The sequence below is a fragment of the Bufo gargarizans genome, unplaced genomic scaffold (genome assembly GCF_014858855.1).
Source record: "Bufo gargarizans isolate SCDJY-AF-19 unplaced genomic scaffold, ASM1485885v1 fragScaff_scaffold_672_pilon, whole genome shotgun sequence".
Lineage (NCBI taxonomy): Eukaryota > Metazoa > Chordata > Amphibia > Anura > Bufonidae > Bufo > Bufo gargarizans.
The window spans coordinates 212881-284528 of NW_025334160.1; the positions used below are offsets into that span (position 1 = coordinate 212881).

The window sequence follows — 71648 nt, forward strand, 5'->3', positions numbered from 1 at the left end:
AGTACAGTATAGTACAGTATATTATAGTACAGTACAGCACAGTATAGTACAGTATAGTACAGCACAGCACAGTATAGTACAGCACAGTATATTATAGTACAGTATAGTATAGTACAGTATAGTACAGTATAGTACAGCATAGTATAGTACAGTATATTACAGTACAGTACAGTATAGTACAGCACAGCATAGTACAGCATAGTATAGTACAGCACAGCATAGTACAGTATAGTACAGCACAGCATACTATAGTACAGTATATTATAGTACAGTATAGTACAGTATAGTACAGCATAGTATAGTACAGTATATTATAGTACAGTACAGTATAGTACAGCACAGCATAGTATAGTACAGCATAGTATAGTACAGCACAGCATAGTATAGTACAGTATAGTACAGCATAGTATAGTACAGTATAGTACAGCACAGCATAGTATAGTACAGTATAGTACAGTACAGCATAGTATATTATATTACAGTACAGCACAGTATAGTACAGTATAGTACAGCACAGTATACTATAGTACAGTATATTATAGTACAGCATAGTATAGTACAGTATATTACAGTACAGTACAGTATAGTACAGCACAGCATAGTACAGCATAGTATAGTACAGCACAGCATAGTACAGTATAGTACAGCACAGCATACTATAGTACAGTATATTATAGTACAGTATAGTACAGTATAGTACAGCATAGTATAGTACAGTATATTATAGTACAGTACAGCATAGTATAGTACAGCATAGTATAGTACAGCATAGTATAGTACAGCACAGCATAGTATAGTACAGTATAGTACAGCATAGTATAGTACAGTATAGTACAGCACAGCATAGTATAGTACAGTATAGTACAGTACAGCATAGTATATTATATTACAGTACAGCACAGTATAGTACAGTATAGTACAGCACAGCATACTATAGTACAGTATATTATAGTACAGCACAGTATAGTACAGCACAGTATATTATAGTACAGTACAGCACAGTATATTATAGTACAGTACAGTACAGCACAGCACAGTATAGTATAATACAGTATAGTACAGCACAGCATACTATAGTACAGTATAGTACAGCACAGCATAGTACAGTATATTATAGTACAGCACAGTATAGTACAGCACAGTATATTATAGTACAGTACAGCACAGTATATTATAGTACAGTACAGTACAGCACAGCACAGCACAGTATAGTATAATACAGTATAGTACAGCACAGCATACTATAGTACAGTATAGTACAGCATAGTATAGTACAGTACAGCACAGCATACTATAGTACAGTATAGTACAGTACAGTACAGCACAGTATAGTACAGTATAGTACTGTAACGGATCTCCTAGCACCCTGACTGGGTACCTCCGGTGATGGATGCTCCTAGTGCTTCCCGAGGGCTCCACATAAAACATGGAACAGGACAGCACCACTTCCTGGAACACATAGTCCGTGGTACGGTGGCGGTGCTCGTGGCGTCAGGTCCCGGCCTCAGGGACCCCTCAGACGTAGAAAAATCTTCAGAAAAGTCGCGGCGCTCTTGTTCTTGAATCAAAGCTTATGTGGTTAATCGCACCGAAAGGATCCAGCAACGTTTCGACACCCAGGTCTTTCTCAGCTACATGTGGTTTACAAGTGACGTTCAATACTTATATAGGTGTAACATTCAGTCCGGATTGGCTGAGGGGTTGTCCCCCAGAAAGGTCAAATCCCCCCCTTACATATTCACCCGACCGTGTTCTAAAGTGATAATAACATTCAGTAATAAAACAGCACAACAATCTCAGCTGTGTATTTAAATTAAAACCTACCCTGCACCTGAGCCGAGTATCCATCCCGCAGTATGCGTGTGGGGAGTGGCGTCTCCCGTCTGTCTCTGCGCATGCGCCAGTTGTAGAACGAGATTCCCGGAAATCACGTATTCGACATAGCGGTCACATGATCGGGAGTCCCGAAACCACCCTCAATCACATGACGAGTCATGTGATAGAGCGTCCCAACCATATCCCGGCAACCCAAGGCCCTAAACCAAAGCTAATGTGTTGTAAAGGATACTATAGGGCTGAGGATAGGATCCATTATGGGAGCGAAATACGGTAAATCTCCGTCGTGCCGCTCCTCTCACGCATGATGAAATCCAGAATATGAACTTAGACTAAATGCCAATAACAGCCCATGTGCCAGCAACACTGGAACCAGCCGATAGAGGATGCCCCATAGACAGTTTAGTGCTGCAATGGCAATAGTTGTCACCTAGCCGGACTGTGTTCTGGGCCAAGTGTGGAATGGACCATAGTTAGTTCCAGATCCCCTTCCAGGCTATTTATTTAATATTTTATTGTAGATTATACAATAGAACAAAGGGAACATAGTATCAAGGTGTAGGCTCGCAGGCCTCGGCTTTACAATAGCAAGTACATGTCAAATACAGGTAAGGATCAGCTTTAAGCATAGTAGGCAAATAGACAATACCGTCAACCACTATTGACATAGAGAAGCAGCATTCCCCATGAATGAGGCATCTATGAAGTCAATCATCTAAAACCAAGAGAGGTGATAAGACCTTGTCGGTAAGACAGTTTAAAACCTATGCATGGGATACATGCAGACGGTGAGGCGTTAGGACATTTTACACATCTAGGTTCAGAAGCTATAAGGTCAAAACCTCCAGTGGATTCCATTGAGAAATCTAGGGTTTAGGGGATCTGAAAATTGCCCACAATGACCATTTTTTGAGGAAGACCATATGGGTACGGGATTCCCATGAAGAAAGTTCCTCAAATCTATGAATCTGATCTATTTTCTGCATCCACTGATCTAAACTTGGGACTGAAGTCTGGAGCCAGAGTTTGGGAAGTTGAAGGCGGGCCGCTAGGATCATCTGTGTAAATACAAATGGCGGCTTGGCCTTCCCGTTACCTTGGGGGAGTGAGAGGAGGGCAATTTGCGGGGAGGGCTGGAACTTTGTTCCACAAACCTTATTTGCAGTAGCGAAGATGTCACTCCACCACTTCTGTATGGGAGGACAGGTCCACCAAACATGGAGGAAGGTTCCTCTCTCCCCGAGGCATCTCCAGCACATGTCAGAAGCCGACCCAGCATATCTTGATGTCTTATCCGGAGTGTTGTACCACCTTGTGAGGATTTTGTAGCTGTTTTCCCGGATCCTGACACAGCGGGAGACACCGTGGGGGGAATCAAGGAATCTAGGCAGAGAATCAAAGGGGATTGTGATACCGAGGTCTAATTCCCATTGCCTGACGAAGGAGGGCTTGGCTAGCATAGGGGGTAGGCGTAGTTTGCTGTACAGCCGAGAGGTGAGCTTCCTGGGCAATGTTTGTGAGGCAGACAAGGCTTCAATCCATACTAAGGGACGGAGAAGGTCCCCTATTTTGATGTGCTGCTTTAAGTAAGCCCTAAGGTAAGCTACTGGAATGAAATCTCGTGGGTGAGGATTGAGTAGAGCATTCATGTCCCTAGAATCCATCCATTCTCCAGTCGGGAGAGCTAAGGATATTAGTGGTATCAAAGAGGATAACAATCCTGGTGAGGTGGCATTCCTTAATGTGGGGGGTGCCGTGTTCAGTGCGTCTGATACTGTCAAGGTGGGCGAGGGGAAGGGGATGGAGCAGTGTGTATGTGATAGCCACTTCCACGCTTCCAATGTGGCCCCGATAATTGGGTATGCGGACATATGACCAGGAAGAGCTGTCTCCTGGCCCAGTAGAAGCGCCCTAGCTGATATGTTCAGTATATCTATTTCTATCTGGGCCACTACAGAGTATGGGGGAGGGCTCAACCAAGCTAGTGCACGAGAGAGAAGAATGGCTTTCCCATACAGTTCAGGGCTTGGCAAGCCTATCCCTCCAGCATTTCTGGGCCTAATAAGAAGAGAGGAGGAGAGCCTCGCCTTCCTCCCATTCCAGATGAAGGAACAAAATTTTCTCATTATCGAGACATAGTAATGTTTGGGGACAGAGATGGAGAGAGCTTGTTGCAGGTATGTAAGTCTGGGAAGTATCAAGGAGGAAAGGAGGTTCTTCCGACCAAACCAGGAGAGAGTTGGGTTGGTTCGAGCCAGGTTGTCTATAGAATCAAAGATAGACTTCCTCAAGGGAATATAGTTAAGGGAGAAAAGCTCCGTTATGTCTGGGCTAATTTTGATCCCTAGATACGTAATGTTAGGAGATGACCAGTTAAATGGGGAGTCCTTCATTAGAAGATGTCGGGTTGATTGGGGAATACCTAGGCAAAGGACTAAGGATTTATTGGCATTGATTTTAAAGTCAGACATTAAGCTATACGCCTTAAGGTGGGTCTGAAGTCTAGGGAGGGATGTTTTTGGGTTAGTTGTCATTACGAGAACGTCGTCCGCAAAGGCGGCGATTTTCTGTTCCCTGCCTCCCAAACATAGACCCCCTAGCTCCTGGTCCAATCTTATGTTCGCTAAGAGAGGCTCCAAGGCCAAGATGAATAAGAGAGGCGATAGGGGGCAGCCCTGGCGAGTCCCGTTTCCAATGGCAAAGAAAGGTGAAGTGGTGCCATTAACTAGGACTGAGGCTGTAGCTTTTTCATACATCGAGAAGACTGCCATGATGTAGGGGTCAGGTAGGCCAAATCCTGCTAAAGCTTGTCTTAGGTATAACCAATTGACTCTGTCGAATGCTTTTTCAGCATCCGTGCTGAGTAAAAGCAGAGGGGAGGAGAGTCGTTTAGCATGACAGAGGGTATTAATAACCCTTGTGGTGTTGTCCTTCCCTTCTCTGTTGCGGATGAAGCCTACCTGATCTCCATGGACAAGATGAGGAAGAATGGTAGCAAGTCTGTTAGGTAGCATCTTGGCCAGGAGCTTGAGGTCTATGTTTAGGAGGGAGATGGGCCTGTAATTAGAACACAATCTAGTGTCCTTCACTTCTTTGGGAATGAGAGTAATGTGGGCCGCTGTCATATCTCTCGATAGTGGGATCCCCTTAAGAGTCTGATTGCACACATCCAAGAGGTGAGGGAGGAGTATTGCCTGAAACGTTTTGTAATAGGCCAACGGTAAGCCGTCCGGGCCTGGACTTTTCCCTGTCGGCATTTGATTCATTGCATCCTTTAACTCAGTAAGGGAGAAGGGGGCTAAAAGGCATGATTCCTGGTCCGGGTCAATTCTAGGGAGTTTAGCTGTTTCCAAAAAGGAAGATATCACAGAGGCGCGAGCTTCAGGGGCTGTTGATGAGGGTAGGTTATATAAGTCATTATAAAAGGAACAAAATTTAGCGGCAATCTGTTCGACTGAAAAAATGGGGGTCCCTTCCTGAGTTGAAAGTTGGTGTACAAAGTTTGTAGATCTCCTCCCCTTAATTCTGTTCATTACAAATTTGGTGGCCTTATCTCCATGGGCAAAAAATTTATGCTGCGAACTCATGTGATATTTAGCGGCTCTAGTGGCCAACAGGGATCTAAGTTTTGCCCTATATTCAGATAGTTTTTGGAAAAGAGCATCAGAAGGTTGGGTTTTGTGACTTGACTCATGTATCCGAATATTTATTAAAGTGTCATCTATTTCTCTTTCTCTCACTCTCTTGAGGTGCGTGCCCAAGCTAATAAAATGTCCTCTAACTACAGGTTTGTGCGCGTCCCAGAGTATGTTGGCCGGTACATCAGGACTCTTGTTTTTTTTTTTTTTTTTTCAAAGCTTTATTGAAGTCTTAATAAAGCAGTACAAGTAATCCACTGCGGTGGACATATGTGTACAATAAAGGCATGTTATGCAACCATTGCACTACTTCGTTTACAACAAAGTAAAACAATTACAATTACAATTACAACATTATGGATACCATTACCAGATGTATAGCATAGTCTTCGTAAGAGCAGTATAGATTGAAGGTGAGAGGTGATATAACCTAGAACCGTTAATGGACCTCGTTAAAGTGTCTAAAAGCAATCCAGGGCTTCCATAAAATGGAGAACTTGCCATGAGAACGATTTTCCCAGGCTGAGAGTTCCTCAAATCTATATATGGAATCCACTTTGTTTACCCAGAACTCGAGAGGTGGGAGGTCTGATGAGAGCCAAAATCTGGGGATTAAGAGACGTGCTGCTGATAACAATTTCTTAAAGAGTGGAGTGACTCCGGTGGATGTGTGAGAAGAGGGGAGGCCTAAGAGAGCGAGTTGAGGAGATGGTGTGATCTTGGACTTACAAATTGAGTTACATTGTCTAAAGATCTCGGACCACCAATTACTTAAAGGTGAGCAATACCACCATATGTGGAGGAACTTACCGCCTTCCTCACCACACCTCCAGCATGTGTCAGAACCAGAACTACTATATCTACATGTGACATCAGGAGTTTTGTACCACCTGGTTAGAACCTTGTAGCCGTTCTCTTGTATCCGAACACATCTAGATGAGCTATGAGGCTCTCTAAACAATCTCATCTGGTCGTCATTAGATAATAGGGTGTTCAGATCCTTTTCCCACGCACCAATAAATGCCAATTTAGGAGGGCATATAGGAAGGCTCAATTTCCTATATAGAAGAGAAATTAGTTTTAGGGGGATCCTTAGAGCCAATGAGGCTCTCAAACCAGGTGATTGGTCTTAGGAGTGCTTGATAGGGGACAAACTTTGTTAAGCTGGTCTGCATAAAGGAAAAGAGCGAGGGGAACATCAAAGTTTCGGGAAAGAGGGATGCAAATTGGTCTTTATTAATCATGCTACCATCCGCCTCATAAAGAGAGAGAACTGGAATTTCTGAATTGCGGATAGATGAGGGTATACTTTGTTTCAACTCTAACTGTGCCATGTCTACTAAGTCCCTGATTTGAATAAGAGGGGAGGGAACTGGAATGCCATTACCAGATTTTTGGAACTTATCCCATGCATCCAGGGTGGCAGATACAATCGGACCAGCGGTCCTAAGTTTAGCCCGGTCATGCTGAGAGTGGATCAGAAGAGTTCTGAATGAAATCTTAGCTAGGGCAGCTTCCATGCTAGGCCAGGACTGGTACTCCTGAACCAGTCGACAACTCTGGTTAATAGGGTAGCTAAGTTATACAGGGAGGGATTAGGCAGGTTGATGCCCCCCAGGGATTTGGGGTTCTGCAGTACAGAAAAGCGTATACGGGCTTTCTTGCGACTCCAAATGAAAGAGCGAATATCCTTATCCAGGGATTGGAAAAAGGATCTGGGGACAGGGAGGGGAAGGACTTGTTGTAAGTAAGTAAGCTTAGGGAGGACTAAAGAGGTAAACATATTTTTACGTCCAAACCAGGATAACGTATGTCGGTGAAGGTCGTTCAATTGGTCTTGCATATGTCGTAGAAGTGGGGCATAATTTAGTTGGAATAATTTGGAAGTATCAGTATCAATTTTAACTCCCAAATAAGTTATGAAAGGGGTATCCCAGTTAAATGGGGATTGGGCTGCCAAGTTCATTTTAGTACGAGGATTTAGGCCTAAACACAGGAATATGGGACTTCTTCATGTTAATTTTAAGATTAGATAGGGGGCTGACCTTCTCAAAAGTATCATAAATTAATGGGAGGGATGTTTTCGGGTTTGTGGTAATGAGAAGGAGGTCGTCCGCAAAAGCTGCGACTTTATGTTCGTGTTTTCCTAGCTTAATACCTTTGATTTTGTCATTTTGACGGAAGGATTGTAATAGAGGTTCCATAGAAAGCACAAAAACCAGAGGGGAAAGTGGACAGCCCTGGCGGGTCCCATTTCTGATGGGGAAGGAAGGGGAGGTCGTTTCATTCACCAGCACCGACGCCGAGGCGTTGGAGTACATGGAGAAGACTGTGTCAACAAAGGATGCGGGAATTCCAAACCTTAACAAGGTAAGACGTAAGAAATTCCAGCTAACCCTATCAAAAGCCTTTTCGGCGTCGGTGCTGAGGAGGACTAACGGATGAGAGAGCTTGGTGGCGTGGTGAATGGCATTAATAATCCGAACCGAGTTGTCTTTACCCTCTCTTCCAACCACAAAGCCTGTCTGGTCACCATGAATCAAGGATGGGAGTAAGGGAGAGAGACGATTTGCTAACATCTTAGCCAAGAGTTTTAAGTCCAGGTTCAATAGGGAAATGGGCCGATAGTTTGCACAATGAGCTGGATCTTTGCCTTCTTTTGGGATAATAGTTATCAAAGCTCTCGTCATATCTGTAGTCAGAGGGATGCCTTTGAGTGATTGATTACAAATATTAAGTAGGAAAGGGGATATGGAATCTGTGAAAGTGCTATAATAAAGGGCCGAAAGGCCATCCGGACCTGGGGCTTTATTTTTCGGAAGCTGTTTAATAGCCTTTTTCAATTCATCCATGGAGAAAGGGGAGTCTAATACCTTAATGTTAGAAATATTGAGTTTAGGGAGAGAGACAGTATCAAGGAAGCTGTTTATGGCATTTATAGTGGAGGGGGCATCGGCTGGAGAAGAGGATTGGGGTAATTTATAGAGAGCTTGGTAGAAGGCCTGAAATTGGGAGGCTATGTCTTTAGACGTAGAGACTAAGCCACCTTCATTAGTATGGATCTTACAGATGTAGTTGTGGTTCCTCCTCTTTTTTATCCTATTCATGACAAATTTGGACGCTTTGTCTCCATGGGCAAAATATTTGAACTGGGAGTTAAGAAAATATTTAGCTGATATGGAGTTTAGGATATTTTTAAGCTCAGAACGAAGTGAATTAAGTTTAGGAAGGCGTTGGTCAGAGAGGGAGTTTTTGTGGGTTGTTTCTGTCTTGCTAATTTCAGACAGAAGGTGATCAATTCGTGCTGTCCTCAGCTTCTTAAGATGGGCTCCTAGACTAATAAATTGGCCCCTTATATATGCCTTGTGGGCATCCCAAAGGACGTGATGTGAGGTTTCCGGGAGGGCATTCAGGGAGAAAAAGTCATCAAGGGATTTTTGTATCTTATCTCTATTTTCCTTAGAGGATATCAGCTGCTCATTAAGTCTCCAGTTAGTTGTCTTAGGAGCGCGTTGGGGGGTGGAAATGGTGATAAAGATTGGAGAGTGGTCGGATAAGTGAATGGAGTCTATAAGGGTTTTAGAGCAGAACTGAAGATGTGCTTTAGAAATAAATAAGTAATCCAACCTGTGGTACGAGCCATGAACATTCGAAAAAAAAGTATAATCCCTCTCCATGGGATTAAATGTTCTCCAGGCATCGACTAGATTTAAATCCTGCATTTTTTTACAGAGAGAATTAAGTTTCTTCCGTGAGAGGGCAGACCTTGTGGTTGAGGAGTCTAAAACAGGATTCAAGGCGACGTTAAAGTCCCCTCCCATGATAACCGTGCCTTCTTGGAAGGACTCTATAATCGGGTAGATAGTTTCAAACCAAGAAGTCTGGTTGACATTAGGGGCGTATATGTTAATCAGGGTGTAAACATGGTTAGCTATAGTACCTTTAAGCATTATATACCGTCCCTCTGCGTCTTGAATATGGGAAGCGTATTGGAAATGAGTGTTTTTGTTAAATCCTATGCTAACTCCCCTGGAAGCGGAGGAGCCCGAGCCGCAGTGGAACCATGTCGGAAAGCTAGAATAAGACAAATTTGGGTAGTGGTTAAATTTAAAGTGGGTTTCTTGCAAAAATAAAATGGAGGCGTTTTTCTTTTTTAAGAGCGAAAATATTTGGCATCTCTTAGAAGGCGCATTGAAGCCTTTAACATTGTAAGAAACTATTGTGAGATCCGCCATATTAAATCGATCATTTGAGTGGAACACTGCGACTCAGGCCCCCCCGCGCCAAAAGAGCCATCTAGATATAAGACAATCCCAAGTTTATACCACGGTAGTAGGAACAAAGACATACTATATCTTGATTGATGTAGGGTTACATCACCCTGTGAAGGGTATCCATTAAACAGAAACAAGTAATACAACCAACGGCACAAAGAAAAAGACAAACTTAAAAAAGAAAAAATTTGCGCAGATGCGCATAAAACTCGTTGGTGAATTGAAGGGGGAATTTCCCAAATGTGAAGGACATCACCCTGTTTAGATGCTTAGATCCAAAACTTTGCAAAACATGTATATATGCTGGATCGGAGGAGGAATTAGAGGGGTAAGGATATCATGTACAGTTACCCGGACTGGTAATTGAAGGAAAGTGGAGGAGGTGAAAGAGTTAAAGTTTAAAGAGAAGGAGCAGAATGGAAGATAATAGTAAGACCGACCCGCTCACTCTCCTAGTGGAAGTCTTCTTGGCGTGGATTGTGAGACATCCCGTCTAGACTTAGAAGATCTTGGGGTGCGTTGCTTCTCCCACGGAGCCGGGATAGGTAAGTCCGGTAAGGAGGATAAGTTCTGAATTGGGTCCCAGTTCTGAATGTTCAGAGGTCCAATGTTGAGGTGGTCGTACACTTGATTGAGATCCATAAATGTAGATATATTCAACCTGCGACCTTCATGGAAAAAGGACAGGCCAAAAGGGAATGACCATCTATATGGGATGTTGTGGGATCTGAGCCAGTCTGTCAGTGGCTTCAAAGATCTCCGCTTCTTCAGTGTGGATTGGGAGAGGTCCTGGTACACGGATATGTTGTATCCTTCCCAAGTGATTTCTCCTGCTGAGCGAGCTTTAATCATAATGGCTTCCTTCACTTGGAAGCTTAGGAACTTACAAATGATGTCCCTTGGTGGATCAGACGCGGCTGGCTTGGATCTTAAAGCTCTGTGAGCTCTTTCTATTAATACCTCATGGGCTGAGTCAGGGCCCAGGATGGAGAGACAAATTTGAGTGATGACATAAGGAATATCGCGTGCGACAGTTGATTCTGGTACACCACGAAAGCCCAAATTATTGCGCCTGCCGCGATTTTCTTGGTCTTCCAGAGCGCAGTATAAGGCATTCAGATTACCTTGTATAGAGACCATATTGTTAGCCACTTCCTTTTGGTGACTCACCATGATCGCTTGAGACTCTTCTAGCGTCTCCACTCTCCTGCCGATCTGCCTAACGTCCTGCTTGATCACGGAAAGGTCCGTGCTCAGAGGCTCCAGCGCTGCCGTTAGAGAGGAGGTGAGGATTTCTTTGAGGTATGATCTCGATATAGGTAGATTGTCCACCTCCGCTTCTTGGGACGCATCAGATGATTCTTTCTGTGGGCGGCCTGCAGTGCGAGGTGAGGCCGGCGCCATTTTACTTTCCCGCGCCACATAAGCAGAGGCTGTTTTCTTGACAAATTTGTCCATATCTCCTTTACAGGCTGGGGTTTTCTGCTGGTCAGCGGTGTCACTGGGTTTGGGTCCTCCGATTTTGACCATGTTTGGATCTCTAGGCTCGATATCCAGGCTAATTAGGGCGATTTGTGTACGGAGCTATGCACTCATGCAGCCATCTCCTGCTGGCGCTAGCTCCGCCCCCCCCATCAGGACTCTTGTTGAGGGAGAAATATTCGGCAATTTGCTTGGAAATCCGGTCAACTGAATCCTGGAATCCTAGTAATGTTTCATTTAAGCGCCAGTTGAAGCACGAGGGTGTCAATCTGGGGGCCTTAACTGAGAGATAGATTGGAGAGTGGTCTGAGATGTGGATGGCACCGATGGATGCTTCCCTACACAGATGTAAGTGTTCTTTGGAGATGAGCAGGTAGTCTAGTCTGTGATAAGTTTTGTGTGCCGGGGAGAAAAAAGTGAAGTCTAGAGTGTTCGGATTGAGGGACCGCCAGGCATCAACCAGGTGCAGGTCCCAAAGGGTATTCCTAGCACTTTTCAGGAAACTTTTAGAGTAAGTCGATTTACGTGTGGAGATGTCTAGTTGAGGACTGAGAGCGACGTTTAGGTCACCTCCAACAACTACTATACCCTCCTTAAAAGCCTCTATGATGGGAAAGATGTCGGAAAACCAACGGGGTTGGCTGGTGTTGGGGGCGTACAGGTTGACAAAGGTGTATACTTGTGGCCCTATAGAACCCTTAAGAAGGATATATCTGCCCTCTGGATCTAAACTCTGGCTGGCAAATTTGAAGGGGATTCTCCTCTGGAACCCTATACTAACTCCGCAGGAAGCTGAGGAGTTACTCCCACAGTGATACCAGTTGGAGTAGTGCGAGAACCTCATGTCTGGGTAACGATTAAAACGTAGATGCGTCTCCTGGAGAAACACCACCCCCGCTCCCGCTTTTCTCAGAATGGCAAAGACTTGACTCCGTTTAGATGGGGAGTGAAAGCCCCTGACATTGTAAGAGGCCACTGAGATATCAGCCATAATTTGGTGTGTGTGCGAATTTACCTTGGAGCCGTTGTGGCCTTCCCCCAGGAGACGCATTGGATCCCTCATGGACCAATATCTTTTGCACCGTTGGTGTTGCACGTGTGGCAGAGACGGTCCTGTCTGACATGTTAGTCGAGTACCTTGAGTTGGGGGAAAGAAAGGGGAGTAAAACATAACATATTAAACTAACATAGGGTTCAAACATAGACATAATTCTTGATGTCTAAATCTAGTGGGGGTTACTTGGTCTGTAGACCGTTTAAGAGATCGTGTAACGCCCTAGGATATGCGACGATAGGACGGAATCAGATCATAATGCATTAAGGAACTATAGGAACATTGAACGCCAAGGTTTAGGCTAGAGGACATCCCGCTAGCAATGAAAGCATGAAAGCCTAGCAATAAGGTAGGCAAGTTAAAGAGGCAGGATTACTTATGGTAACTATACTGTATACAAACAGGCCTCTCTAGTGGTCTTGTGAGAGACTTCTCGGGGTGAGATGGTGACCCCTCTTCTTAGAACGGGATGACTTTGGCGTGCGTAGTATCTCGAATGGAGCCAGTTTGGGTATCTCAGGTAAAGTGCCGAGGTCTTGAAAAAGTTCCCAATTTTCAATCCGCATATGCGGCACGTTCAGTATCTCGAAGGCAGATGCGAGGTCTGTATAGGACGAGATGTTCACTCTCTTTCCTGCATATGAGAAGGATATACCAAAAGGGAAAGACCAGCGATAAAGCACCTTTTTGGAGCGTAACCAATCCGTTAAGGGTTTAAGGGCTCTACGCTTCTTTAATGTTGACGGGGCTAAGTCCTAAAAAACTTCTATTTTGGATCCTTCAAATGCCAGGTCAGGGTGGGCACGTGCGGCTTCCAGGACGGCTGATTTAACTTGAAAGTTCAGGTACTTGCAAATAATATCTCTGGGCGGTTCATCCGGCTTGGGCTTAGGTCTGAGAGCCCTGTGCGCCCGCTCTATGATTATCTCCTGAGGAAAGTCAGGCCCCAGCAGCGATCTGCTGATTTCGGTAATGGACGCCGAGACCTCTCCGGAGGTGACCGACTCAGGCACACACCTAAATCTGAGGTTGTTCCGGCGCCCCCTGTTTTCTTGATCCTCTAGGGAATAGTGGAGGCCATTCAAATAGAGAGCGCAGCGACTGAAAGAGTCCGTAACAGCAGTCTGGTGGTTCAGGATTTCTGCTTGGTGATTCTCCAGACTCTTCACTCGATCCCCTATTTGTCTCACCTCGCTCCTGCAGGCAGTAAGTTCCGCTAGTATCGGCTCCATCATTCTGCTCAGAGCGCGGTCCAAGTATTTTCTTGTGACCGGGAGATCGGAGCTGACTTGCACTTCATCCGAATCGCTCTCACCCTCCGATGGAGCAGGGGCGCGCTTCGGAGCTTTGGCCTGCGGCGTCGGCGCCATCTTGGGTTCTCTGGCGGCCACGGGAGCGGCAGCTTTCTTTAAGAATTTCTCCATCTCACCTCCTGCAATCTGAGTTTTAGAGGGAGCAGGGGTGTCCACATGCTTGTTGTTCCCTATTTTAACCATCTCCGTCTCTGTAGGCTGCTGATTGCTGGCGTCAGGGACGAAACTCTTCACAGAGCACGGAGCTATGCGACCATCTTCATCCGGCGCTAGCTCCGCCCCCCAGATCCCCTTCCATGCTGACGGAGCACCACTAAAGCCGTGGAAGGAGGTATATCGAGTGCATCTCAGAGCTCCCTTTTTGGAGAGTACCCAACGGTTTAGGGAGGGTGATGAGGGACTGATGGTGCCCCCCATCCCTTCCCAGGTTATAAGAGCAGGCCCCCCTGTAGTGAGGGTCTACAGCAGAGCAGACTGTATAAAACATTGGAAATGAAGGCCTGAAGATGAGCGAACCCCATAAAACATTGCAGTGAAGGCCTACAGATGAGCAGACCGTATGAAACATTGGAGGTGAGGGCCTATAGCTTAGCAGACCATATGAAACATTGGAGGTGAAGGCCTACAGGTGAGCGGACCCCATAAAACATTGTAGTGAGGGCCGACAGCTGAGCAGACCGCATACAACATTGGAGGTGAGGGCCTGAAAGTGAGCAAACCCCATAAAACAATGTAGTGAGGGCATACAGGTGAGCAGACCGTATGAAACATTGTAGTGAGGGCCTACAAATGAGCAGACCGTATTAAACATTGGAAATGAGGGCCTGAAGGTGAGCGAACCCCATAAAACATTGTAGTGAGGGCCTACAGGTGAGCAGACCATATGAAACATTGGAGGTGAGGGCCTACAGCTGAGCAGACCATATGAAACATTAGAGGTGAGGGCCTACAGCTGAGCAGACCATATGAAACATTAGAGGTGAAGGCCTACAGGTGAGCAGACCCCATAAACATTGTAGTGAGGGCCTACAGCTGAGCTAACCTTGTAAAACATTATATTTAAGGGCATGCAGGTGAGCTGACACTGTAAAAGATTGTAGGTGAGTGCCTGCTCGTGAGCTGACCATCTAAAAGGTTGTAATATTTGTAAAATATTATATGCGAGGGCCTAAAGGTGAACTGATTCTGTAAAACATTATATGTGATGGCCTGCAGGTTAGATGAACCTTTAAAATATTGTAGGTGAGGGACTACAAGTGAGCTGACCCTGTAAAACATTATATACGAGGGCCTGCAGGTGAGCTGAACCTATAAAAGATTGTAGGTGAGGGCCTGCAGGTGAGCTGACCCTGTAAAACATTATATGCAAGGGCCTGCAGGTGAACTGACCCTGTAAAATATTGTAGGTGAGAAACTGCAGGTAGACTGACCCTGTAAAACATTATATGCGATGGCCTGCAGGCGAGATGACCCTGTAAAATATTATATGCGAGGGCCTAAAGGTGAACTGACTCTGTAAAACATTATATGCGATAGCCTGCAGATGAGATGACCCTGTAAAAGATTGTAGGTGAGGGCCTCAAGGAGAGCTGACACTGTTAAACATTATATTCGAGGGCCTGCAGGTGAGATGACCCTGTAAAAGATTGTAGGTGAGGACCTGAAGGTGAGCTGACTCTGTAAAACATGATATAAGAGGGCCTGCAGGTGACCTGACCCTATAACAGATTGTAGTCGAGGGCCTGCAGGTAAACTGACCCTGTAAAACATTATATGCAAGGGCCTGCAGGTGAAGTGACCCTGTAAAATAATGTAGATGAGGACCTGCAGGTAAACTGACCATGTAAAACATTATATGTGAGGGCCTGCAGGTGAGCTGACCCTGTAAAATATTATATGCAAGGGCCTAAAGGTGAACTGATTCTGTAAAACATTATATGCGAGGGCCTGTGAGTGAGATGAACCTGTAAAAGATTGTAGGTGAGGGACTACAAGTGAGCTGACCCTGTAAATAAATATATACGAGGGCCTGCAGGTGAGCTGAACCTATAAAAAATTATATGCGAGGGCCTGCAGTTGAGCTGACCCTGTAAAACATTATATGCGAGGGCCTGCAGGTGAACTGACCCTTTAAAATATTATATGCAAGGGCCTAAAGTTGAACTGACTCTGTAAAACATTATATGCGATGGCCTGAAGGTGAGCTGACACTGTTAAACATTATATTCGAGGGCCTGCAGGTGAGCTGAACCTGTAAAATATTGTAGATGAGTACCTGCAGGTAAACTGACCTGTAAAACATTAAATGCAAGGGCCTACAAGTGAGCTGACTCTGTAAAACATTATATGCCATGGCCTTCAGTTTAACTGACTCTGTAAAACATTATATGCGAGGGCCTGCAGGTTAGCTGACCCTGTAAAAGATTGTAGGTGAGGGCCTGCAGGTGAGCTGACCCTATAAAAGAATGTAGGTGAGGGCCTGTAGGTAAACTGACCCTGTAAAACATTTAATGTGAGGGCCTATAGGTAAGCTTACCCTGTAAAAGTTTGTAGGTGAGGGCGTATAAGTAAGCTGACCCTGTAAAAGATTGTAGGTGAGGGCCTGCAGGTGAGCTGACCCTATAAAAGAATGTAGGTGAGGGCCTATAGGTAAACTGACCCTGTAAAACATTTAATGTGAGGGCCTATAGGTAAGCTTACCCTGTAAAAGATTGTAGGTGAGGGACTATATGTGAGCTAAACCTGTAAAACATTACAAAGACCTGAAGGTGAGATGAAGCTGTAAAAGATTGTAGGTGAGGGCCTGAAGGTGAGCTGACACTGTTAAACATTATATTCCAGGGCCTGCAGGTGAGCTGAACCTGCAAAAGATTGTAAGTGAGGGCCTACAAGTGAGCTGACTCTGTAAAACATGATATAAGAGGGCCTGCAGGTGACCTGACCCTATAAAAGATTGTAGGCGAGGGGCTGCAGGTGAGATGACCCTGTAAAACATTATATGCGAGGGCCTGCAGTTGAGCTGACCCTGTAAAACATTATATGCGAGGGCCTGCAGGTGAACTGACCCTTTAAAATATTATATGCAAGGGCCTAAAGTTGAACTGACTCTGTAAAACATTATATGCGATGGCCTGAAGGTGAGCTGACACTGTTAAACATTATATTCGAGGGCCTGCAGGTGAGCTGAACCTGTAAAATATTGTAGATGAGTACCTGCAGGTAAACTGACCCTGTAAAACATTAAATGCAGGGGCCTACAAGTGAGCTGACTCTGTAAAACATTATATGCCATGGCCTTCAGTTTAACTGACTCTGTAAAACATTATATGCGAGGGCCTGCAGGTTAGCTGACCCTGTAAAAGATTGTAGGTGAGGGCCTGCAGGTGAGCTGACCCTATAAAAGAATGTAGGTGAGGGCCTATAGGTAAACTGACCCTGTAAAACATTTAATGTGAGGGCCTATAGGTAAGCTTACCCTGTAAAAGATTGTAGGTGAGGGACTATATGTGAGCTAAACCTGTAAAACATTACAAAGACCTGAAGGTGAGATGAAGCTGTAAAAGATTGTAGGTGAGGGCCTGAAGGTGAGCTGACACTGTTAAACATTATATTCCAGGGCCTGCAGGTGAGCTGAAACTGTAAAAGATTGTAAGTGAGGGCCTACAAGTGAGCTGACTCTGTAAAACATGATATAAGAGGGCCTGCAGGTGACCTGACCCTATAACAGATTGTAGTCGAGGGCCTGCAGGTGAGATGACCCTGTAAAACATTATATGCAAGGGCCTGCAGGTGAAGTGACCCTGTAAAATAATGTAGATGAGGACCTGCAGGTAAACTGACCCTGTAAAACATTATATGCGATGGCCTGCAGGCGAGCTGACCCTGTAAAATATTATATGCAAGGGCCTAAAGGTGAACTGATTCTGTAAAACATTATTTGCGATGGCCTGCAGATTAGCTGCAAATGTAAAAGATTTTAGGTGAGGGCTTGCAGGTGAGCTGACCCTATAAAACATTATATGCGAGGGCCTGTCGGTGAGATGAACCTGTAAAAGATTGTAGGTGAGGGACTACAAGTGAGCTGACCCTGTAAAACTATATACACGAGGGCCTGCAGGTGAGCTGAACCTATAAAAGATTGTAGGCGAGGGCCTGCAGTTGAGCTGACCCTGTAAAACATTATATGCGAGGGCCTGCAGGTTTACTGACTCTTTAAAATATTGTAGGTGAGCATCTGCAGGTAAACTGACCCTGTAAAACATTATATGCGAGGGCCTACAGGCGAGCTGACCCTGTAAAACATTATAATCGAGGGCCTGCAGGTGAACTGACCCTTTAAAATATTGTAGGTGAGCATCTGCAGGTAAAGTGACCCTGTAAAACATTATATGCGAGGGCCTGAAGGTGAGCTGACACTGTTAAACATTATATTCGAGGGCCTGCAGGTGAACTGACCCTGTAAAAGATTGTAGGTGAGGGCCTGCAGGTGAGCTGACCCTTTAAATCATTATATGCGAGGGCCTGCAGGTAAGCTGACCCTGTAAAACATTATATGCGAGGGCCTGCAGATGAGCTGACACTGTAAAACTTTATATGCGAGGGCCAGCAGGTGAGCTGACCCTATAAAAAATTGTAGGCGAGGGCCTGTAGTTGAGCTAACCCTCAAAAAGATTATATGCGAGTGTAACGGATCTCCTAGCACCCCGACCGGGTACCTCCATTAATGGATGCTCCCAGTGCCTCCTGGGGACTCCAAGCACTCCGCTCGACACAGATACCACCACAGGAACCAGGAACAGCTCTTACAAGAGCTAGTAGTAATAGCCAGGAGAGTAAACACGTATAGCAATCCCCACACACATGAGACGAGGCTCTATGTTGAATGTAAAAACAGCAACTCTTTATTGAGGGCTACCCGTCCGTATTTATGCAGGTCCCCATCTGGTTGACACGCCCCTAGGGGACCAGAAGGAAGACTGCGACACAGGACAGATACAACATATCCCCACAATGCATCATGGTTTCCTCCTCTCTGTCCTGGAGACAACCGAGAAGCAATCCAATTATCTCTCAGGACAAAGGGAAATCGCCAATACACACGTGGAGACAACAGGACAGACATCACCATTTAAACACACAATGGCACAATGGGACAATAGAACCACACCCAGCATATTCCTCCCAAGCTGACAAGTTACACTTATTATAAATTGTTACAACTTTGTGAGTTTACATTGTCCATACATATAACTTAAATCAATTTAACCAGTATAACTTGGGGACAAACCCATCCAAAATTCACTTGAATAGGTTCAGGGGTTTAAAAGTTAGCAAAAGTATCTCAAAGGGCCGTAATCCTGGGGCAGGAGGCTGGCAAACAGCCCCCTCCAAAACACCGTGGCGAGGTTGGTTTCGTCACAGCGAGGGCCTGCCGGTGAGATGACCCTGTAAAACATTAGATGTGATGACATATATGCGAGGGCATTATATGCGACGAATAAGCATGAGGATGAGAATATTAAGATTTAACCATATCCCCTTTCTTGTGGTAAATGATGGCCAATGGGATAGAGAAGGCGCTCATAGGGTAAGTAAATTCAAACAAACAAATTTCTAATGAAAGAAATGGTTTGCTCACCTACTGCGGTTGCATCAATTGGATGCAACTGCAATGGAGATCAAGTATAGATAAGGGATGGTTGGTGCAGCCAAGATCCGTCCTAACACCTTGGGCAGGGGCCACCCTGCCACTAGGGTAATGGAAATGAAGAGAAGTACGCTACACCTTAAGTGGAGCGTGTGGACTGCTGGGGGCGCACGAGACAACCAAACAAGGACCGTGTTTTAATTTCGGCAGTATTCCATTTATTTATAAGACAACGCGTTTCGGGGTAAAGTCCCCTTTATCAAGTCTGAGCCGGGAAGGTTAGGAGAGTGTCACGGCTCATCCGTGACACTCTCCTAACCTTCCCGGCTCAGACTTGATAAAGGGGACTTTACCCCGAAACGCGTTGTCTTATAAATAAATGGAATACTGCCGAAATTAAAACACGGTCCTTGTTTGGTTGTCTCGTGCGCCCCCAGCAGTCCACACGCTCCACTTAAGGTGTAGCGTACTTCTCTTCCTTTCTTGTGGTGGAAGGGGTGCAGGGAATACAGTGTATTCAGTACATTATAAACAACACATGTAAAGTGCCTTTGTTCGGCCGCTTTCCTCTGGTGGAGTCGAGAAGTCAGGGGCAATCCAGGCCTTGTTCATTTTATAAGAGTCAACTTGTCAGCATTTTCAGTTGACAGGCGGATACGCGTATCTGTTATAATGCCACCAGCAGCACTAAATACCCGCTCAGACAAAACGCTGGCGGCAGGTCAGCACCTCCAAGGCATAGAGCGTAAGTCCGTGCCACATGTCCAGCTTGGACATCCAATAGTTGTAAGGCACTGAGGGATCACTGAGGACGCTGACACGGTCTGCTATGTACTCCTTCACCATCTTCCAAAATGTTTCCCTCCTTGTGACAGTAGGCGGCGCATCAGGGTGAGAGTGCTGGCGGGGTGTCATGAAACTGTCCCAGGCCTTGGAGAGTGTTGCCCTGCCTCTGTAGGAACTGCTGTGTGTTCCCCTCGTCTCTCCTCCTCGGTTGCCAAAGGAAGTACTTAATATTGCAGACTTTTCTGCATCTGTTATTGTTAAAAACAAGCTGCAAATACTTCAATAATTTTCTGGGTTTTAAAAAACACTCATTTTGGGCAAAGTACTTAATATTGCAGCCCTTGCTGAATCTGTCAGTGAGAGATACATGCACTAGACACGTCAATTTTGACGTAAATTTGTTTTCCCTTAGTCCTAACAGCAGCACAAGTGGGGTATTTGCCCCTGTGAAGCTGGTCAGGACAGGTGGAATTTTTATTGAACAAAAAATTTCTGCCTAAGTATCCTAATTAGTAATTAACTAATTAAGCCCCTGCCCCATATAACCCGTCCCCTAACTGGACGGGGTTGCTTTATAACAAGTAACTGATAATAAATCACACAAAGGGAGGGAAATTTGTGTGCTGCTGTTAGGACTAAGGGAAAACAAATTTACATCAAAATTGAGGCTTCCCTTTCGTCCTAACAGCAGAACAAGTGGGGAAGTATCAAGAAACCTCACCCAAATTGGGAGGGCTCCCTACGCCTCTCTTAGGAGAGGGCGGCACTTAAAACGGATTGTCCAAAGGCCATTCCCTCCGCTCGTCTGGCCTCTAGACGATATTGTGAGATGAAGGTGTTCTGGGAACTCCAAGAAGCGGCTGCACAAATCTGGTCTAAAGGGATCAGTTTCTTCTCTGCATAAGAGGTGGATACAGCCCTGGTAGAATGGGCGGAGACAAAGGAAGGAGGCGTCAAGTCTTGGGACAGAAAGGCCAGACGGATTGCTTCTTTAATCCACTGCTCAGAGTGGGTTTGGAGGCCTTCAGACCCCTGTTCTTCCCTGAATAGGTCAGAAGGAGGTTTTCCGATCTTCTAAAATCGTTTGTTCTGTCCAAATACACATTAAGACCTCTTGAGATGTCCAATGTACGGAGCCTTTCTTCCTCGGGAGAAGCCGCAGCCGGTAAAAAAGTGGGTAGACAAATCGTCTGATTGATATTGGAAAAGGTAGGAACCTTTGGCAAAAAGGTTGGCAAGAACCTTAACAGGACCTTGTCCTGAAGGAAATTTAAATAGGGTTCGGAAGCCCCCAGAGCCTGAAGTTCCCCAACTCTCTTAGCTGATGTGATAGCCAGTAAGAAGGTGACCTTAAGGGTCCATTCACACGTCCGTTGTTTCTTTCCTGATCTGTTCCGTTTTTTGCGGGAACAGATCTGGACCAGATCTGGACCCATTAATTTTCAATGGGTCCTGAAAAAAAATGGGACATTGTGCTGTCCGATTTTTTTCAGGACCCATTGAAAATGAATGGGTCCAGATCTGTTCTGCAAAAAATGGAACAGATCAGGAAAGAAACAACGGACGTGTGAATGGACCCTTAGCGATAAGAACCTCAAGTCTACCTCATTCAAAGGCTCAAAAGGGGGAACACATAACCCTTTTAGAACTACTGTTAAATCCCACTGCGGGATTGGTCTCAAAATTCTGGGTTTAAGCCTCTCGGCTCCCTTCAGGAACCTCTTGATTAGGTGGTCCTGAGAAATCGGTCTGCTAAGGCATGCCGATAAGGCAGAGACGTGAGCTCTGAGTGTAGATGGGCTTAGACCCCTTCGAGGAATTGTAGAATAGCGGAGAGAGGAGGGTATGAGGCAACTACCTCTCTGTCATTACACCATTGCAGGAATATTCTGTAGATTCTAGAATACTTTTTGCTTGTAGATTCCGCTCTGGAGTGAGAGATTGTTCTCAAGACCTCCACAGATAACCCTCTAGCTTCTAAAAGGGACCTGTCTGTCACGAACTATGGATCCGACCGCTCCGGATCCCACAGCTGTGACGTAGTGGTCTGTGACGGAGTCTGCGCACACACAGAGACCACACGTGACCGGGGTATTACCATTCGGCTAACACCCCCCACTACACTTCGGTAACTGCCACCACGTGGGTTCCCGGTCCACGAGCCGACTATCCGGGTCATTCACTATCACACAGATCAGTGGATGATCCGGATATCACTTACTGACCAACCGCAGTCAATCACCCCCAGCTACAATTCCTGAATGCAATTTAACTAACTACCTGGTAACGTCTCTTCAAAGGCAAGGTGCGTTGTCCAGCAGCTTAGAATATGGAAGACTCGGCCACTTAGATTTTATAATCTTTAATAAGAGGTAAAAAGCAGTGCAGACAAGTCTAATGAAAAGGACTATAAATCTACAGAATAATAATAACAATATAAATAATCACGACAGTTCAAATGAAAGGGAAAAAGAGGAAAGACTTAGTTTCTCTGGAGGGTTTCAGATGGTCGTTCATATGTCCTTTTTGAATCCTTGCAAACCCCTTTTCAGTATGTATCAGGGGAGACCCTCAAAGTTCTTCTGATACCGGGATCTGCCGTCAATGTCCAATTCAGTGTCGGTGATGTTCCATGGGTCTCTCTCCTCTGTCCTTGTGCATGGGTTTTTATGAACTCTCCCATGGGCAGGAGACTTACTCCTGTCAGCCAATGGCAGCAGAGTGACTGTGAAGCCTAGGGATTGGCCTCCAAGTGTTTTATGACCCCATCAAAGTTCAGTTCCTACAATGAGGATTATACTTAAGCTCGTACCTTCTTGATACATCAGCATATTTTTATACAGAATACATATTTGCGATCCTTATTTATTTACCTACAGAATGAGACCACACACGGTACTGCTGGGACCTGTAGTTCTTCTACCACCCATAGGTCAGCTACGGAATCACATCCTCTAGTCATATTTGATACCCAATTAACCACAATACTCTGTAGAGCCTGGATCTGGTGTCAGAAAGGGCATAAGTTGATTCATAAATGAAATATGAAAGTGGACTGGTTATATGCCCAGAGCTAATTAAGGGCTATTAGCTCTCCTCAAACCAGACCTGGAAATTAATGACGTCACGCTCCAGCCAGGCTTGACAGCGAGCTGATCTGATCTTATAGGATGAGCTGAGCCTGGTATAGCCTTTATGACCTTTTATTGCTGGCCTTACAGAGTAGTGGTAATAAAAGTGTCCATCTATATCATAGGTGACCCAGGCTTCGGGAAGATGAGAGTTCACAGTTTTTTTTACATATGCCAGAACCATATAAGATGGCTACCCAGAGGAATTATGTATGTATGCCGGCACACTGTCAATCTCCAGGCTGTCAGATTGAGCCTCCTCAGATCTAGACAGGGACCTGTGTCCTGATACACAAGGTCCTGTATTAGGGGAAGTCTCCAATAAATGCCCTGACTCATCTGCATGAGCTGGGTGAACCAAGACCTCTTTGGCCAGAATGGCATGATGGCAATCACTGAGGTCTGGTCTTGCTTGATCTTCATCAATACCCTCGGTATCATGGAAATTGGAGGGAAGATATATGCCAGCCTGAACCTCCAAGTTATGGACAGAGTGTCTATCGCTACCGGGTTGTCCTCCCTGTAAAGGGAACAGAACTTGCTCACCTTGGCGTTCAATCGGGTAGCCATCAGGTCGATTTCCGGAGTACCCCACCGCTGGACTATCATGGAGATGATACTCTTGTTCAGGGACCATTCTCCTGAAGACCGGCAGGCCCCGACTCAGGCGATCTGCCACCACATTGAGATCTCCTTTGATATCGACTGCCATTAGGTGGGATAGGTTGATCTCTGCCCAAGAGAGAATAGAACCCACCTCCCTCAGGAGGGTTTGGGATTTCGTCCCCTCCTGTCTGTTCAGGTAAGCGACCACAGTTGTGTTGTCTGTCCGGACTCTCACCGCCTGACAGCGGATGAGAGGAGCAAAATGAAGGAGGGCTAGTTTGACTGCTCTCAACTCTCTCCAGTTGGATGAGAGGATTTTCTCCTGGGGATTCCAAGTACCTCGTACTGGGTTGTCCTCCAGATGGGCTCCCCAGTAGGGATGAGCGAACCCGAACTGTATAGTTCGGGTTCGTACCGAATTTTGGGGTGTCCGTGACACGGACCCGAACCCGAACATTTTAGTTAAAGTCCGGGTTTGGGTTCGGTGTTCGTCGCTTTCTTGGCGCTTTTTGAAAGGCTGCAAAGCAGCCAAACAACAAGCGTCATACTACTTGCCCCAAGAGGCCGTCACAGCCATGCCTACTATTGGCATGGTTGTGATTGGCCAGTGCAGCATGTGACCCGGGTTCTATATAAGCTGGAGTCACGTAGCGCCGCACGTCACTCTGCTCTGATCAGTGTAGGGAGAGGTTGCAGCTGCGACGTTAGGGCGAGATTAGGCAGATTAACTCCTCCAAAAGACTTCATTCAGTGATCGATCTGCAGCTGTGGATCATTGAACTGCTGCTATTCAACTGCTCACTGTTTTTAGGCTGCCCAGAGCGTTTTTCAGTCACTTTTTTCTGGGGTGATCGGCGGCCATTTGGGTCTTGTGGTGCGCCAGCACAAGCTGCCACCAAGTACATTTAACCATCAATAGTGTGGTTATTTTTTGGCTAAAGCCTACATCAGGGGCAAGCTGTCACCAAGTGCATTTAACCATCAATAGTGTGGTTATTTTTTGGCTATATCCTACATCAGGGGCAAGCTGTCACCAAGTGCATTTAACCATCAATAGTGTGGTTATTTTTTGGCCATATACTACATCAGGGGCAAGCTGTCACCAAGTGCATTTAACCATCAATAGTGTGGTTATTTTTTGGCCATATACTACATCAGGGTCAAGCTGCCACACCAAGTGCATTTAACCATCAATAGTGTGGTTATTTTTTGGCCATATACTACATCAGGGGCAAGCTGAGCCTGTCACCAAGTGCATTTAACCATCAATAGTTTGGTTATTTTTGGCCATATACTACATCAGGGGCAAGCTGTCACCAAGTGCATTTAACCCTCAATAGTGTGGTTGTTCTTTGGCTATATCCTACATCAGGGTCAAGCTGTCACCAAGTGCATTTAACCCTCAATAGTGTGGTTGTTCTTTGGCTATATCCCACATCAGGGGCAAGCTGTCACCAAGTGCATTTAACCCTCAATAGTGTGGTTGTTTTTTGGCTATATCCCACATCAGGGTCAAGCTGTCACCAAGTGCATTTAACCATCAATAGTGTGGTTGTTTTTTTGGCTATATCCTACATATGGGGCAAGCTGCCACCAAGTGCATTTAACCATCAATAGTATGGTCATTCTCAATAACTTCACACACACGCTACTGTGCAATTTCAAGTCTAATTCTGTCTGTAAATGTATACCTGTCACCCAGCGCCTAAATACTAGGCCTACAATTTACATTCATCTAAATCTGTGGTTATTGCTGTGGCTGGTCAAGTAATTTAGTGTCCGTCAAAGCACAGTTTTGTTCTGGGTTGAAATACAATTCCCAACTTAGCAATTTCCTAATTTAGTGGTTTCTGCTGTATCAGGCCTACTTTAAATCTATCCCTAAAAGGGTATATTAGATTGAAGGTGCGGATAGTGTCATCCACAATAACTTCACACACACGCTACTGTGCATATCCCAGTCTAATTCTGTCAGTAAACCTATACCTGTCACCCAGCGCCTAAATACTAGGCCTACAATTTATAGTCAGCTAAATCTGTGGTTACTGCTGTGCCTGTATTAGTGTAATACGGTACCTAAATAGATGCCAGATAGTGTCAGGTGTCTGTGAGAAAAGGCCTGAATTTGAATTCAATACATTGGGCCAAATAATATTTTTCTTATTGTGGTGAACGATAACAATGAGGAAAACATCTAGTAAGGGACGCGGACGTGGACATGGTCGTGGTGGTGTTAGTGGACCCTCTGGTGCTGGGAGAGGACGTGGCCGTTCTGCCACAGCCACACGTCCTAGTGAACCAACTACCTCAGGTCCCAGTAGCCGCCAGAATTTACAGCGATATATGGTGGGGCCCAATGCCGTTCTAAGGATGGTAAGGCCTGAGCAGGTACAGGCATTAGTCAATTGGGTGGCCGACAGTGGATCCAGCACGTTCACATTATCTCCCACCCAGTCTTCTGCAGAAAGCGCACAGATGGCGCCTGAAAACCAACCCCATCAGTCTGTCACATCACCCCCATGCATACCAGGGAAACTGTCTCAGCCTCAAGTCATGCAGCAGTCTCTTATGCTGTTTGAAGACTCCGCTGGCAGGGTTTCCCAAGGGCATCCACCCAGCCCTTCCCCAGCGGTGAAAGACATAGACTGCACTGACGCACAACCACTTATGTTTCCTGATGATGAGGACATGGGAATACCACCTCAGCATGTCTCTGATGATGACGAAACACAGGTGCCAACTGCTGCGTCTTTCTGCAGTGTGCAGACTGAACAGGAGGTCAGGGAGGAAGACTGGGTGGAAGACGATGCAGGGGACGATGAGGTCCTAGACCCCACATGGAATGAAGGTCGTGCCACTGACTTTCACAGTTCGGAGGAAGAGGCAGTGGTGAGACCGAGCCAACAGCGTAGCAAAAGAGGGAGCAGTGGGCAAAAGCAGAACACCCGCCGCCAAGAGACTCCGCCTGCTACTGACCGCCGCCATCTGGGACCGAGCACCCCAAAGGCAGCTTCAAGGAGTTCCCTGGCATGGCACTTCTTCAAACAATGTGCTGACGACAAGACCCGAGTGGTTTGCACGCTGTGCCATCAGAGCCTGAAGCGAGGCATTAACGTTCTGAACCTGAGCACAACCTGCATGACCAGGCACCTGCATGCAAAGCATGAACTGCAGTGGAGTAAACACCTTAAAACCAAGGAAGTCACTCAGGCTCCCCCTGCTACCTCTTCTGCTGCTGCCGCCTCGGCCTATTCTGCTGCTGCCGCCTCGGCCTCTTCTGCTGCCGCCGCCTCGGCCTCTTCTGCTGCCGCCGCCTCGGCCTCTTCTGCTGCCGCCGCCTCGGCCTCTTCTGCTGCCGCCGCCTCGGCCTCTTCTGCTGCCGCCGCCTCGGCCTCTTCTGCTGCCGCCGCCTCGGCCTCTTCTGCTGCTGCCGCCTCGGCCTCTTCTGCTGCTGCCGCCTCGGCCTCTTCTGCTGCTGCCGCCTCGGCCTCTTCTGCTGCTGCCGCCTCGGCCTCTTCTGCTACTGCCCGCCGCCATCTGGGACCGAGCACACCAAAGGCAGCTCCAAGGAGTTCCCTGGCATGGCACTTCTTCACACAATGTGCTGACGACAAGACCCGAGTGGTTTGCACGCTGTGCCATCAGAGCCTGAAGCGAGGCATTAACGTTCTGAACCTGAGCACAACCTGCATGACCAGGCACCTGCATGCAAAGCATGGACTGCAGTGGAGTAAACACCTTAAAACCAAGGAAGTCACTCAGGCTCCCCCTGCTACCTCTTCTGCTGCTGCCGCCTCGGCCTCTTCTGCTGCTGCCGCCTCGGCCTCTTCTGCTACTGCCCGCCGCCATCTGGGACCGAGCACACCAAAGGCAGCTCCAAGGAGTTCCCTGGCATGGCACTTCTTCACACAATGTGCTGACGACAAGACCCGAGTGGTTTGCACGCTGTGCCATCAGAGCCTGAAGCGAGGCATTAACGTTCTGAACCTGAGCACAACCTGCATGACCAGGCACCTGCATGCAAAGCATGAACTGCAGTGGAGTAAACACCTTAAAACCAAGGAAGTCACTCAGGCTCCCCCTGCTACCTCTTCTGCTGCTGCCGCCTCGGCCTATTCTGCTGCTGCCGCCTCGGCCTCTTCTGCTGCTGCCGCCTCGGCCTCTTCTGCTGCCGCCGCCTCGGCCTCTTCTGCTGCCGCCGCCTCGGCCTCTTCTGCTGCCGCCGCCTCGGCCTCTTCTGCTGCTGCCGCCTCGGCCTCTTCTGCTGCTGCCGCCTCGGCCTCTTCTGCTGCTGCCGCCTCGGCCTCTTCTGCTGCTGCCGCCTCGGCCTCTTCTGCTGCTGCCGCCTCGGCCTCTTCTGCTGCTGCCGCCTCGGCCTCTTCTGCTGCTGCCGCCTCGGCCTCTTCTGCTACTGCCCGCCGCCATCTGGGACCGAGCACACCAAAGGCAGCTCCAAGGAGTTCCCTGGCATGGCACTTCTTCACACAATGTGCTGACGACAAGACCCGAGTGGTTTGCACGCTGTGCCATCAGAGCCTGAAGCGAGGCATTAACGTTCTGAACCTGAGCACAACCTGCATGACCAGGCACCTGCATGCAAAGCATGGACTGCAGTGGAGTAAACACCTTAAAACCAAGGAAGTCACTCAGGCTCCCCCTGCTACCTCTTCTGCTGCTGCCGCCTCGGCCTCTTCTGCTGCTGCCGCCTCGGCCTCTTCTGCTACTGCCCGCCGCCATCTGGGACCGAGCACACCAAAGGCAGCTCCAAGGAGTTCCCTGGCATGGCACTTCTTCACACAATGTGCTGACGACAAGACCCGAGTGGTTTGCACGCTGTGCCATCAGAGCCTGAAGCGAGGCATTAACGTTCTGAACCTGAGCACAACCTGCATGACCAGGCACCTGCATGCAAAGCATGAACTGCAGTGGAACAGACACCTCAAAAACCAAGAAAGGTCTCTGGCTCCTCCTGCTTCCTCTTCTGCTGCTGCCGCCTCGGCCTCTTCTGCTGCTGCGGTCTCGGCCTCTTCATCCTCCTCGGGAGTGACAGTGCCACCTGCCACCCCGCAAACAGAGGATCTGCCAGCAACACCACCACCTGGGTCACCAAGCATCTCCACAATGTCCCACGGAAGCGTTCAGCTCTCCATCTCCCAAACACTGGAGAGGAAGAGGAAGTACCCCCTACCCACCCGCGATCCCTGGCCCTGAATGCCAGCATTTCTAAATTACTGGCCTTTGAAATGCTGTCATTCGGTCTGGTGGAGACGGATAGTGTTAAAGGCCTTATGGCGGTGGCTGTCCCACGGTACGTCGTGCCCAGCCGCCACTACTTTTCCTTCCCTGCACAACCAAGTAGGGGACAAAATCAGGTGTGCACTGCGCAACGCCATCTGTGGCAAGGTCCACCTAACCACAGATACGTGGACCAGTAAGCACGGCCAGGGACGCTATATCTCCCTAACTGCACACTGGGTAAATGTAGTGGCAGCTGGGCCCCAGGCGGAGAGATGTTTGGCGCACGTCCTTCCGCCGCCAAGGATCGCAGGGCAACATTCTTTGCCTCCTGTTGCCACCTCCTCCTTCTCGGCTTCCTCCTCCTCTTCTTCCACCTGCTCATCCAGTCAGCCACACACCTTCACCACCAACTTCAGCACAGCCCGGGGTAAACGTCAGCAGGCCATTCTGAAACTCATATGTTTGGGGGACAGGCCCCACACCGCACAGGAGTTGTGGCGGGGTATAGAACAACAGACCGACGAGTGGTTGCTGCCGGTGAGCCTCAAGCCCGGCCTGGTGGTGTGCGATAATGGGCGAAATCTCGTTGCAGCTCTGGGACTAGCCGGTATGACGCACATCCCTTGCCTGGCGCATGTGCTGAATTTGGTGGTGCAGAAGTTCATTCACAACTACCCCGACATGTCAGAGCTGCTGCATAAAGTGCGGGCCGTCTGTTCGCGCTTCCGGCGTTCACATCCTGCCGCTGCTCGCCTGTCAGCGCTACAGCGTAACTTCGGCCTTCCCGCTCACCGCCTCATATGCGACGTGCCCACCAGGTGGAACTCCACCTTGCACATGCTGGACAGACTGTGCGAGCAGCAGCAGGCCATAGTGCAGTTTCAGCTGCAAGATGGAGGCTGTAATGTAATGTGGATACTGTATTATAATGTGTAGGCTGTAATATAATATGGACGGTGTAATATAAAATGGAGGCTGTAATGTAATGTGGAGGCTTTAATATAATGTGGAGCCTGGTAATATGGAGACTGTAATATAATGTTGAGTCTGTAATATTATGTGGCGGCTGGTAATGTGGAGGCTGTAATATAGTGTAAAGGCTGTAATATAATATAGAGGCTGAAATATAGTATGGAGGCTGTAATGTAATGTGGACGCATGTAATGTAATATGGAGGCTGTAATGTTATGTGGAGGCCGGTAATATGGAGACTGTTATATAATGTGGAGTCTGTAATATGAAGACTGAAATATCAGGTAGAGTCTGTAATATAATATGGAGGCTGTAATATGGAGACGGTAATATAATGTGGAGGCTGGTAATATGGAGGCTGTGATATTATGTAGAGGCTGATAAAATGGAGGATGTAATACAATAGGGAGGCTAATAATGTTATTTGGAAGCTGTAAAGCAATGTGTAGGATGTAATGTAATATGGAGCTTATAATATAATGTGGCGGCCGTTAATCGGGAGGCTGCAATACAATATGGAGGCAGTAAATATGGAACCCGGTAATATGGAGGCTGTTATATAATGTGGACGCTGGTAATGTAATATGGAGGCTGTAATAAAGTGTGGATGCTTTAATGTAGAGGCCCATAATATGGAGGCTGTCATATAATGTGGAGGCCGGTAATATAATATGGAGGCTGTAATGAAGAGGCCGGTAATATTGAGGCTGTCATATAATGTAGAGGCTGAAAATATGGAGGCTGTAACATAATGTTTAGGCTGTTGTGTAATGTAGAGGACGATAATATGGAGTTTGTAATATAATGTGGAGGCCGGTAATGTAAAAGCGGTAATACAGAGGCTGTAATATTATGTGGAGGCCGGTAATGTAACATGGAGGCTGGTAATATGGAGGCTGTAATATAATTTGGAGACTGTAATGTAATGCAGTGGTTGGTAACATGAAGGCTGTGCAGTAATGTGGAGGCTGGCAGTATAGAGGCTGTAATGTAGAAGATAATAATAGGGAGGCTGTCATATAATGTGGAGGCTGAAAATATGGAGGCTGTAACATAATGTTTAGGCTGTGATGTAATGTAGAGGACGGTAATATAGAGTCTGTAATATAATGTGGAGGCAGGTAATGTAACATGGAGACTGTAATGTAGAGGCCGGTAATATGAAGGCTGGTAATGTAACATGGAGGCTGTAATCTAAGGCTGAGTACACACGGGCGAGATTTCCGCGCGGGTGCAATGCGTGACGTGAACGCATAGCACCTGCACTGAATCCTGACCCATTCATTTCTATGAGCGTTGTTTTTCACGCAGCCCTGGCCCCATAGAAGTGAATGGGGCTGCGTTAATAACGCATTGCATCTGCAAGCAAGTGCGCATGCAATGCGTTTTTCACTGATGGTTGCTAGGAGATGTTGTTTGTAAACCTTCAGTTTTTTATCACGCGCGTGAAAAACGCATCAAAACGCATTGCACCCGCGTGGAAAAAACTGAACAACTAAACGCAATCGCAGCCAAAACTGACTGAACTTGCTTGCAAAATGGTGCGAGTTTAACTGAACGCACCCTGAACGCATCCGGACCAAATCTGTCACGCTCGTGTGAACTCAGCCTAAAGTGGAGGCTGGTAATATAGAGGCTGTAATATGATGTGGAGGCTATAATGTAATGTAGAGGCTGGAAATATGAAGTCTGCAAAATAATGCTGAGGTTGATAATATAAAATAGAGGCTGTAATGTAATATAGAGGCTGTAATATAATGTGGAGGCTTGTAATATGGAGGCTGAAATGTAGAGGCCGGTAATAGGGAGGAAGCAATATAATGTGGAGGCGGGTAATGTAATATGGATGCTGTAATGTAATGCAGAGGCCGGTAATATGAAGGATGTAATATAATGTGGAGGCTGTAATGTAATGTAGAGGTCTGTAATATAATATGGAGGCTGTTAATATGGAGCCTGTTATATAATGTGGATGCTGTTAATTTAATATGAAGGCTGTAATATAATGTGGAGGCTGTAATGTTATGTAGAGGCCGGTAATATGAAGGCTGTCATATGATATGGAGGCCGGTAATATAATATGGAGGCTGTTAATATAATATGGAAGCTGGTAGTATGGAGGCTGTAACATAATGTTTATGCTGTGATATAATGTAGAGGACGATAATATGGAGGCTGTTATATGATGTGGATGCTGGTAATGTAATACGAAGGCTGTAATAGAAACATAGATGTAATGTGGAGGCTATAATGTAATGCAGAGGCTGGTAGTGTGGAGGCTGTAATAGAATGTTGAGGTTGATAATATAATGTGGAGGATATGATGTAATTTACAGGCTGGAAAATGAAAACCACCAGCACTTCTGAGCTCGGCCAATCAGAGCGGGAGGGCGGGGCCTGGAGTTCAGGAGCAGCCCCGCCCCCAGCCTCTCCGTGCAGTTCTCCTCCAGGTCCGCCCATGCTCCATATAAAGGAGGGCTCTGGGCTGAGCAGTCACTGCTTTCTGCTCACACCTAGAAGATGTCTGGTCGCGGTAAAGGAGGGAAAGGGCTCGGGAAAGGCGGCGCCAAGCGGCACAGGAAGGTGCTCCGTGATAACATCCAGGGCATCACCAAGCCTGCCATCCGCCGTCTAGCTCGCAGGGGAGGCGTCAAGCGCATCTCCGGCCTCATCTATGAGGAGACCCGCGGGGTGCTGAAAGTCTTCCTGGAGAACGTCATCCGGGACGCCGTCACCTACACCGAGCACGCCAAGAGGAAGACCGTCACCGCCATGGACGTGGTCTACGCGCTCAAGCGCCAGGGCCGCACTCTCTACGGCTTCGGGGGTTAATGCTGCCTCCGTCCTCACAGCACAAAGGCTCTTCTCAGAGCCGCCCACATCTTCCCGGGGAGAAGCTACAACTCCGTCTGCGCTCAGCCACTGAGGGGTTAACACCGCCCGCACATCAGGGGGCGGAGAGCCGGACAATTGTCCGAGATCAGCGGCGCCCTGTGCTCAGTACAGCCGGAGCTCTACAATACAGAAAGCCCCAGTAATGTAAATCCCGAGCCCCGGGTGTTCTCCACCGCTCCTGTCCCCGCAGCTACAAGACGAGCTGTGCTCGGAGACTGAGGGGTTAATCCGGAGCTGCAGAGACAAAGACGCCAATGAGCGGCGCTGGTACGGGTCACATGACCGGCTCCTCCTGTAGATCAGCGGCTCAACTATAGGCGGGAAATTCAAATGAGCGACGAGATCCTGAGCTCTCCCAGCCAATAGCAGAGCTCTGGACCCCTCAGCCGTTATGTGCCCGTAGGAGCGGAGCCTCGTCCTCCACTGAGCGGCCGCACAGCCTGTCCCCAGGGAGCGCCACACTGAGAAGGATGATGGGAGTAGTGAATGGGCATGGAGGAGGATGATGGGAGTAGTGAATGGGCATGGAGGAGGATGATGGGAGTAGTGAATGGGCATGGAGGAGGAGGATGGGAACAGTGAATGGGCATGGAGGAGGATGGGAGCAGTGAATGGGCATGGAGCAGGATGATGGGAGTAGTGAATGGGCATGGAGCAGGATGATGGGAGTAGTGAATGGGCATGGAGCAGGATGATGGGAGCAGTGAATGGGCATGGAGGAGAATGATGGGAGTAGTGAATGGGCATGGAGGAGGATGATGGGAGTAGTGAATGGGCATGGAGGAGGATGATGGGAGTAGTGAATGGGCATGGAGGAGGATGATGGGAGTAGTGAATGGGCATGGAGGAGGATGATGGGAGTAGTGAATGGGCATGGAGGAGGATGATGGGAGCAGTGAATGGGCATGGAGGAGGATGATGGGAGTAGTGAATGGGCATGGAGGAGGATAGCTTGTAGTGTAACTTCCACTAGCGGTACCGCATCTCATCTAGCTGACAGTGAGGGAAACCGCAGCCACTGTGAGAACGGGGAGACGCGGGAGCAGCTCTGCTGGAGACAGGGTGGGGGCTCTGAGAAGAGCCTTTGGGTCCGGAGAGCGGGGGGCGCTCACTTGGCGCTGGTGTACTTGGTGACGGCCTTGGTGCCCTCGGAGACGGCGTGCTTGGCCAGCTCTCCGGGCAGCAGCAGGCGCACGGCGGTCTGGATCTCCCGGGAGGTGATGGTGGAGCGCTTGTTGTAGTGAGCCAGGCGGGAGGCTTCCCCTGCGATGCGCTCGAAGATGTCGTTGACGAAGGAGTTCATGATGCCCATGGCCTTGGAGGAGATGCCGGTGTCGGGGTGCACCTGCTTCAGCACCTTGTAGACGTAGATGGCATAGCTCTCCTTCCTGCTCTTCCTCCGCTTCTTGCCGTCCTTCTTCTGGACCTTGGTGACGGCTTTCTTGGAGCCCTTCTTGGGCGCTGGGGCGGACTTGGCGGGCTCGGGCATTCTGACTGAAGACAAAATCTCGTCTGTTCTCTTCCTCCCACCGCAGCGGTATTTATACACGGGCCATGCAAATGAGCTGCCGCTGACTGCGCGCTGATCTACTGGAGGAGAGGGTCACGTGGGGTCTCCACTTCTCCCAATTGGCAGCCTCACATCCATCCAGCTGAGCCGGGGGCGGAGCACATAGAGGGGCGGGCTCACCTCCATCTATTCAGCAGAGCCGGGGGCGGAGCACATAGAGGGGCGGGCTCACCTCCATCCAGCTGAGCCGGGGGCGGAGCACATAGAGGGGCGGGCTCACCTCCATCCAGCAGAGCCGGGGGCGGAGTAACGGGAGAGGTGGTAACGGGAGAGGTGTGGTTCACATTATTCAGCAGAGGGGGGGGGGGGGGGGGGGGGGCGGTCGGAGCAGCAAGAAAGGAGGGGCTAACATCCATTCATTCACCTGAGTCGGAGGGCGGAGCAGCAGGAGGGGTGGGGCTCATAGCCATCTATTCTGCTAAACCGGGAGGCGGAGCAGCAGGAGGGGCAGAACTCACTTCCATCCATTCAGCTGAGCCGGGGGGGGCGGAGAGGCGGGGCTAACATCTCTCTTCAGTCTATCAGGGCCTCTCTGCTCGGCTGATACCCGCCCCGCCCCTCACTGCGCCCCGCCCTCTGCTGGTGGTGATGCCGCCGCTGAGTGTACTGTGCGTGCAGGGGGATCGTGCGCTCTATCCCTGGACACCAGCGCAGCGATGGAGCCGCTCTTCTCCGCACAGTGAATACGGGACTGTTCTCCGGTGGGGAGCGGGAGAAGGCGGCCACTGACGGGTTAATACTGAGTAGGCTATGGGGGCGGGGCTATAGAACTAGTACCATGACTTTTGAAATTCCCACTCAAAGAGCTGGCGCCGCTGATCTCCGCTGTGGAGGCGTCCTGTACTCGTTGAGTGCTCTGATGGTCCGGGCGTCACACAGGGGCACTTACCGCTCCTGACAGCCTGCGAGAACGGGCAGACATTGCTGCTGCAGAGGGTTCGTCCCCTGTGTGTAATGAACTGCTCCTCCACGGCCGCTGAACGGTAATTGAGCGGGAATTTCAAAAGCCAGAGATCAGCCAATCACAGTAACGTAGTTGTTCTGTAGCTCCGCCCTCTTCTCCCGCTTCCTACGACCTTCCTACCGGAGAAGGGGAGAACAGTCCGGTATTCACTGTGCGGAGAAGAGCGGCTCCATCGCTGCGCTGGTGTCCAGGGATAGAGCGCACGACCCCCCTGCACGCACAGTACACTCAGCGGCGGCATCACTACCAGCAGAGGGCGGGGCGCAGTGAGGGGCGGGTATCAGCCGAGCAGAGAGGCCCTGATAGACTGAAGAGAGCGGCGCTGACAGGGTTAACCCGCCCCCTATTCCTTCCCGCAGAGGAGCCGGAGCCCCCGCCCGCTGTGAGCGGAGAACGAGGGCAGAAGGGCGGAGTGGAGCTTGTCTGAGGAAGCCCGCCCGCTTCATGTAGGAGGGGCTTATTACCTGGAGACACGCCCATCAGCTGGCACTGGCGGATAGGATAATTTTGGGCTCCGCCTCTTGTGAACGATGATTGGTAACGAAAGTTTTGGCGGGCACATCTTTGTACGAATAAACCAATAGGGATGTAGGGGTGTGGTTTACATGAGCCAATGAGGACGAGGCCAGGAGTATAAATGATCTGCACGGTCCGCTCCTCGCCTCATTCTCTTGCTGTGTACAGATCTCTGCAGAGCCATGGCCAGAACCAAGCAGACAGCGCGTAAGTCCACCGGCGGGAAAGCTCCCCGCAAGCAGCTGGCCACTAAGGCCGCCAGGAAGAGCGCCCCCGCCACTGGCGGAGTCAAGAAGCCTCACCGCTACCGGCCCGGGACCGTCGCTCTCCGGGAGATCCGGCGCTACCAGAAGTCCACCGAGCTGCTCATCCGGAAGCTGCCCTTCCAGCGCCTGGTCAGAGAGATCGCCCAGGACTTCAAGACCGACCTTCGCTTCCAGAGCTCGGCCGTCATGGCCCTGCAGGAGGCCAGCGAGGCTTACCTGGTCGGGCTCTTCGAGGACACCAACCTCTGCGCCATCCACGCCAAGCGGGTCACCATCATGCCCAAGGATATCCAGCTGGCCCGCAGGATCCGTGGGGAGAGGGCTTAGATCTGCGCCCCGCACCCAACAAAGGCTCTTCTCAGAGCCACCACCTCCTCCTCAGACGAGCTCCACTCCGCCCTTCATCTCTGCTCACAGGAGGCGGGTTAACCCTTTCAGCGCTGTGATTGGTAAGAGCAGTTCCTTTATCCAGAAGGCGCTCTCTCTGTATCTCCCCCGTCTATCAGGGACTCGCTGACCGTGACCGATAACCGCCTCCATCCTCCCTGCCCACCGCCATCTCCACTCAGCGCTGCGGGAGAAGGGGGCGGAGCTATAGAACAAGTGCTTTACAGTGATTGGCTGATCTCTGGCTTTTGAAATTCCCGCTCAATTACAGTCCGGTTAGAGATCAGCGGCCAAACCCTCTCCAGCAGCAATGTCTGCCCGCACTATGTCCGGAGTAGTGCTGTCCGATCCATGTCCGAGCAGCAGGGGGGAGCGGAGGCGCACACAGTACAGGGGGTCGTGCGCTGAGGCCAAGAATCCCATCATCCTACTGACTTCCTATTCTCTGAGTCACTAGAACAGCACACGGGGTCTAGGACCAGGCTGCAGCGGTATAAAGCCCTCCCACTGCTGTCCATATAATAGGACGCCTCCAGCAGTGCCCCCCACTCAGTATAATGCCCAGACCAGTGCCCCCAGCTCCCCCTCCTGTTCTAAAACATCCCACCTCTGGTCAGGAGCGGTAAGTGCCCCTGTGTGACGCCTCCACAGCGGAGATCAGCGGCATCGCCAGCTCAGTCGTACAGACCATGTGGGGGGCTCTTAGAAGAGCCTTTGGTTTGGGGCGGGGCAGAGCCGGGCTCACTTGCTCTTGGCCGGCTTGCTGCTCTCGGTCTTCTTGGGCAGCAGCACGGCCTGGATGTTGGGCAGGACGCCGCCCTGGGCGATGGTGACTCCGCCCAGCAGCTTGTTGAGCTCCTCGTCGTTGCGCACGGCCAGCTGCAGGTGACGGGGGATGATGCGGGTCTTCTTGTTGTCGCGGGCGGCATTGCCGGCCAGCTCCAGGATCTCGGCGGTGAGATACTCGAGCACGGCGGCCAAGTAGACGGGAGCGCCGGCGCCCACCCTCTGGGCGTAGTTGCCCTTGCGGAGGAGCCTGTGCACACGGCCGACCGGGAACTGGAGCCCTGCCCGGGATGAGCGGGTCTTGGCCTTAGCCCGCACTTTGCCTCCTTGTTTGCCGCGTCCAGACATCGTTCTCTATTCTGTACAGACTCTGCTGTGTGTGATCCGGAGGAGCCGCCGCCTTTATAAGCTGCTGCTCCGCCCCCAGCGCCGCTCATTGGGTGGATTAGAAGCCTCCTACGGAGACAAGACTCGTGGAGAAGCCAATGAGCGGCGCTGGGCGTGGCTTATGACACAGGTACAGGTCACATGACCGGCTCCTCCTGTAGATCAGCAGCTCATTTGCAGTTGGGAACTATAGGCGGGAAATTCAAATGAGCTCCTGAGCTCTCCCAGCCAATAGCAGAGCTCAGGGCCCCCTCCCTCAGCCGTTATGTGCCCGTAGGAGCAGAGCCTCGTCCTCCCGCCCTGCACTGAGCAGCCGCACAGCTCGCTGATGCGCAGCCATTCATAGCGGGAGCAGAGCTCAGCTGCAGCGTATAAGGGGAGCAGTGATCGGGCACTAAGTATGAGGGAAGTAGTTATATGCTATTGAGGATGATGAGGGGAGTAGTGAGCGGTCAGGAGGACTAAGGTAGTGGTGATTGGGCAATGAGGAGAATGAGTGAAGTAGTTATATGGTATTGAGGATGATTACCATTACCATTTTCCAGCCTCCGTATTACATTATATTACAACCTTCACATTACATTACAGCCTCCACATTATATTATAGCCTCCATATTATATTACAGCCTACACATTACATTGCAGCCTCCATATGATATTAAAGCCTCCACATTATATTACAGCCTCCATATTACCAGGCTCCACATTTTTATTATAGCCTACACATTACAGCCTCCATATTACAAGCGTCCACATTACATTATAGCCTCCATATTATATTATAGCCTACACTTTATATTACAGCCTCCATATTACCAGTCTCCACATGATATTACAGCCTCCACATTATATAACAGCCTCCATATTACCGGCCTCTACATTACATTACAGCCGCCACATTATATTACATCCTTCATATTACATTACCCGCCTCCACATAATATTACTGCCTCGTATTACCGGCCTCTACATTAGTCTCCATATTACATTACCAGCCTCCATATTTTCAGCCTCCTCTCTATGTTACACAACCGGCCTCCATGTTACATTACAGCCTCCGTATTACCGGTCTCTACATTACAGGCTACATGTTACATTACCAGCCACTACATTATATTACCGTCTCCATATTACAGCCTTCATACTATATTACAACCTACATATTATATTTCAGCCTTCATATTACAGACTCCACATTATATAACAGCCTCCATATTACCGGCTTCCACATTATATTACAACCTTCACATTACATTACAGCCTCCATATTACATTACAAGCGTCCACATTATATTACAGCCTCCATATTATATTATAGCCTCCACATTACATAATAGCCTCCATATTATATTACAGCCTACACATTACATTGCAGCCTCTATATTACCAGCCTACACATTATATTACAGCCTCTACATTATATTACAGTGTCCACATTATATTACAGCCTCCATATTACATTATAGCCTCCATATTATATTACAGCCTCCATATTACCAGGCTCCACATTTTATTAAAGCCTCTACATTATATTACAGCGTCCACATTATATTACATCCTTTACATTATATTACAGCCTCCACATTACCAGCCTCCACATTGCATTGCAGCCTCCATATTATATTACAGCCTCCACAATATATTGCAGCCTTCATATTACCAGGCTCCACATTACATTACAGCCTCCATATTACCAGTCTCCACATGATATTACAGCCTCCACATTACATTACAGCCTCAACATTATATTACAGCCTCCATATTACCAGGCTCCACATTATATTACAGCCTCCACATTATATAACAGCCTCCACATTACATTACAGCCTCTATATTACCAGCCTCCACATTATATTACAGCCTCCATATTACCAGTCTCCACATGATATTACAGCCTCCACATTATTTTACAGCCTCCATATTATATTACAGCCTCCACATTACATTACAGCCTACAGATTACAGCCTCCACATTATATTACAGCGTACAGATTTTAGCCTTCACAGTGTAGTACAGCCTCCATATTACCAGCCGGTCCTCATTAAGGTCATACTGGGGGGGGTAGAAGCATCACCAGCTCCATATGCAACAACTTCCGTCTATAATGAGCAGCTTTCTTCAGCCTCCCTCTGAAGACACCACCCGGCTCCAGCAGCAGGACCTCCAGCAGAACCTGACCCAGCAGGCGGTGACAGACTTGGACTGCACCCTGTAACCCCGGGGCCCGAACTTGACCTCGAACCCCATTGAAGTCACCTCCAAGGGTAAAGGGCAAGCTCAGGCCATGTGCCCAATGTGGAGACCCAGAAGCTGCAGGGGCAGACCCGTCAGTCAGTCCGTGTAGGCGTGCGCCCACTTACTGCTCCACCATGTCGCACGTCCCCGTGACGTCCACCATCCATTCGGATATCTGCTCTACCAACGTTCCATGTTCTTTTCTGCGCCGACCATGGTGATCACGGTTATCGACGAATCAGGGTTCCAGGCCGGAGAGGGAGCGTGAGAAAGAGAGGCCACCGCCAAGGGAGGTCAATGTTTTAAATGAAATATGATTGAGCGGAAAAGTGGGAGAAGTTGTTCCAGTTTAAGCATTGAATGGAAGGAGGGAGCGCGCGGCAATTACAGAGGAGCTTCTGAAAGGTAAGTCCCCGTCACCTGCAGAGCAGGGGTTTAATCACCGCAAAAATGGTCAAATGTCACCCAAGAATGTGACAGGCAAATTAGTGACATTAGTTTTCCTGTCCACTAGTTAGAGCAGGGGTATATCACAGCCAAAAATTGGGGATTTTCACCCGAAAATCTAACAGACAAATTAGTGAAATGACATAAAATAAAATATGTACAAATTAAAAAAATGAATCTTGATTTATGAGGTGGAGGTCCAAATGGAGTAGGAGGTTGGGGAGGCGGTGGACGTGGCGGTGGCAGCGGCGGTGGAGGAGGACGAAGTAGACAACACAGGTTTTGGTTTATTTTATTATTATTTTTTATTAGGGTACACTGCAAAAGAGGGTGAAATATCCAGAATACAAACATGAGCGGTTGCGCTGCAGTATAACAATGGCGGCTCAGCGCCGGTATACAGGTCTATTCTGCCCAAGGTGCGGACAAGTCCTGAGGGATCCAGGCCGGGTTCATGTTATTGACCGTGAGCTCGTCCAGATTGGCTGTGGACAGGCGGCTGCGCTTGTCTGTGATGACGCCCCTGCCGCGCTAAACACACGTTCAGACAGTGCACCGGCTGCAGGGCAGGGAGCACCTCCAAGGGGAAAGGGCGCGCTCAGGCCATGTGCCCAATGTGGAGACCCAGAAGCTGCAGGGGGCAGACCCGTCAGCCAGTCCGTGTAGGCGTGTGCCCACTTACTGCTCCACCATGTTGGTGAAATGCTGCCTCCTGCTAAGACGCTCCATATCAGCCGGTGGTGCTGGTTGTTGTGCTGACAAAGCTTTTCCACATGTCGGCCATGCTAACCCTGCCTTCTGCGGTGCTGGCGGTGCCCCAGCTGCGTTGGCGACCTCTGCCCTCACCTTGTGCTTCCACTGTGCCCCCGCTGTCAGGTGGGAATTCTACCAGCAGCGCGTCTACCAGCGAGCGCTTGTACTCGCGCATCTTACGGTCACGCTCCAGTGAGGGAATTAAGGACGGTACGTTGCCCTTGTAACGGGGATCCAGCAGCGCGGCCACCCAGTAATCAGCACAAGGTAGAATGTGGGCAACTCTGCTGTCGTTGCGGAGACACTGCAGCATGTAATCGCTCATGTGTGCCAGGCTGCCCAGAGGCAAAGCTGTCCTATGTGGGAGGTGTATCGTCTGTGTCCTCTGTACCAGTGATAGCTATGAGCTGGTCTGGGTGCCACCCTGCTGTGAACACGGTTCCTCCTCCTCCATCTCCTCCTCCATCTCATCCTCCTCCTCCACCTCGTCATCCTCCAGAACTGTGCCCTGGCTGGACAATTGTGTACCTTGGGGTTGTAGGTGCAGGAACCCACCCTCGGAGGCACTTGGGAATGACTGGCCGGAAACCCTACGAAATGACCCCTCTTCCTCCTCCTCCTCCTCCTCCTCCTGGGCCACCTCCTCTTCCATCATCGCCCTAAGTGTTTTCTCAAGGAGACATAGAAGTGGTATTGTAACGCTGATAACGGCGTCATCGCCACTGGCCATGTTGGTGGAGTACTCGAAACAGCGCAACAGGGCACACAGGTCTCGCGTGGAGGCCCAGTCATTGGTGGTGAAGTGGTGCTGTTCCGTAGTGCGACTGACCCGTGCGTGCTGCAGCTGAAACTCCACTATGGCTGCTGCTGCTCGCACAGTCTGTCCAGCATGTGCAAGGTGGAGTTCCACCTGGTGGGCACGTCGCATATGAGGCGGTGAGCGGGAAGGCCGAAGTTACGCTGTAGCGCAGACAGGCGAGCAGCGGCAGGATGTGAACGCCGGAAGCGCGAACAGACGGCCCGCACTTTATGCAGCAGCTCTGACATGTCGGGGTAGTTGTGAATGAACTTCTGCACCACCAAATTCAGCACATGCGCCAAGCAAGGGATGTGCGTCAAACCGGCTAGTCCCAGAGCTGCTACGAGATTTCGCCCATTATCACACACCACCAGGCCGGGCTTGAGGCTGACCGGCAGCAACCACTCGTCGGTCTGTTGTTCTATACCCCGTCACAACTCCTGTGCGGTGTGGGGCCTGTCCCCCAAACATATGAGTTTCAGAATGGCCTGCTGACGTTTACCCCGGGCTGTGCTGAAGTTGGTGGTGAAGGTGTGTGGCTGACTGGATGAGCAGGTGGAAGAAGAGGAGGAGGAAGCCGAGAAGGAGGAGGTGGCAACAGGAGGCAAAGAATGTTGCCCTGCGATCCTTGGCGGCGGAAGGACGTGCGCCAAACAGCTCTCCGCCTGGGGCCCAGCTGCCACTACATTTACCCAGTGTGCAGTTAGGGAGATATAGCGTCCCTGGCCGTGCTTACTGGTCCACGTATCTGTGGTTAGGTGGACCTTGCCACAGATGGCGTTGCGCAGTGCACACTTGATTTTATCGGATACTTGGTTGTGCAGGGAAGGCACGGCTCTCTTGGAGAAGTAGTGGCGGCTGGGAACAACATACTGTGGGACAGCAAGCGACATGAGCTGTTTGAAGCTGTCTGTGTCCACCAGCCTAAATGACAGCATTTCATAGGCCAGTAGTTTAGAAATGCTGGCATTCAGGGCCAGGGATCGAGGGTGGCTAGGTGGGAATTTACGCTTTCTCTCAAATGTTTGTGAGATGGAGAGCTGAACGCTGCCGTGTGACATGGTTGAGATGCTTGGTGACGGAGGTGGTGGTGTTGGTGGTACATCCCCTGTTTGCTGGGCGGCAGGTGCCAACGTTCCTCCAGAGGCGGAGGAAGAGGCCGAGGCGGCAGCAGCAGAAGAGGCCGAGGCGGCGGCAGCAGAAGAGGCCGAGGCGGCAGCAGCAGAAGAGGTCGAGGCGGCAGCAGCAGAAGAGGCCGAGGCGGCAGCAGCAGAAGAGGTAGCAGGGGGAGCCTGAGTGACTTCCTTGGTTTAAGGTGTTTACTCCACTGCAGTTCATGCTTTGCATGCAGGTGCCTGGTCATGCAGGTTGTGCTCAGGTTCAGAACGTTAATGCCTCGCTTCAGGCTCTGATGGCACAGCGTGCAAACCACTCGGGTCTTGTCGTCAGCACATTGTGTGAAGAAGTGCCATGCCAGGGAACTCCTTGAAGCTGCCTTTGGGGTGCTCGGTCCCAGATGGCGGCGGTCAGTAGCAGGCGGAGTCTCTTGGCGGCGGGTGTTCTGCTTTTGCCCACTGCTCCCTCTTTTGCTACGCTGTTGGCTCGGTCTCACCACTGCCTCTTCCTCCGAACTGTGAAAGTCAGTGGCACGACCTTCATTCCATGTGGGGTCTAGGACCTCATCGTCCCCTGCATCGTCTTCCACCCAGTCTTGATCCCTGACCTCCTGTTCAGTCTGCACACTGCAGAAAGACGCAGCAGTTGGCACCTGTGTTTCGTCATCATCAGAGACGTGCTGAGGTGGTATTCCCATGTCCTCATCATCAGGAAACATAAGTGGTTGTGCGTCAGTGCATTCTATGTCTTTCACCGCTGGGGAAGGGCTAGGTGGATGCCCTTGGGAAACCCTGCCAGCGGAGTCTTCAAACAGCATAAGAGACTGCTGCATAACTTGAGGCTGAGACAGTTTCCCTGGTATGCATGGGGGTGATGTGACAGACTGATGGGGTTGGTTTTCAGGCGCCATCTGTGCGCTTTCTGCAGAAGACTGGGTGGGAGATAATGTGAACGTGCTGGATCCACTGTCGGCCACCCAATTGACTAATGCCTGTACCTGCTCAGGCCTTACCATCCTTAGAACGGCATTGGGCCCCACCATATATCGCTGTAAATTCTGGCGGCTACTGGGACCTGAGGTAGTTGGTACACTAGGACGTGTGGCTGTGGCAGAACGGCCACGTCCTCTCCCAGCACCAGAGGGTCCACTAACACCACCACGACCATGTCCACGTCCGCGTCCCTTACTAGATGTTTTCCTCATTGTTACCGTTCACCAGAATAAGAAAAATATTATTTGGCCCAATGTATTGAATTCAAATTCAGGCCTTTTTTTACAGGCACCTGACACTATCTGGCATCTATTTAGGTCCCGTATTACACTAATACAGGCACAGCAGTAACCACAGATTTAGCTGGACATAAATTGTAGGCCTAGTATTTAGGCGCTGGGTGACAGGTATAGGTTTACTGACAGAATTAGACTGGGATATGCACAGTAGCGTGTGTGTGAAGTTATTGAGAATGACCCTATGTGCACCTTGATTCTGATATACCCTTTTAGGGATAGATTTAAAGTAGGCCTGATACAGCAGAAACCACTGATTTAGGGAATTGCTAAGTTGGGAATTGTATTTCAACCCAGAACAAAAACTGTGCTTTGACGGACACTAAATTACTTGACCAGCCACAGCAATAACCACAGATTTAGATGAATGTAAATTGTAGGCCTAGTATTTAGGCGCTGGGTGACCGGTATACATTTACAGACAGAATTAGACTTGAAATTGCACAGTAGCGTGTGTGTGAAGTTATTGAGAATGACCACACTATTGATGGTTAAATGCACTTGGTGACAGCTTGCCCCATATGTAGGATATAGCCAAAAAACAACCACACTATTGAGGGTTAAATGCACTTGGTGACAGCTTGCCCCTGATGTAGTATATGGCCAAAAAACAACCACACTACTGAGGGTTAAATGCACTTGGTGACAGGCTCAGCTTGCCCCTGATGTAGTATATGGCCAGAAAATAACCACACTATTGATGGTTAAATGCACTTGGTGACAGCTTGCCCCTGATGTAGGCTTTAGCCAAAAAATAACCACACTATTGATGGTTAAATGTACTTGGTGGCAGCTTGTGCTGGCGCACCACAAGACCCAAATGGCCGCCGATCACCCCAGAAAAAAGTGACTGAAAAACGCTCTGGGCAGCCTAAAAACAGTGAGCAGTTGAATAGCAGCAGTTCAATGATCCACAGCTGCAGATCGATCACTGAATGAAGTCTTTTGGAGGAGTTAATCACTGCCTAATCTCGCCCTAACGTCGCAGCTGCAACCTCTCCCTACACTGATCAGAGCAGAGTGACGTGCGGCGCTACGTGACTCCAGCTTATATAGAACCCGGGTCACATGCTGCACTGGCCAATCACAACCATGCCAATAGTAGGCATGGCTGTGACGGCCTCTTGGGGCAAGTAGTATGACGCTTGTTGTTTGGCTGCTTTGCAGCCTTTCAAAAAGCGCCAAGAAAGCGACGAACACCGAACCCAAACCCGGACTTTAACTAAAATGTTCGGGTTCGGGTCCGTGTCACGGACACCCCAAAATTCGGTACGAACCCGAACTATACAGTTCGGGTTCGCTCATCCCTACTGGGGAGCCCATCTGGAGGACAACCCAGTACGAGGTACTTGGAATCCCCAGGAGAAAATCCTCTCATCCAACTGGAGAGAGTTGAGAGCAGTCAAACTAGCCCTCCTTCATTTTGCTCCTCTCATCCGCTGTCAGGCGGTGAGAGTCCGGACAGACAACACAACTGTGGTCGCTTACCTGAACAGACAGGAGGGGACGAAATCCCAAACCCTCCTGAGGGAGGTGGGTTCTATTCTCTCTTGGGCAGAGATCAACCTATCCCACCTAATGGCAGTCGATATCAAAGGAGATCTCAATGTGGTGGCAGATCGCCTGAGTCGGGGCCTGCCGGTCTTCAGGAGAATGGTCCCTGAACAAGAGTATCATCTCCATGATAGTCCAGCGGTGGGGTACTCCGGAAATCGACCTGATGGCTACCCGATTGAACGCCAAGGTGAGCAAGTTCTGTTCCCTTTACAGGGAGGACAACCCGGTAGCGATAGACACTCTGTCCATAACTTGGAGGTTCAGGCTGGCATATATCTTCCCTCCAATTTCCATGATACCGAGGGTATTGATGAAGATCAAGCAAGACCAGACCTCAGTGATTGCCATCATGCCATTCTGGCCAAAGAGGTCTTGGTTCACCCAGCTCATGCAGATGAGTCAGGGCATTTATTGGAGACTTCCCCTAATACAGGACCTTGTGTATCAGGACACAGGTCCCTGTCTAGATCTGAGGAGGCTCAATCTGACAGCCTGGAGATTGACAGTGTGCCGGCATACATACATAATTCCTCTGGGTAGCCATCTTATATGGTTCTGGCATATGTAAAAAAAAATGTGAACTCTCATCTTCCTGAAGCCTGGGTCACCTATGATATAGATGGACACTTTTATTACCACTACTCTTTGAGGCCAGCTATAAAAGGTCATAAAGGCTATACCAGGCCCAGCTCATCCTGTCCTATAAGATAAGATCAGCTCGCTGTCAAGCCTGGCTGGAGCGTGACGTCATTAATTTCCAGGTCTGGTTTGAGGAGAGCTAATAGCCCTTAATTAGCTCTGGGCATAAAACTAGTCCACTTTCATATTTCATTTATGAATCAACTTATGCCCTTTCTGACACCAGATCCAGGCTCTACAGAGTATTGTGGTTAATTGGGTATCAAATATGACTAGAGGATGTGATTCCGTAGCTGACCTATGGGTGGTAGAAGAACTACAGGTCCCAGCAGTACCGTGTGTGGTCTCATTCTGTAGGTAAATAAATAAGGATCGCAAATATGTATTCTGTATAAAAATATTCCGATGTATCAAGAAGATACGAGCTTAAGTATAATCCTCATTGTAGGAACTGAACTTTGATGGGGTCATAAAACACTTGGAGGCCAATCCCTAGGCTTCACAGTCCCTCTGCTGCCATTGGCTGACAGGAGTAAGTCTCCTGCCCATGGCAGAGTTCATAAAAATCCATGTACAAGGACAGAGGAGAGAGACCCATGGAACATCACCAGACACTTAATTGGACATTGACGGCAGATCCCGGTATCAGAAGAACTTTGAGGGTCTCCCCTGATACATACTGAAAAGGGGTTTGCAAGGATTCAAAAAGGACATATGAACGACCATCTGAAACCCTCCAGAGAAACTAAGTCTTTCCTCTTTTTCCCTTTCATTTGAACTGTCGTGATTATTTATATTGTTATTATTATTCTGTAGATTTATAGTCATTGTCATTAGACTTGTCTGCACTGCTTTTTACCGCTTATTAAAGATTATAAAATCTAAGTGGCCAAGTCTTCCATATTCTAAGCTGCCGAACAACGCACCTTGCCTTTGAAGAGACGTTACCAGGTAGTTAGTTACATTGCATTTAGGAATTGTAGCTGGGGGTGATTGACTGCGGGTGGTCAGTAAGTGATATCCGGTTCATCCACTGATCTGTGTGATAGTGAATGACCCGGATAGTCGGCTCGTGGACCGGGAACCCACGTGGTGGCAGTTACCGAAGTGTAGTGGGGGGTGTTAGCCGGATGGTAATACCCCGGTCACGTGAGGTCTCTGTGTGATAGTGAATGACCCGGATAGTCGGCTCGTGGACCGGGAACCCACGTGGTGGCAGATACCGAAGTGTAGTGGGGGGGTGTTAGCCGGATGGTAATACCCCGGTCACGTGAGGTCTCTGTGTGTGCGCAGACTCCGTCACAGACCACTACGTCACAGCTGTGGGATCCGGAGCGGTCGGATCCATAGTTCGTGACATTTTTCTGGTGGCAGCTTACGGGATTCTGTATGCTTAGAATATTAGTGCATGAAGTTATGTCCATAACTCTGTACTAAAGGATTGAAAAATTCTGGAAGACGAAGCACAGTGCATTAGTTTTGATAGAATAATAATTCGCGACAGTACCCTCCCCTCTCTCTTGTTTTCTGTCCTATCTTTTATTTGGCAATAATGTCCGAATCCGTGAATTATGACGCCCTGAGCGTGGCTGATATCACAGCTCTGTGTGAGCACAAAGGCATCCAAGTATATGGGAAAAATAAGACTGTCCTCATCCAGGAGTTATGTGCACGGAGGAGTCAAGAGTCATCCCTGCAGGATTCAGAGAATGGAGGAGACTCTGGGGCCCCTGAGCCAGGTGACCCCTTCCAGAATGAGGATGATGAACTGGGAGGAGGACAGCCTGCTGGGGCTTGCAGTCCTCTAACTGGACATAACTCTGTCTCTATGCCATCCCAAAATGGTCTGGACCAACTAATGGTCAGTAACCCGGACTTATATTTTCGGCTGCTGGAGGCACGTCGGGCAGAGCGTAAGGCTGAGCGCGAGGCTGCAGAACGGGAAGCTGTCCGCAGGCATGAACTGGACCTGGCCCGAGTACAGCTTCAGGGGTCCGACCGACATGCCACATCCACAGGCCCATCCCTGATGGTCAAGCCAAAACTGCCTGTGATGGAGTCTGGGAACTGTGACATTGATCTTTTCCTGCATGCTTTTGAAACCTCATGCCAGCAGTACCAGGTACCAGAGCCACAGTGGGCGGGACATCTAATGTCCGCACTGAAGGGCAAAGCTATGGAGGCCCTGGTCGGACTACCATTAGCAGAGCGTACCAGTTACGCGGTCATCAAAAAGGCTATTCTGGTCAAGTACCAGCTGACTCCAGAGACTTACCGTTTACGGTTCCGGTCCCTGCGGAGAGGGCCCGGAGATACTTTTATGGACCACCTAGGCAAGTTGCAGACCACCTTCCAACAGTGGTCTGATCCCCTCACAGAGGACACCAAGCAGTCCCTGGCGGATCTGATGGTCCGAGAACAGTTTGTCTCCAATTGCCCCACAGATGTGCAAAAATATGTATGTGAGCCCAAGCCGAAGAGTGCGCGAGAGGCGGCCGAGCTAGCCGATGAATACGTCGCCATGCCCAGCACTCGGGCATTCAAAGACACTCTGTCCCGTCTGGGAGGAACCTCTTCATCTGCTTCTTCCTCCCGGCCAGCTTTGTCGGTTCCTGTCCAGCGACCCTTTCACAGGCCTGCACAAAGACCGGAAGGAGTCAAGCCAGCACCGACAGACGCGCGCAAGTGCTATGCGTGCGGCAAGCCAGGACACCTCAGCCACTCGTGCCCGGAGAAGAAGAAGACAGCACCCCCTGGCAAGCTTGCCCGCAACCCATCATCTGTGCTGTTAGTGAATGGAGCTGCAAGACACACCGCAGACAACCTACAGTCGGTTACTGTGGGCAACCGGTGCACCACAGGCTTCCGCGATACAGGAGCCGAAGTCACACTAGTTCGGCCTGAACTAGTGGATGACGCATGTAGCGGAGTGCAATATTAGAATCCACGATCTCCGCTGGTATAACAGGTAAATCCACAGTCAGCGCTGAACAGTACGGCAATATTCCCAATCCTCCCAATAACCGGACGAAACACAGTCTGGGAGTCAACTACTGGCTTTATTCACAACTTGTATATTTATACAGTTCCCCAGCCATTGTACACAAACTCCCCTCCCCTCTGTCTGTAACACAATACACAAAACCAAATGAGCCTTGTCTGAGACGTAATTACCCAACACAGAGACGCAATCCACAAAATACAATTACCAAACGTAATGGGCTAACTTAATCACTCACATGCAGAAAACACACATTTTTCCCCCAAACACAGAAAATGCCCCAAAACCCCACATATCCCCATAATTTATACATTCATGGATAGCTCTGATCTGGGTGAACAACATATCCAAAAATCACCCAGATCTGAGCAGGGGTTCCCGAATTCCATGGAAGTCACATTTGGCCGGCCGCAAGCATGGCTTTCCTGCCCAAAACAGTTCCACAGATTTAAGCTGTGCGGCCGGTCTACCTTCTCCTTCAAAGTTAATGTGGGCCATAATCCTGGGGCAGGAGGCGGGCAAACAGCCCGCTCCAAAACACCGTGGCGAAGTGGCTTTCGCCACATATCTTCCCATTCGGGGGGAGACTAACCAGGTAGCTGACCTTCTGTCGGTCAGTGCCTGAGTTAGTCGAGTCACCCACCCACAGTAAATTACAATCAATAAGGCAGCCCCCCCACAATAATATACAATCTGCAGTGCAGTCCCCCCCCAACACTTGGTTACTGCACCCGGGGAATTTTGTAGCTTGTTTCGGTCCCATGGCTTCAACATGGCTGTGTTGGGCACTGGTCTCTTGGCTTTGTGGGTCGCTGAGTGAGCAGAGACCAGCGGTACTCTGCCCTGGTGCCAGCGCTTCAGCTGGGGGGACCTGCAGGTAGACAAGCCTGGGACAAGGGGACAAAGAAGGGCAGAGGCCAACTGTGCTCTGCCCAGTTGCCAGCACTTCCGCTGGAGCAATCGGGGTATAGTCCTGCCCGGTGACAAAGGGAAAGTTAGGGCAGAGGCCAGCGGCGTTCTGCCCAGATGCCAGCTCTTCTGCTGGGAGGGGGTCAGAGGAAGCTAACGGCTCCTCTACTGACCTCAGTACCTCGGTAGGGGTCAGCTGTGGAGGGTAGGGATGGCTTACCTCCTCCTCCTGGTACTCACACTGCCGCTGGAGATCTGGGCCGACTGCCCAGCATCCCTGTAGGGCTGGTAGAGAGACTTCGGTCCCATCTCCCCTTGCCTGCTGGGAGTCCTCCCAGGACCAGTCTATAAGGTCCGCGACCTCCGGTACTTCTGGTCCCTGTTGGGGGAGAGGACCGACTGTCTCTTCTCCCATGAATACACACTGGCGCTGGGGAGTCAGGACGGCACCTTCAGCTCCCTGGGACTCACTTGGCTGCTGGGGAGAGAGACCAACTATCTCTGCTCCCTGCAGGACACACTGCCGCTGGGGAGGAAGGCCAGCACCTTCAGCTCCCTGTGGATCACTTGGCAGCTGGGGAGAGAGACCAACTATCTCTGCTCCCTGCAGGACACACTGCCGCTGGGGAGGAAGGACGGCACCTTCAGCTCCCTGTGGATCACTTGGCTGCTGGGGAGAGAGACCAACTATCTCTGCTCCCTGCAGGACACACTGCCGCTGGGGAGGAAGGACGATACCTTCAGCTCCCTGGGACTCACTTGGCTGCTGGGGAGAGAGACCAACTATCTCTGCTCCCTGCAGGACACACTGCCGCTGGGGAGGAAGGCCAGCACCTTCAGCTCCCTGTGGATCACTTGGCAGCTGGGGAGAGAGACCAACTATCTCTGCTCCCTGCAGGACACACTGCCGCTGGGGAGGAAGGACGATACCTTCAGCTCCCTGTGGATCACTTGGCATGCTGGGGAGAGAGACCAACTATCTCTGCTCCCTGCAGGACACACTGCCGCTGGGGAGGAAGGACGGCACCTTCAGCTCCCTGTGGATCACTTGGCTGCTGGGGAGAGAGACCAACTATCTCTGCTCCCTGCAGGACACACTGCCGCTGGGGAGGAAGGACGATACCTTCAGCTCCCTGTGGATCACTTGGCTGCTGGGGAGAGAGACCAACTATCTCTGCTCCCTGCAGGACACACTGCCGCTGGGGAGGAAGGACGATACCTTCAGCTCCCTGTGGATCACTTGGCTGCTGGGGAGAGAGACCAACTATCTCTGCTCCCTGCAGGACACACTGCCGCTGGGGAGGAAGGACGATACCTTCAGCTCCCTGTGGATCACTTGGCTGCTGGGGAGAGAGACCAACTATCTCTGCTCCCTGCAGGACACACTGCCGCTGGGGAGGAAGGACGATACCTTCAGCTCCCTGGGACTCACTTGGCTGCTGGGGAGAGAGACCAACTATCTCTGCTCCCTGCAGGACACACTGCCGCTGGGGAGTCAGGACGGCACCTTCAGCTCCCTGGGACTCACTTGGCTGCTGGGGAGAGAGACCAACTATCTCTGCTCCCTGCAGGACACACTGCCGCTGGAGAGGAAGGACGATACCTTCAGCTCCCTGGGACTCACTTGGCTGCTGGGGAGAGAGACCAACTATCTCTGCTCCCTGCAGGACACACTGCCGCTGGGGAGTCAGGACGGCACCTTCAGCTCCCTGTGGATCACTTGGCTGCTGGGGAGAGAGACCAACTATCTCTGCTCCCTGCAGGACACACTGCCGCTGGGGAGGAAGGACGGCACCTTCAGCTCCCTGTGGATCACTTGGCTGCTGGGGAGAGAGACCAACTATCTCTGCTCCCTGCAGGACACACTGCCACTGGGGAGGAAGGACGATACCTTCAGCTCCCTGTGGATCACTTGGCTGCTGGGGAGAGAGACCAACTATCTCTGCTCCCTGCAGGACACACTGCCGCTGGGGAGTCAGGACGGCACCTTCAGCTCCCTGTGGATCACTTGGCTGCTGGGGAGAGAGACCAACTATCTCTGCTCCCTGCAGGACACACTGCCGCTGGGGAGTCAGGACGATACCTTCAGCTCCCTGTGGATCCCTTGGCTGCTGGGGAGAGAGACCAACTATCTCTGCTCCCTGCAGGACACACTGCCGCTGGGGAGGAAGGACGATACCTTCAGCTCCCTGTGGATCACTTGGCTGCTGGGGAGAGAGACCAACTATCTCTGCTCCCTGCAGGACACACTGCCGCTGGGGAGGAAGGACGATACCTTCAGCTCCCTGTGGATCACTTGGCTGCTGTGGAGAGAGACCAACTATCTCTGCTCCCTGCAGGACACACTGCCGCTGGAGAGGAAGGACGATACCTTCAGCTCCCTGGGACTCACTTGGCTGCTGGGGAGAGAGACCAACTATCTCTGCTCCCTGCAGGACACACTGCCGCTGGGGAGTCAGGACGGCACCTTCAGCTCCCTGGGACTCACTTGGCTGCTGGGGAGAGAGACCAACTATCTCTGCTCCCTGCAGGACACACTGCCGCTGGGGAGGAAGGCCAGCACCTTCAGCTCCCTGTGGATCACTTGGCAGCTGGGGAGAGAGACCAACTATCTCTGCTCCCTGCAGGACACACTGCCGCTGGGGAGGAAGGCCAGCACCTTCAGCTCCCTGTGGATCACTTGGCTGCTGGGGAGAGAGACCAACTATCTCTGCTCCCTGCAGGACACACTGCCGCTGGGGAGGAAGGCCAGCACCTTCAGCTCCCTGTGGATCACTTGGCAGCTGGGGAGAGAGACCAACTATCTCTGCTCCCTGCAGGACACACTGCCGCTGGGGAGGAAGGACGATACCTTCAGCTCCCTGTGGATCACTTGGCTGCTGGGGAGAGAGACCAACTATCTCTGCTCCCTGCAGGACACACTGCCGCTGGGGAGGAAGGCCAGCACCTTCAGCTCCCTGGGACTCACTTGGCTGCTGGGGAGAGAGACCAACTATCTCTGCTCCCTGCAGGACACACTGCCGCTGGGGAGGAAGGACGTTACCTTCAGCTCCCTGTGGATCACTTGGCTGCTGGGGAGAGAGACCAACTATCTCTGCTCCCTGCAGGACACACTGCCGCTGGGGAGGAAGGACGATACCTTCAGCTCCCTGGGACTCACTTGGCTGCTGGGGAGAGAGACCAACTATCTCTGCTCCCTGCAGGACACACTGCCGCTGGGGAGTCAGGACGGCACCTTCAGCTCCCTGGGACTCACTTGGCTGCTGGGGAGAGAGACCAACTATCTCTGCTCCCTGCAGGACACACTGCCGCTGGAGAGGAAGGACGATACCTTCAGCTCCCTGGGACTCACTTGGCTGCTGGGGAGAGAGACCAACTATCTCTGCTCCCTGCAGGACACACTGCCGCTGGGGAGTCAGGACGGCACCTTCAGCTCCCTGTGGATCGCTTGGCTGCTGGGGAGAGAGACCAACTATCTCTGCTCCCTGCAGGACACACTGCCGCTGGGGAGGAAGGACGATACCTTCAGCTCCCTGTGGATCACTTGGCTGCTGGGGAGAGAGACCAACTATCTCTGCTCCCTGCAGGACACACTGCCGCTGGGGAGTCAGGACGGCACCTTCAGCTCCCTGTGGATCACTTGGCTGCTGGGGAGAGAGACCAACTATCTCTGCTCCCTGCAGGACACACTGCCGCTGGGGAGTCAGGACGAAACCTTCAGCTCCCTGTGGATCCCTTGGCTGCTGGGGAGAGAGACCAACTATCTCTGCTCCCTGCAGGACACACTGCCGCTGGGGAGGAAGGACGATACCTTCAGCTCCCTGTGGATCACTTGGCTGCTGGGGAGAGAGACCAACTATCTCTGCTCCCTGCAGGACACACTGCCGCTGGGGAGGAAGGCCAGCACCTTCAGCTCCCTGTGGATCACTTGGCTGCTGGGGAGAGAGACCAACTATCTCTGCTCCCTGCAGGACACACTGCCGCTGGGGAGGAAGGACGATACCTTCAGCTCCCTGTGGATCACTTGGCTGCTGTGGAGAGAGACCAACTATCTCTGCTCCCTGCAGGACACACTGCCGCTGGAGAGGAAGGACGATACCTTCAGCTCCCTGGGACTCACTTGGCTGCTGGGGAGAGAGACCAACTATCTCTGCTCCCTGCAGGACACACTGCCGCTGGAGAGGAAGGACGATACCTTCAGCTCCCTGTGGATCACTTGGCTGCTGGGGAGAGAGACCAACTATCTCTGCTCCCTGCAGGACACACTGCCGCTGGGGAGGAAGGACGATACCTTCAGCTCCCTGTGGATCACTTGGCTGCTGGGGAGAGAGACCAACTATCTCTGCTCCCTGCAGGACACACTGCCGCTGGGGAGGAAGGCCAGCACCTTCAGCTCCCTGGGACTCACTTGGCTGCTGGGGAGAGAGACCAACTATCTCTGCTCCCTGCAGGACACACTGCCGCTGGGGAGGAAGGCCAGCACCTTCAGCTCCCTGTGGATCACTTGGCAGCTGGGGAGAGAGACCAACTGTCTCTTCTCCCATGAATACACACTGGCGCTGGGGAGTCAGGACGGCACCTTCAGCTCCCTGTGGATCACTTGGCTGCTGGGGAGAGAGACCAACTATCTCTGCTCCCTGCAGGACACACTGCCGCTGGGGAGGAAGGACGATACCTTCAGCTCCCTGTGGATCCCTTGGCTGCTGGGGAGAGGGACCAACTATCTCTGCTCCCTGCAGGACACACTGCCGCTGGGGAGGAAGGCCAGCACCTTCAGCTCCCTGGGACTCACTTGGCTGCTGGGGAGAGAGACCAACTATCTCTGCTCCCTGCAGGACACACTGCCGCTGGGGAGGAAGGACGATACCTTCAGCTCCCTGTGGATCACTTGGCTGCTGGGGAGAGAGACCAACTATCTCTGCTCCCTGCAGGACACACTGCCGCTGGGGAGGAAGGCCAGCACCTTCAGCTCCCTGTGGATCACTTGGCTGCTGTGGAGAGGGACCAACTGTCTTCTCTCCTAAGGGTACACACTGCCGCTGGAGAGAGAGACCGGTTGTCTCTGCTCCCAATACAATACTCGGCTGTTGGGGAGGTAGGACGGCACCTTCATCTCCCTGTAACTCACACTGCCGCTGGGGAGCAAGGACAGCATCTTCAGCTCCCGGGAACTTACTCGGCTGCTGGGGTATCTCCCCCCTGTCTACCGCTGCCATGGCCTGCAGGTACTCTCTGATCCTCCACTTCACGATCTGCACGAGGCCCTCCGCAGGGTTGGGTCCCAAGAGAGACAGCACCCAATTAACCTCTCTATCAAACTCCTCCTGAGTGTAGCAGGGCTCCATGCTTGCTCTGCTGATTTAGGTTCCTTTGTAGATAGGGGCGCTGTACGGGTACTAGCGTTGCCCTCAGTTTGTAATCCAGGAACTGGTGTTGCCTTGTAGCTGTCCTTCTGGGCCGTGAGAATGATCCCGTTGCTTGCCACCAATTGTAGCGGAGTGCAATATTAGAATCCACGATCTCCGCTGGTATAACAGGTAAATCCACAGTCAGCGCTGAACAGTACGGCAATATTCCCAATCCTCCCAATAACCGGACGAAACACAGTCTGGGAGTCAACTACTGCTTTATTCACAAGCTTGTATATTTATACAGTTCCCCAGCCATTGTACACAAACTCCCCTCCCCTCTGTCTGTAACACAATACACAGAACCACATGAGCCTTGTCTGAGACGTAATTAACTAACACAGAGACACAATCCACAAAATACAATTACCAAACGTAATGGGCTAACTTAATCACTCACATGCAGAAAACACACATTTTTCCCCCAAACACCGAAAATGCCCCAAAACCCCACATATCCCCATAATTTATACATTCATGGATAGCTCTGATCTGGGTGAACAACATATCCAAAAATCACCCAGATCTGAGCAGGGGTTCCCGAATTCCATGGAAGTCACATTTGGCCGGCCGCAAGCATGGCTTTTCTGCCCAAAACAGTTCCACAGATTTAAGCTGTGCGGCCGGTCTGTCTTCTCCTTCAAAGTTAATGTGGGCCATAATCCTGGGGCAGGAGGCGGGCAAACAGCCCCCTCCAAAACACCGTGGCGAAGTGGCTTTCGCCACAACGCAGACCTTATTCCCGGCAAAAGCCTCACCATCACGGGAGTTGGGGGGGTGAGCCCTAATGTTCCCCTAGCTCGTGTTTTCCTTGATTGGGGGGCTGGGAGTGGAGTAAGGGAGGTGGGAGTCTCTGCGGAGATCCCCACAAATGTTTTATTAGGCACTGACCTAGGACGATTGGTCTCGTGCTACGTGCCCCCTGGAAGCACACAGGACTCACCCGTCCCTATGAAGGTCCCTGGACATACCGAGGTACTGTGCAAGGATGTTTGCGTAACATCAGATAACCTTGGAGATGGACCTCGGGAGGTGGGAGGTGTGGGAGCAGTTCTCCTATGACAGGAGATGTAGAGGGGATGGCGGGTGTATGTACACAGGTAGCGGACATGTGTTTAACTGATTCAAGTTGTGCAAATGTTAAATGTGATGACATTATTGTGCCTGTGTTGCCCGTCACTCGCAGGGCTGCAAAAGCCGCAGCGGAACGCTCCATTAGGAAGAGCAAGTGGAAGTGTCCCTGTGGCGAAACCAGCCTCGCCACGGTGTTTTGGAGGGGGCTGTTTGCCAGCCTCCTGCCCTGGGATTATGGTCCCTTAAGTTATTGGGTCTTAAGGCACTTGGGACGGAGCCCTCTGTCCCTGGATTGCATCCTCTGCCTTACTTGCTTGGATGGAGCACATGGTGAGAACAATAGATAGCGGCCATTGTACCTCACAGACACTGTTCTGACTTTCCACACGGTGCTATCTTGCCTGTATTTGGTGCACAGAGACATCATTCAGTAGTTTGAAACTACCAAACAGGGGACACATTTATTAGTGACTATTTTCGGTATAACTTGTATATTTTCAGTGTAACTGAATCTTCCAAACTACTGAACGGATGTGGGTGAATTTTGGACATGTGGTTCACCCAGATCCCCCGGTTCCGAGGATATATTGGTTATGGGGTTATTGCATGTTTTGGGGTTCCTGTGATATGTTTTATAAAACTGTATTTCTTTGCCTTTGATAATTATATTCGCCCTTGTGTTCAATAATCATCACCGGCAGAGGGGAGGAATATGCTGGGTGTGTTTCTATTGTCCTATTGTGTGTTTAAATGGTGATGTCTGTGCTGTTGTCTCCACATGTGTATTGGCGATCTCCCTTTGTCCTGAGAGATAATTGGATTGTCTTCGGTCGTCTCCGGGACAGAGGGGAGGAAACCATGATGCATTGTGGGGATGTGTTGTATCTGTTCTGTATTTGCAAAACTGTAATAAAAACCAGGCTGGGTGTGCCAGCACTTCAGATCACTGTTTGACCCTCAAGACGGAGCCTTGTCTCGTTATTGGGGGGATTCCCTGTATGCTGTTGGAGACTGATTGCCAGGAGTGTAAGCCGATTGGATGCTTTTCCTGTTCGTCTGCTGACAGCTATTTGCGAGGTTCCAGTTTGGAGTGCTATTTTGTATCCAGTTCGGGAGGTTGGTGTTCTGCAGTAGCTGTGCCTGTCTCTCGGAAAGGGGCATATCGCCTAAACGGATCTTAACTCCTTGTCTGCTGAAACGGTCCGTTACATTGGTGGCAAGCAGCGGGATCGTTCCTACAGCCAGAAGGACAGCTACAGGAGACACCATTTCTTTGGATTCTACAATTTAAGGGCAACGCATGTCCCAGTACAGCGACCCTAAAAGCACCAGGATGGAACCAGCAGTGTTATACGAGGAGGAGGACCTGGATGGCCGGGATGCATTAAGGAAAGGCATCTGGTACCAGGCCCTGGATAATGTACAATACCAGCGAGGTGAGAGTCTCCCCAGTGAAGAGCAGCGGTTGCAGAAGCAAGTGGCCCTGCGGATGCCCTTCCTGGGGGAGCAGCCCCTGGAGGAATGGGTGAAGGAACTAGAGCACCGGGTATGGCAGGAGCTATGGCTGGAGGATGCCTACCAGGCGCTCTGCTGGTATGGGGCACAGTACCTACCCAGGACAGCTGAGCATGACAAGCCAGAGGGAGAGGAGTTTGATGGTCCTGGCTTGTTATGGGAGTCCTTTGCAGAGCCTGACTTCGGGAGCCCTGCACAGTCCAGACTTCAGGACATTTTCTATGAGAGGGGGGCTAGGCATGAGTGGCATGACCCCCATGAGGTAGAGCAAGACCTGGCTCACCTAGCAACCCTGGAGTGGGAACTGGAGCAGGACTACCGAGATCTCTTCCACTCCATTGGGAAGGCTCAGCAGGACAGTAAGGTGACAGACCCAGATCCAGACCCATTCAGCTGGGCAGATATTGTAGAGTGTTACTGGGAAGGACCCCAGGTGGCCGGTAGAGATGGGACCGGGGTCTCTCCACCGGTCCTGCAGGGAATTGGGAGCCTAGTCTCCATTCCCCAGCGGCAGGCTGAGTTACAGGGGGCAGAGGTAGTTGTTCCTGCCCCCCAGCAGCAGCATGATTTTTTGGGAATTGGGAGCCCAGTCTCCATTCCCCAGCGGCAGACGGAGTTACAGGGGGCAGAGACAGTCGGTCCTGTCCCCCAGCGGCAGAGTGTCCTACAGGGAATAGAGAGCCCAGTCTCCTTTCCCCAGCAGCAGGACACTGTATTGGGAGCGGAGGCGGTCGGTCGCCCTCCCCAGCGGCTGGAAGTATGTATGGGAGAGGAGCTCGTTACCCCCTCTCCCCAGCGGCAGCTTAACGCACCAGGGGGAGACAGTAAGCCCCACAACTGTGCAGATGGGACCGTGGTCTCTGCACTTACAGCACAGGGGGTAGGGACAGTCGGTCCTGCCCCCCAGCAACAGGGCTGTTTAGCCAAAGGGGAGACAGTCGGTTTCCCCCTCCAACAACCAGACTCCAACCAGGCTTCTTCCGTGGTAGCGCTGGCACCAGGGCAGAGTCCCGCTGATCCCTGCCCACAAAGCAACCTCCACTCCAAGCCAGGGAGCCAATATAATGAAGTACGGACGGCACTCCTCGTCTTCCAGAGGTCCCGGTGCTCGAGTCAGGGAGAGACAGCCCACTTGGTTCGCAGAAAAGACCGGCACTCGGGTGTTGAAGAAAAACTGCTTTATTCAAGCATCAAAGAGTCAAAGCAGAGAACAAATAAGCGACACGTGTTTCGGCTCTATGAGCCTTTGTCAAGCATAATACATGTATGTGAACTAGACATTTAAATAGTGCGCCGCTCCTGACGCAAGAAACGTGGTGAGGTCATGTTACCATGACTACCATTATCAACAAATCATTCTGTGCAGGAATTCATGTCATTGCTGCACATGGATCAGATTAAGGATTGATTACAAAGTCATCACATAGTTGCAAAGAATTACCACATAAATAGATACTTTATATATATGACTATAACCCCTTTATATGGGCATTATATATTCATGACAAAATCAAATCTATCGATCCAATAGAAAAAAGGAGGGGGGAACAAAAGGAAAATCAAGCAGGATGTCAGCGTGGGACTGCTCCAAAAAACTGAAATAGCAAACATAAAGATTCATAATAAATGAAATTGCATATATCAATGATGGCCGGCTGTGGTCTTTATTATCTTCTATTTCTTCTTCTATCATTTTTTCTGAGACTATAAAGGGAAAAATTATATAGAATAATTTTATTTTTTTTATATATATATATACATATGTATACATATATATATATTTTAAACGAAAAAATAGTATATGTTTCAGAGGAAAAAAATATTATTATTCATAAAAATGCATTTAAATCATATTCTCGATTGAGACCTTTAGGCTCCACAGTCTGCAGAGTATGTATCCAAAAGCTCTCACGTTTTTTAAGCATGAGCACTCTATTACCGCCTCTACGTGCTGGCAACACTTGCTCAATAATTTGAAATCTCAGTTGAGATACATTATGGGAACATCTGTCAAAGTGAAGGGGAACCGGTAATAATAAATTTTTTTTATGTATAGTAGATTTGTGGTTGCTAAATCTGTCCTTCATTCTGACAGACGTTTCCCCAATGTATATCAGGCCACAAGGGCACTTTAATAAATACACAACAAAATTACTGTCGCAAGTGAAAAAACCTTTTATAGGAAACTGCTTCCCAGTGTGCGGGTGAGAGAAAGTATCACCTCTGATATCGGCTGAGCAGTGGACACAATGTAGACAGGGAAAGGTTCCCTTCTTTGGAGCGCTTAAAAAAAGTTGGCGTGGCATTGTGGTGCCTCCTATGTCCGCTTTTACAATGGTATCACGAATATTTTTCGTTCTTTTATAGCAGATCATAGGAGCATCACCAAATTCAACAATATCGGGATAGGCCGTGCGCATAATCCCCCAATACTTATTGATCACATGACGGAATTTATTAATGAAAGGATGGTATTTCACAGTGAAAGGTAGACGTTTGCCGGCCCTGCTGGACTTCTGTCTGACTGGTTCATCTGATACGATTCTCTTTACCCGCTGAAATTGTGAATATGGCAAAGATTTCTTGACAAAAGGTGAATGGTTGCTGGAAAAGTGTAGCAAACTGTTCTTATCTGTCCCCTTTATGTACAAATCAGTGTGTATCCGATTGTCATGACCTTTAATCACCAATGTGTCAGGAAAACTAATCTGTAACAGATCACTTTGAATCGTGAATAGAGTTGAGCGAACACCTGGATGTTCGGGTTCGAGAAGTTCGGCCGAACATCCCGGAAATTTTCGGGTTCGGGATCCGAACCCGATCCGAACTTCGTCCCGAACCCGAACCCCATTGAAGTCAATGGGGACCCGAACTTTTCGGCACTAAAAAGGCTGTAAAACAGCCCAGGAAAGAGCTAGAGGGCTGCAAAAGGCAGCAACATGTAGGTAAATCCCCTGCAAACAAATGTGGATAGGGAAATGAATTAAAATAAAAATTAAATAAATAAAAATTAACCAAAATCAATTGGAGAGAGGTCCCATAGCAGAGAATCTGGCTTCCCGTCACCCACCACTGGAACAGTCCATTCTCAGATATTTAGGCCCCGGCACCCAGGCAGAGGAGGGAGGTCCCGTAACAGAGAATCTGTCTTCATGTCAGCAGAGAATTAGTCTGCATGTCATAGCAGAGAATGAGGCTTCACGTCACCCACCACTGCAACAGTCCATTGGCATATATTTAGGCCCCGGCACACAGGCAGAGGAGGGAGGTCCCGTAACAGACAATCTGGCTTCATGTCAGCAGAGAATTAGTCTGCATGTCATAGCAGAGAATGAGGCTTCACGTCAGCCACCACTGCAACAGTCCATTGTCAGATATTTAGGCCCAGCACCCAGGCAGAGGAGAGAGGTCCCGTAACAGAGAATCTGGCTTCATGTCAGCAGAGAATTAGTCTGCATGTCATAGCAGAGAATGAGGCTTCACGTCAGCCACCACTGCAACAGTCCATTGTCATAATAAAATCGCCTTACGAAGATTCGCACCTCAATCACTTTCTAGGGAATGTGAGACTTTTGGGAATCAATCGAGATACAGTGGGGGGTGATGACAGTAGTTGACAGAGTACAGATCAATGTAATCTGTAAGGTGGAAAGTAAAATAAAAAATACGAATATTCGTAAATCGAATTTTACGAAGTTCTACGTATTCGCGAATATGGTGCTATACTATATGAATGCACAGGCCTTTGCCTCTCTGTTCTGGGGACAAGTGTAGATATTTGCATTTGCGTTAATAAAATCGCCTTACGAAGATTCGCAGCTCAATTCAATCACTAATGTATGAATGCAAAGCCCTTTGCCTCTGTTCTGGGACAAGTGTAGATATTCGCATGTGCGCTAATAAAATCGCCTTACGAAGATTCGCAACTCAATTCACTAATGTATGAATGCAAAGCCCTTTGCCTCTGTTCTGGGACGTGCCGATATTCGCATGTGCGCTAATAAAATCGCCTTACGAAGATTCGCGCCTCAATCACTTTCTAGGCAATGTGAGTAAGATCTGAGCTGTTGGACCTTTGGGAAACAATCAATTATATGTGTACTGTAATTTTGTGGGGGGGGGGGAAAAAACAAAAAACGAATATTCGTTTTTACGAATATATAGCACTATATTCGAAATATTCGCGAAATCGCGAAGTTGCGATATTCGCGAAAAAAATTTGCTTTTCGAATATTCGCGCTCAACACTACCCAGCACCCAGGCAGAGGAGAGAGGTCCCGTAACAGACAATCTGGCTTCATGTCAGCAGAGAATCAGTCTGCATGTCATAGCAGAGAATGAGGCTTCACGTCAGCCACCACTGCAACAGTCCATTGTCAGATATTTAGGCCCAGCACCCAGGCAGAGGAGGGAGGTCCCGTAACAGACAATCTGGCTTCATGTCAGCAGAGAATCAGTCTGCATGTCATAGCAGAGAATGAGGCTTCACGTCACCCACCACTGCAACAGTCCATTGTCAGATATTTAGGCCCAGCACCCAGGCAGAGGAGGGAGGTCCCGTAACAGACAATCTGGCTTCATGTCAGCAGAGAATCAGTCTGCATGTCATAGCAGAGAATGAGGCTTCACGTCACCCACCACTGGAACAGTCCATTGTCAGATATTTAGGCCCAGGCACCCAGGCAGAGGAGAGAGGTCCCGTAACAGAGAATCTGTCTTCATGTCAGCAGAGAATCAGTCTGCATGTCATAGCAGAGAATGAGGCTTCACGTCAGCCACCACTGCAACAGTCCATTGGCATATATTTAGGCCCAGCACCCAGGCAGAGGAGAGAGGTCCCGTAACAGACAATCTGGCTTCATGTCAGCAGAGAATCAGTCTGCATGTCATAGCAGAGAATGAGGCTTCACGTCACCCACCACTGCAACAGTCCATTGTCAGATATTTAGGCCCAGCACCCAGGCAGAGGAGAGAGGTCCCGTAACAGACAATCTGGCTTCATGTCAGCAGAGAATCAGTCTGCATGTCATAGCAGAGAATGAGGCTTCACGTCACCCACCACTGTAACAGTCCATTGTCAGATATTTAGGCCCAGGCACCCAGGCAGAGGAGAGAGGTCCCGTAACAGAGAATCTGTCTTCATGTCAGCAGAGAATCAGTCTGCATGTCATAGCAGAGAATGAGGCTTCACGTCAGCCACCACTGCAACAGTCCATTGGCATATATTTAGGCCCAGCACCCAGGCAGAGGAGAGAGGTCCCGTAACAGAGAATCTGGCTTCATGTCAGCAGAGAATCAGTCTGCATGTCATAGCAGAGAATGAGGCTTCACGTCAGCCACCACTGCAACAGTCCATTGGCATATATTTAGGCCTAGCACACAGGCAGAGCAGAGAGGTCCCGTAACAGACAATCTGGCTTCATGTCAGCAGAGAATCAGTCTGCATGTCATAGCAGAGAATGAGGCTTCACGTCAGCCACCACTGCAACAGTCCATTGGCATATATTTAGGCCTAGCACACAGGCAGAGCAGAGAGGTCCCGTAACAGACAATCTGGCTTCATGTCAGCAGAGAATCAGTCTGCATGTCATAGCAGAGAATGAGGCTTCACGTCAGCCACCACTGCAACAGTCCATTGGCATATATTTAGGCCTAGCACACAGGCAGAGGAGAGAGGTCCCGTAACAGAGAATCTGGCTTCATGTCAGCAGAGAATCAGTCTGCATGTCATAGCAGAGAATCAGGCTTCACGTCACCCACCACTGCAACAGTCCATTGGCATATATTTAGGCCTAGCACACAGGCAGAGGAGAGAGGTCCCGTAACAGAGAATCTGGCTTCATGTCAGCAGAGAATCAGTCTGCATGTCATAGCAGAGAATGAGGCTTCACGTCAGCCACCACTGCAACAGTCCATTGGCATATATTTAGGCCTAGCACACAGGCAGAGCAGAGAGGTCCCGTAACAGACAATCTGTCTTCATGTCAGCAGAGAATCAGTCTGCATGTCATAGCAGAGAATGAGGCTTCACGTCAGCCACCACTGCAACAGTCCATTGTCATAAATTTAGGCCCAGCACACACACAGGCAGAGGAGAGAGGTCCCGTAACAGACAATCTGGCTTCATGTCAGCAGAGAATCAGTCTGCATGTCATAGCAGAGAATGAGGCTTCACGTCAGCCACCACTGCAACAGTCCATTGGCATATATTTAGGCCCAGCACACACCCAGGCAGAGGAGAGAGGTCCCGTAACAGACAATCTGGCTTCATGTCAGCAGAGAATTAGTCTGCATGTCATAGCAGAGAATCAGGCTTCACGTCAGCCACCACTGGAACAGTCCATTGGCATATATTTAGGCCCAGCACCCAGGCAGAGGAGGGAGGTCCCGTAACAGAGAATCTGGCTTCATGTCAGCAGAGAATCAGTCTGCATGTCATAGCAGAGAATGAGGCTTCACGTCACCCACCACTGCAACAGTCCATTGTCAGATATTTAGGCCCAGCACCCAGGCAGAGGAGGGAGGTCCCGTAACAGACAATCTGGCTTCATGTCAGCAGAGAATCAGTCTGCATGTCATAGCAGAGAATGAGGCTTCACGTCACCCACCACTGGAACAGTCCATTGTCAGATATTTAGGCCCAGGCACCCAGGCAGAGGAGAGAGGTCCCGTAACAGAGAATCTGTCTTCATGTCAGCAGAGAATCAGTCTGCATGTCATAGCAGAGAATGAGGCTTCACGTCAGCCACCACTGCAACAGTCCATTGGCATATATTTAGGCCCAGCACCCAGGCAGAGGAGAGAGGTCCCGTAACAGACAATCTGGCTTCATGTCAGCAGAGAATCAGTCTGCATGTCATAGCAGAGAATGAGGCTTCACGTCACCCACCACTGCAACAGTCCATTGTCAGATATTTAGGCCCAGCACCCAGGCAGAGGAGAGAGGTCCCGTAACAGACAATCTGGCTTCATGTCAGCAGAGAATCAGTCTGAATGTCATAGCAGAGAATGAGGCTTCACGTCACCCACCACTGTAACAGTCCATTGTCAGATATTTAGGCCCAGGCACCCAGGCAGAGGAGAGAGGTCCCGTAACAGAGAATCTGTCTTCATGTCAGCAGAGAATCAGTCTGCATGTCATAGCAGAGAATGAGGCTTCACGTCAGCCACCACTGCAACAGTCCATTGGCATATATTTAGGCCCAGCACCCAGGCAGAGGAGAGAGGTCCCGTAACAGAGAATCTGGCTTCATGTCAGCAGAGAATCAGTCTGCATGTCATAGCAGAGAATGAGGCTTCACGTCAGCCACCACTGCAACAGTCCATTGGCATATATTTAGGCCTAGCACACAGGCAGAGCAGAGAGGTCCCGTAACAGACAATCTGGCTTCATGTCAGCAGAGAATCAGTCTGCATGTCATAGCAGAGAATGAGGCTTCACGTCAGCCACCACTGCAACAGTCCATTGGCATATATTTAGGCCTAGCACACAGGCAGAGCAGAGAGGTCCCGTAACAGACAATCTGGCTTCATGTCAGCAGAGAATCAGTCTGCATGTCATAGCAGAGAATGAGGCTTCACGTCAGCCACCACTGCAACAGTCCATTGGCATATATTTAGGCCTAGCACACAGGCAGAGGAGAGAGGTCCCGTAACAGAGAATCTGGCTTCATGTCAGCAGAGAATCAGTCTGCATGTCATAGCAGAGAATCAGGCTTCACGTCACCCACCACTGCAACAGTCCATTGGCATATATTTAGGCCTAGCACACAGGCAGAGGAGAGAGGTCCCGTAACAGAGAATCTGGCTTCATGTCAGCAGAGAATCAGTCTGCATGTCATAGCAGAGAATGAGGCTTCACGTCAGCCACCACTGCAACAGTCCATTGGCATATATTTAGGCCTAGCACACAGGCAGAGCAGAGAGGTCCCGTAACAGAGAATCTGGCTTCATGTCAGCAGAGAATCAGTCTGCATGTCATAGCAGAGAATCAGGCTTCACGTCACCCACCACTGCAACAGTCCATTGGCATATATTTAGGCCTAGCACACAGGCAGAGGAGAGAGGTCCCGTAACAGACAATCTGGCTTCATGTCAGCAGAGAATCAGTCTGCATGTCATAGCAGAGAATGAGGCTTCACGTCAGCCACCACTGCAACAGTCCATTGGCATATATTTAGGCCTAGCACACAGGCAGAGCAGAGAGGTCCCGTAACAGACAATCTGTCTTCATGTCAGCAGAGAATCAGTCTGCATGTCATAGCAGAGAATGAGGCTTCACGTCAGCCACCACTGCAACAGTCCATTGTCATAAATTTAGGCCCAGCACACACACAGGCAGAGGAGAGAGGTCCCGTAACAGACAATCTGGCTTCATGTCAGCAGAGAATCAGTCTGCATGTCATAGCAGAGAATGAGGCTTCACGTCAGCCACCACTGCAACAGTCCATTGGCATATATTTAGGCCCAGCACACACCCAGGCAGAGGAGAGAGGTCCCGTAACAGACAATCTGGCTTCATGTCAGCAGAGAATTAGTCTGCATGTCATAGCAGAGAATCAGGCTTCACGTCAGCCACCACTGGAACAGTCCATTGGCATATATTTAGGCCCAGCACCCAGGCAGAGGAGGGAGGTCCCGTAACAGAGAATCTGGCTTCATGTCAGCAGAGAATCAGTCTGCATGTCATAGCAGAGAATGAGGCTTCACGTCACCCACCACTGCAACAGTCCATTGGCATATATTTAGGCCTAGCACACAGGCAGAGCAGAGAGGTCCCGTAACAGAGGATCTGGCTTCATGTCAGCAGAGAATCAGTCTGCATGTCATAGCAGAGAATCAGGCTTCACGTCACCCACCACTGCAACAGTCCATTGGCATATATTTAGGCCTAGCACACAGGCAGAGGAGAGAGGTCCCGTAACAGAGAATCTGGCTTCATGTCAGCAGAGAATCAGTCTGCATGTCATAGCAGAGAATCAGGCTTCACGTCAGCCACCACTGCAACAGTCCATTGGCATATATTTAGGCCTAGCACACAGGCAGAGGAGAGAGGTCCCGTAACAGACAATCTGGCTTCATGTCAGCAGAGAATCAGTCTGCATGTCATAGCAGAGAATCAGGCTTCACGTCACCCACCACTGCAACAGTCCATTGGCATATATTTAGGCCTAGCACACAGGCAGAGCAGAGAGGTCCCGTAACAGAGAATCTGTCTTCATGTCAGCAGAGAATTAGTCTGCATGTCATAGCAGAGAATCATGCTTCACGTCACCCACCACTGCAACAGTCCATTGGCATATATTTAGGCCCAGGCACCCAGGCAGAGGAGAGAGGTCCCGTAACAGAGAATCTGGCTTCATGTCAGCAGAGAATCAGTCTTCATGTCATAGCAGAGAATCAGGCTTCACGTCAGCCACCACTGGAACAGTCCATTGTCATATATTTAGGCCCCGGCACCCAGGCAGAGGAGAGAGGTCCCGTAACAGACAATCTGGCTTCATGTCAGCAGAGAATCAGTCTGCATGTCATAGCAGAGAATCAGGCTTCACGTCACCCACCACTGTAACAGTCCATTGTCATATATTTAGGCCCCGGCACCCAGGCAGAGGAGAGGTTCATTCAACTTTGGGTAGCCTCGCAATATAATGGTAAAATGAAAATAAAAATAGGATTGAATGAGGAAGTGCCCTGGAGTCCAATAATATATGGTTATGGGGAGGTAGTTAATGTCTAATCTGGACAAGGGACGGACAGGTCCTGTGGGATCCATGCCTGGGTCATTTTTATGAACGTCAGCTTGTCCACATTGGCTGTAGACAGGCGGCTGCGTTTGTCTGTAATGACGCCCCCTGCCGTGCTGAATACACGTTCAGACAAAACGCTGGCTGCCGGGCAGGCCAGCACCTCCAAGGCATAAAAGGCTAGCTCTGGCCACGTGGACAATTTAGAGACCCAGAAGTTGAATGGGGCCGAACCATCAGTCAGTACGTGGAGGGGTGTGCACACGTACTGTTCCACCATGTTAGTGAAATGTTGCCTCCTGCTAACACGTTGCGTATCAGGTGGTGGTGCAGTTAGCTGTGGCGTGTTGACAAAAGTTTTCCACATCTCTGCCATGCTAACCCTGCCCTCAGAGGAGCTGGCCGTGACACAGCTGCCTTGGCGACCTCTTGCTCCTCCTCTGCCTTGGGCTTCCACTTGTTCCCCTGTGACATTTGGGAATGCTCTCAGTAGCGCGTCTACCAACGTGCGCTTGTACTCGCGCATCTTCCTATCACGCTCCAGTGCAGGAAGTAAGGTGGGCACATTGTCTTTGTAGCGTGGATCCAGCAGGGTGGCAACCCAGTAGTCCGCACAGGTTAAAATGTGGGCAACTCTGCTGTCGTTGCGCAGGCACTGCAGCATGTAGTCGCTCATGTGTGCCAGGCTGCCCAGGGTTAAGGACAAGCTGTCCTCTGTGGGAGGCGTATCGTCATCGTCCTGCCTTTCCCCCCAGCCACGCACCAGTGATGGACCCGAGCTGCGTTGGGTGCCACCCCGCTGTGACCATGCTTCATCCTCATCCTCCTCCACCTCCTCCTCATCCTCGTCCTCCTCGTCCTCCAGTAGTGGGCCCTGTCTGGCCACATTTGTACCTGGCCTCTGCTGTTGCAAAAAACCTCCCTCTGAGTCACTTCGAAGAGACTGGCCTGAAAGTGCTAAAAATGACCCCTCTTCCTCCTCCTCCTCCTCCTCCTGGGCCACCTCCTCTTCCATCATCGCCCTAAGTGTTTTCTCAAGGAGACATAGAAGTGGTATTGTAACGCTGATAACGGCGTCATCGCCACTGGCCATGTTGGTGGAGTACTCGAAACAGCGCAACAGGGCACACAGGTCTCGCGTGGAGGCCCAGTCATTGGTGGTGAAGTGGTGCTGTTCTGTAGTGCGACTGACCCGTGCGTGCTGCAGCTGAAACTCCACTATGGCCTGCTGCTGCTCGCACAGTCTGTCCAGCATGTGCAAGGTGGAGTTCCACCTGGTGGGCACGTCGCATATGAGGCGGTGAGCGGGAAGGCCGAAGTTACGCTGTAGCGCAGACAGGCGAGCAGCAGCAGGATGTGAAAGCCGGAAGCGCGAACAGACGGCCTGCACTTTATGCAGCAGCTTTGACATGTCGGGGTAGTTGTGAATGAACTTCTGCACCACCAAATTCAGCACATGCTGCCAGGCAAGGGATGTGCGTCAAACCGGCTAGTCCCAGAGCTGCAACGAGATTTCGCCCATTATCACACACCACCAGGCCGGGCTTGAGGCTCACCGGCAGCAACCACTCGTCGGTCTGTTGTTCTATACCCGCCACAACTCCTGTGCGGTGTGGGGCCTGTCCCCCAAACATATGAGTTTCAGAATGGCCTGCTGACGTTTACCCCGGGCTGTGCTGAAGTTGGTGGTGAAGGTGTGTGGCTGACTGGATGAGCAGGTGGAAGAAGAGGAGGAGGAAGCCGAGAAGGAGGAGGTGGCAACAGGAGGCAAAGAATGTTGCCCTGCGATCCTTGGCGGCGGAAGGACGTGCGCCAAACAGCTCTCCGCCTGGGGCCCAGCTGCCACTACATTTACCCAGTGTGCAGTTAGGGAGATATAGCGTCCCTGGCCGTGCTTACTGGTCCACGTATCTGTGGTTAGGTGGACCTTGCCACAGATGGCGTTGCACAGTGCACACTTGATTTTATCGGATACTTGGTTGTGCAGGGAAGGCACGGCTCTCTTGGAGAAGTAGTGGCGGCTGGGAACAACATACTGTGGGACAGCAAGCGACATGAGCTGTTTGAAGCTGTCTGTGTCCACCAGCCTAAATGACAGCATTTCATAGGCCAGTAGTTTAGAAATGCTGGCATTCAGGGCCAGGGATCGAGGGTGGCTAGGTGGGAATTTACGCTTTCTATCAAATGTTTGTGAGATGGAGAGCTGAACGCTGGCGTGTGACATGGTTGAGACGCTTGGTGACGGAGGTGGTGGTGGTGGTGTTGGTGGTACATCCCCTGTTTGCTGGGCGGCAGGTGCCAACGTTCCTCCAGAGGCGGAGGAAGAGGCCGAGGCGGCAGCAGCAGAAGAGGCCGAGGCGGCGGCAGCAGAAGAGGCCGAGGCGGCAGCAGCAGAAGAGGCCGAGGCGGCGGCAGCAGAAGAGGCCGAGGCGGCAGCAGCAGAAGAGGCCGAGGCGGCAGCAGCAGAAGAGGCCGAGGCGGCAGCAGCAGAAGAGGTAGCAGGGGGAGCCTGAGTGACTTCCTTGGTTTAGGGTGGTTACTCCACTGCAGTTCATGCTTTGCATGCAGGTGCCTGGTCATGCAGGTTGTGATCAGGTTCAGAACGTTAATGCCTCGCTTCAGGCTCTGATGGCACAGCGTGCAAACCACTCGGGTCTTGTCGTCAGCACATTGTTTGAAGAAGTGCCATGCCAGGGAACTCCTTGAAGCTGCCTTTGGGGTGCTCGGTCCCAGATGGCGGCGGTCAGTAGCAGGCGGAGTCTCTTGGCGGCGGGTGTTCTGCTTTTGCCCACTGCTCCCTCTTTTGCTACGCTGTTGGCTCGGTCTCACCACTGCCTCTTCCTCCGAACTGTGAAAGTCAGTGGCACGACCTTCATTCCATGTGGGGTCTAGGACCTCATCGTCCCCTGCATCGTCTTCCACCCAGTCTTCCTCCCTGACCTCCTGTTCAGTCTGCACACTGCAGAAAGACGCAGCAGTTGGCACCTGTGTTTCGTCATCATCAGAGACGTGCTGAGGTGGTATTCCCATGTCCTCATCATCAGGAAACATAAGTGGTTGTGCGTCAGTGCATTCTATGTCTTTCACCGCTGGGGAAGGGCTGGGTGGATGCCCTTGGGAAACCCTGCCAGCGGCAGTCTTCAAACAGCATAAGAGACTGCTGCATGACTTGAGGCTGAGACAGTTTCCCTGGTATGCATGGGGGTGATGTGACAGACTGATGGGCTTGGTTTTCAGGCGCCATCTGTGCGCTTTCTGCAGAAGACTGGGTGGGAGATAATGTGAACGTGCTGGATCCACTGTCGGCCACCCAATTGACTAATGCCTGTACCTGCTCAGGCCTTACCATCCTTAGAACGGCATTGGGCCCCACCATATATCGCTGTAAATTCTGGCGGCTACTGGGACCTGAGGT

At 50.1% G+C, this 71648-nt stretch overlaps 4 protein-coding genes across 4 annotated transcripts; 2 read left to right on the top strand and 2 right to left on the bottom strand.

The window, feature by feature from the left end:
* The first annotated feature begins 32497 nt into the window (after window positions 1-32497).
* Window positions 32498-32809, top strand: LOC122922720 (histone H4). The gene has a single exon (XM_044273419.1). The coding sequence runs from the start codon at window positions 32498-32500 to the stop codon at window positions 32807-32809; it is 312 nt and encodes a 103-aa protein (XP_044129354.1).
* A 1133-nt stretch (window positions 32810-33942) lies between these two features.
* LOC122922722 (histone H2B 1.1) lies at window positions 33943-34368 on the bottom strand. The gene has a single exon (XM_044273422.1). The coding sequence runs from the start codon at window positions 34359-34361 to the stop codon at window positions 33981-33983; it is 381 nt and encodes a 126-aa protein (XP_044129357.1). The 5' UTR covers window positions 34362-34368; the 3' UTR covers window positions 33943-33980.
* Window positions 34369-35964: 1596 nt separating this feature from the next.
* Window positions 35965-36579, top strand: LOC122922721 (histone H3). Its single transcript, XM_044273420.1, has one exon. The coding sequence runs from the start codon at window positions 36105-36107 to the stop codon at window positions 36513-36515; it is 411 nt and encodes a 136-aa protein (XP_044129355.1). The 5' UTR covers window positions 35965-36104; the 3' UTR covers window positions 36516-36579.
* A 642-nt stretch (window positions 36580-37221) lies between these two features.
* LOC122922723 (histone H2A type 1-like) lies at window positions 37222-37711 on the bottom strand. The gene has a single exon (XM_044273423.1). The coding sequence runs from the start codon at window positions 37707-37709 to the stop codon at window positions 37317-37319; it is 393 nt and encodes a 130-aa protein (XP_044129358.1). The 5' UTR covers window positions 37710-37711; the 3' UTR covers window positions 37222-37316.
* Window positions 37712-71648: the final 33937 nt, after the last annotated feature.

Excerpts from the sequence above, each read along its gene's own strand:
- LOC122922721 (XM_044273420.1), top strand. The coding sequence starts at position 36,105 with ATGGCCAGAACCAAGCAGACAGCGCGTAAGTCCACCGGCGGGAAAGCT.
- LOC122922723 (XM_044273423.1), bottom strand. The coding sequence starts at position 37,709 with ATGTCTGGACGCGGCAAACAAGGAGGCAAAGTGCGGGCTAAGGCCAAG.
- LOC122922722 (XM_044273422.1), bottom strand. The coding sequence starts at position 34,361 with ATGCCCGAGCCCGCCAAGTCCGCCCCAGCGCCCAAGAAGGGCTCCAAG.
- LOC122922720 (XM_044273419.1), top strand. The coding sequence starts at position 32,498 with ATGTCTGGTCGCGGTAAAGGAGGGAAAGGGCTCGGGAAAGGCGGCGCC.